The 72,089-nt window shown below is 43.9% G+C and overlaps 1 protein-coding gene across 1 annotated transcript; it reads right to left on the bottom strand.

Annotated features, from left to right (window-relative positions):
* Positions 1 to 19,447: 19,447 nt before the first annotated feature.
* GPR139 (G protein-coupled receptor 139) lies at positions 19,448 to 43,507 on the bottom strand. Its single transcript, XM_065412776.1, has 2 exons — positions 43,387 to 43,507; positions 19,448 to 20,382 (listed from the first exon to the last, which is right to left on the bottom strand). The coding sequence occupies exons 1-2, from the start codon at positions 43,505 to 43,507 to the stop codon at positions 19,448 to 19,450; spliced, it is 1,056 nt and encodes a 351-aa protein (XP_065268848.1).
* Between the last annotated feature and the right edge of the window lie 28,582 nt (positions 43,508 to 72,089).

The raw sequence follows: 72,089 nt of genomic DNA, 5'->3' as shown, positions 1-72,089 counted from the left end.
TGTAACTTTCAAAGGGCAGTACCCCTAAAAAGTCAAGGCAGTGCCCCTAGTGAGTAGCTAGTTGCATGGGGAGCAACCACTCATCCTACCCAAAAGCCTCAGAGCAAAGCCCCATGAGTAAAGGTAACTAGAGGCTGCCATATTGGTTCAGCTGCACTTTTTGAGACACCTTTCTTAAAGGAGCCTAATGGTTGTGGAAAGAGCGGAGCACCCACCCTCTAAATATCAGTGCCTTTAGATGTCTCACAATGGGCACCCAAAATACTGTCACTTTCGAAAGTCAGAGAGCAAGTACCAAGCTTAGGAGTTCAGCATGTTGACACTGAATTCCATATAAATTTCCAAGTAGCTTACATCGTGGCAGGATAACTGTTTCCTAAATGATCTTGTAGCCAGGACAGAATGGTTGTTGCTCATGGGACTTCTGACTACACGGCACTTCTCAAAATAAGGCCCTGAAAACCCTTCACTGTTTCTTAAAAGAATCGTGAAAGTTTTCCTGAACTTTTTGGCAAATAGAAGCTGGCCAGATAACCCCTGAGAAGAAATATTAGACATTAATTTAATGTTCACTGAGATAAGCAGTTGCTCATCAGGAAAAGGATCTGTATTTGTCTTTGTAGACCATGAACTTGCTGATGGACCAACTCTAACTCATACACTTGGATGCAAAGAGAATGCATGGTGAGCAGTAGCAGGTGCATTGTGAGTGCAATATAGTTGTGGATGAAATATATGGCTAGCTAGTTGTGGAGGGATGCCTGGCAGGAAATACATGTGTGGAAGGAATGCATGATGGAAATTAAGACATTCACTAAGCACAGTAGAGAAAGGGATGCATGGTATGTTGGAAGCTTTTTGAATATAAAATAGAAGGAATTTGCATGAGTTTATTTTCCAGAAAATCACAAAGATATAAATGTGTGCTATAAGTTTTACATATTAGCTGCTCATGACCATATAAAGAACTTGCAAAATGCTAATGAAGAGTTTTACTGCATTAATTCAGCAGTTAACATTTTTATCACCTGAAACATTTAAAGATACACAGCATGTATTATAATGCATTGGAAGGGCTAAAAAAAAAAGAATAAAAAATGCTTTAATCTATTGTGACAGACCCAGATCAGTTGGTTGCAGGAGTCTGGTAGAAGGCAAATATACTGGGCACTGGATGAATAGTTTTCTGTTCCCTGAGTGACCAGAGCCGGGGCTGCCCTAGAACAACCAGGAACCTGCTAGAACCAATTAAGACAGGCAAGCTAATTAAGACACCTGGAGCCAATTAAGAACTTACTAGAATCAGTTATGGCAGGCTAATCAGGACACCTGGTTTAAAAAGGACCTCCCATCAGTTAGTGGGGGGCACACAAGGAGCAGGGAGTGAGAAGGCGTGCTGCTGGAGGACTGAGGAGTACAAGTGTTATCAGGCTTCAGGGGGAAGATCCTGTGGTGAGGATAAAGAAGGTGCTGGGGGGAGGCCATGGGGAAGTAGCCCAGGGAATTGTAGCTGTCACGCAGCTGATACAGGAGATGTTGTAGACACCTGCTATCCACAGGGCTCTGGGCTGGAACCCAGTGTAGAGGGCAGGCCCGAGTTCCCCCCAACTCCCTATCTGACACAGGAGGAGTTGACCTGGTCTGTTAGACACACCAGAGGGGAAGGTCTAATTTGGAAAGGGATCTAGCCTGTCCCTGACCCACTAGGTGGGACAACAGAGACTGCGGAGATTGTTCTCCATTTCCCCTATGCTGGCCAGTGTTGAGGTTAGTAACCATGTTGAGGTTAGCTTTTGAGCCTCTAGCAAAAGCGGCCAAACTGAGGGCTGCTGTGAACCTCTGAGGCGAGCAAATCCTCCAGAAAGCGCAGGACCCACCAAGGCAGAGGAGGAACTTTGTCACACTATGTACTTCATTGTGAGACCACCATGCAATTACATCTTTTAAAAAAAATCGTAGTCACATGGACTATATTCAACATAGAAGTGGGGAAGGATTTTTCCTAATGAGCATTTCATCCAGGAGGCTCTCCCCACCTTGAACCCAGCACCTCAGCAGCATCATTAAAAAAAGCGGTGGTGAAAACATTGCACAAAGCATTTTACTGGGCCTCCTTAACTTATTGTAATGGATGAATAATCTAAACTTCTATCTGCATGATTTTGTCTTGTCTCCCGTTAAGTTTAGTTGCTCCCTTCATTACATTCCTCAAACCAGAGGATTTTTTCAAATAGGTCTCTGTCCATGGTGCTGAATGCCTATTAAACTATCCACTAGAACAGTGGTTCCCAAACTGGGGTTCGTGAACCCTTGGGGGTTCACGAAGTGTTACAGGGGGTTCTTGGGAAAAAAATCCCTAATGGCGGACAGAGCTGTCCCTAGGGACCCCGGGCAAGCGGCCCAGAGCCTCTAGACTTCCAAGAGCATATCTATCACACTGAGGAGATTTAAACTTCTAAACTCCTTATAAGCAGGGCCGGCTCCAGGCACCAGCTTGGCAAGCAGGTACTTGGGGCGGCCGCTCCGGAGAGGGGCGGCACGTCCAGCTATTCGGCGGCAATTCGGTGGACGGTCCCTCACTCCCGCTCGGAGTGAAGGACCTTCCGCCGAATTGCCGCCGCAGATCGCGATTGCGATCGCGGCTTTTTGTTTTGTTTTGTTTTGGGTTTTTTTGGCTGCTTGGGGCGGCCAAAACCCCTGGAGCCAGCCCTGCTTATAAGAAATGGAAAGGGAGGTGGATTTTTTTTTGCTGTTTTTAAAATAAATAAGCAGCTAGTATTGTTTTTAAAATTATTATGAAGAACTAGTTTGAGCTTTGTTGTAACGTGCGTTGTCTGCCTGGACTGCTCAAGACCTGAATGCTTGTGTAGGAGGAACTCTTTGAGTTGGCTTCTTAAATACCTTCATGCTGTTTCACATCTGATACTCTTGGATGAAACATAGGAGCCTTGTCTTATAACAGGCTTATTCAAAGTGATACAAGCTATGAAAGTGAGATCTTGGAAGAGTGTTGACATTTTCATAATGTAATAAAAATACTGTAATGATAAATAATAATTCATAATAAATAGTGTGTAATAAGCATGTCATAAAAACACATTTTATATTTCCAAGATCACTTCTTTTTATAATTTATACTCAGGTAAAGGAGAAAATCCCTGGAAATATTCATTTTTAGGAGGGGGTTCGTGAGACTTGACATTTTAGTGAAAGGGGTTCACAGGTTGTTAAAGTTTGGGAACCACTGCACTAGAACCATACAATATATATGTATATATATATTTATGCACTGTGGGGCAATGATCAGGACTGGGACTGTGTCATGTTATAGGCTGCACAACACAGGCCCCAAATTCTGCAACTGACAGCATGTGAGCACCAGCACATAGCCCTGTTGAGTCGATTCATAGGGGTAGAGACTATCCCTGCTATGAGGATCTTAAAATCTGAGATAAGCAAAGTAGGCTGGCAGGAGAGAGAATCCATTATATACAGTTCATTCTCTCTCTCTCTCTCATAATAAAAGATCAATATTAAAATTTCCCAACTCCTCCTAGTCATTCTATGCTGGCTGATTTCTTGCAGGCATTTCAGCATAAGTGGGTCTGGAGAAGCAATTTCCCTTCATAGTTAGGTCTGTGAATTTTTTAAAATATGAATGCGGTGTAATGAAACCCAGAATCTCAAGGCAAAGCTCAGTTGAATCAAAAGAGTTTCTTCTGTTTTCATTTTGAAGCCATGTGGGCTGTGAATTTTATCCAATTTTGATGCAAAACCAACAATAGGCCATGCTTATCAAAAGTTGTGTGAATGTCCATGAGTCTTTTTTGTGGAAAATGATCTGAATTTTCAGTTTGTAATAGAATCTGAAAGTCAGATGATTTTCCTATGGTCCCAGCTTTTGTGGTGAATATTAAATGCGGTGCTGGTAACCAGTGGCACTCCTGTCTGCACAATGAGCGTAAAACACTTCCTTGGGAAAACATCACAATGATCTTTATTATTAATTGAAATGCCATGATCCTGCAAAATGTTGAGGATGAGATTTTCAAAAGTGTTCAGATCTGGTCTAGTTCTGGTCCCATTCAAGTCAGTGGGAGTTTTACCATTGATTACAGTGGGAGCAGATTTCGGCGAATGCTCATAGCTTTTGAAAATCCCACCCCAAGTTTCTCCAGTAAGGTATTGAGTTGTCTCAGCTCTGCTGCATAATTGAACCAATGGTGTTCAGCACCTTGTGGTGTTGGGCTCGTTATAAAGATGCTTATCTACAGTGTTTCCAACTTTCCAGAATGCCTTTCTCTCTCTGTGATACAAATCAAAACACTTTCAAAGTGGATGTGGCTTTGAATTAGCCCTTATGCAGCATTGCAAACATAATTTACCCCTTATGTCTAACTCAAACTCTCTGAGATAAGGGAAAGGTGATAAACCAAGCTGTAAAATGAAACCCTAGTTTGGTGTCTATCCTTGCTGCTTGATGGAATTTAAAGATGATTAGTGCAGAAATCTGAATAGTGAATGCCTTTATTATCACCTTCCACTTAGACTACTTCAGTAGCCTTGATAAATTGTCATCTTTGATACACCTCTACCCCGCTATAACGCAACCCGATATAACATGAATTCGGATATAACGTGGTAAAGCAGTGCTCCGGCGGGTGGGGCTACGCACTCTGGTGGATCAAAGCAAGTTCGATATAACGCGGTTTCACCTATAATGCGGTAAGATTTTTTGGCTCCCGAGGACAGCGTTATATCGGGGTAGAGGTGTATTGCATTTAACCATCAGACTATGGCAGGATCAGTGCTCTGGGGATAGAACCAGTTTGGCACATCACACCTTTTTTAAAAAAAAAAAAAACAATAACTCCTACAGACTGTCTTTGTCTATATCCTTTTTGCTGTAGCCTTAACAAATCTAGAGGGGTCATGGCTGGCTAGAATGAGATCTGATGATTCTCTTTATTAAGTGAGTTGATTGATGTCTTTGATTGTAGCCAGACTTTTAAAATTAATGTCAAAACGTGCTTTTTGCATAAAAACAGAATACTAAATTGTGGCCCCTGCTTTGCATATTTTTGGGAGGAAGGAAGGATGAACAGAGCTGCAGTGCCCCAGCAGGAGCTCTGGAGGCACTTGTACCCAATGTCTTCTGGGGTTCTTAGGGAAGGCCGCTACTGTTCCACACCTGAAGAAGGTGCAGTGTGTGCCTCCTCCCACAGCCAGACAGATCTGCTCACTGTTGCATACGGAAGGATGAGACATGGTCCCACCTCTTCTCCTAGTCCTTTACTGAAGCTAGAATTGAACAACACTACTTTGTGAAGCAATTGTATTACCTTAATGCAGGACTTATTGTTCCCTCTGGGAAGGAGCTCTAGGATGTGTGAGTGTCAACGAATAGAGTCTCTATCACTTTGGCACACCTCCCCCAATGCACTGGGTTAGTATAAAAAAATCACACCCCCTTCCTGGCATTTTCCTTTATTAAGAACAACAAAACCAAAACCTTAGCTTGAGCATCCACCTGAACTCCATGTTACAATGAGGGGTTTGCTGTGAGATTTCCTTTCTCAGCTCCAAGTCTCTCTGATTTAAAGACACCCACAAACATCTCTGGGCTAGAGCTAATGAGATCCAGCTAGTCTGGGTGGTAGGCTGAGTCAGTAAAAGAGCCTTGCATCTTTATCTTGGTCCTAGACCTGATGTCCTCTCAGAGACAGAAAGAAGCTCTTGACACCCTTTCCTACCTCCAGCCCCTTCTGTGCCTGTATAGACACTGGGTACCATTTGGCCCCCACACAACCCTTTTTGCATGTGTTTTATTAAAAAACATTAATTTGAGGAAATGAGAATAATAAAAGAGTGAAAAGCGAGAAAGGAAGGGACTGCTGTGGTAGTGTATGCACTGAGTGCCTCAGAGCACTGTTTTCTAGGGATGTTGCTGAATATGCCTACTCTAAGGCCTCCTGCTGTGGTGTATGTGTTACAAGGACTGCCTTGTGGCTAACAGACAGCTATGTACTGAACTGTTTTGGCTGACTGGGGTGAGTAAGGGTCCAGGGAAGTTCTGCATCACTGTTCTCAGCACTGCTGGAGTGGATCTGAGACTTACGAGAATTTTAGGCCGATCTCTTGCTGCTGGTGTAATAATGGGGCAGCTTCATCAGCTTCATCAGTGGGAGCACCAATGTAAGCAGGGTATAAACATTGTGTTTCTATCACCAGAGCCTTCCCAGAGCGGGGCCAGGTCACAAAGCAGTAAAAATGGCTGGCCTGTGTTAATGCTCCCACTGTTGTGTAGCTATCCGCATGACAGCCCAACAGTGAACGAACTGTCTACAATTCTCAGTGTAGACGTGGTTCTAACCTGCAGTAATGCTGGAAAGGACCTGCTCAGGAGCTATTGGACTGAAATTATGCTGATCACACTTAATTTATCATCACTTAGTGGATAAAACTGACTGTGGCCTTTTCTTCATTGTTAAGAAAAGGTGTGTTTTTACCTCAGGGTTACTAATGTGCATGAGCTGTCCTGAGGTAAAAACACAGCGGAGACCATGTACTTCAGTTTTATTGTGAGGTAAATTAGGTGAGGACAACCCTAGGCAGAGGTGATCTCGCCTAGTTTACCTCACAGTAAAACTAAAGTACCTTGTCTTCCCTGTGTTTTTACCTTGGAATAGCTCATTTGTATCAGTTATACCAAAATACCCCCCACCACCACACACACACACTTTTTTTTTTACCAGTAAAGACAAGGCCTGTGTGACAGGACTGGACTCCTTTGGAACTTCTGTTGTCCAGTCTCTTTGCAGCTTTTGTGACATCACTGGAACCAAGACTTTGGTGCATCTAGTTATTTGTATGGGTCTAATGTGCTCTCTTCTCCCCCTCGAAAGGCTCCAGTTTGGGAGACTCGGGTAGGGGCTTCAGTTTAGAACCACACCCATTTGGATGAAGGATTGCTTAATAAAGGTAATGTTGCATCATGTGGCTTAAGTGTGGGGGAGCTGATTAATGTAAAATAGCAAATCTGAAGTTGTGGAAATATTAAAAAAAAAAATAGAGCAGGAAACCCAAATGACCACTATAAGCCCAGTAAAATGGAGAGCATGAAATATGGAAGCCATACAAACATATATAAGGGTATTCGTATTAGTAGCAAGTGAAAAACATTTTTAATGCTGTCCAGACCTGAGCCTTTCTGTGTTGACGCTGTTCTCCCCTGTGTGGACTGGTCCAGATAGGAAAGAAGTAGGTGAACGTGGAACAAGTGAGAATAAAATGAACCAGAAGGCTTGCTTTCGTAGGCACCTAAAGGAACAACAGTAGAAAATCCCAGACTGCAATCTCGGGACTGTCTTGTTAACTCCAGCAGTTGTATTCATTATAATTATGCCTATTGATTCTTCGACTCATTCATTGCTATAGCTACCAAACAGTGGTAACTTAGGTAACTGCCACTTTGAAACCTCTGCATTGGCTTTTCCAGCGAGAGTCCAGCTGAGTGAGGTGGCTGTCCAGAGACTGGAAGCATTCTGCATGCAGAGGGACAGAGGCAGGTAGAATGCCTCTGGGGTGCTATGTGAGCATGCTCAGAAGTGGCCCATAGTCCTTTATAGAGCAGCAGTCCAAGATCCCTTTACTGCTGGCCTCTGAGGAGCCTTATTCCCTGCATAAGAGAGAGGGGATTTGGATTGTGGCTGCACCTCTGCCATTCCCAGCCCAGCCATGCCCCCTTGAGGTGTGGAGTGCTTCTTCCCCCTGATTCACCTCATAGATGTGCAAAAAGGCACCTTAGTTCATCCAGACCATGTGCTTGGCATTGCATGCTTGTTCCCTGCATAGTACACTTTCTAGTGTTTGTTTCAGTCTAGTTTTATATAGCCCAACCGAAGGGGCTTCCATCACTTTCCTCAGCCTCTTCCACAGTTCCCATCGTCACAAGATTTCCCCCTTACTAGAGGTTTAAATCCCCACCCCCTTCTTCTATCCAAAATAATTCCTCTCCCTGCTTGGTGAGTTTGCTCATCAAATACAGTAGTATACTGTATGTAGGTTGTTATCATGTCCCTGCCCTTTGTCATTTCTTAGCCACAATAGACTTGTGTAGGTCCTCTAGTCTTTCCATTTAATTCACTGTCTTCAGAGTCCTGTATCTTTTCTCTGGCTCTTCTCTAAACTCCCTTCAATTTGTCACTATCTTTTTGGTACCAAGAGCAGAATGCAGCATTAATGGTATGCTTGCATGAGAGCCATGCAAAGAGAGGCTATTATTACCTCTCTGCTTTCCTGATGGGATCCCTCTGCATGTGTCCCAAAGTTACACTGGCCCTTTGTCCAGGCCATACAGGAAGAGAGAGAAGGTGTAATTTAATTAGGCTGCAACTTTGTTAACGCATCTAGAAACTACTCCTCAATAAATTGTACTGGACAGGTCTTCTCTTTCCTTAATCATTTAACACAGGTGTAGAAAATTATTTTTTGTCAAGTTCCAAATTTCTTGGTCAAGGTATAGTCCAGGTTCAGACTCCAGAGAAAATAATAAGAAAAAAAACAATAATGACAATAATAAGTAAATAAGAAGATTTTGGGTCTGTTCAAAAGTGCCTGGCGGTCCGGAGTTGGACCATTATCCGTCTATTGACTACCCCTGGTTTAGCCCTATTTGGGGAGAGCTGCATCAGTTCTGCCCAGTCTAACGCTGGCTCCCACCCATTGCTGCAATCCACTGCCCGCTGTATGTTGGTTAAGGAGAACCTGGGGAAAAGGGGGTTGTGTCCCTGATGTACCATATGTTAGGAACCCCAGCTTCCTTAGACATGCCTTCTGCCAAGTCCACTTCCAACTCCAGGGAACTGGGCCGTCTGTGGACAGTAGACTTGCTCTGAAAACCTGCCACCTGCTAAGTTGTGACATCTTGAACCTTATCTCCTGACCTGCCCCCACAAAGTTCCTGACCTGCTGTGGAGAAGGCAACTCCCCTCCCAATCTGGTGATGAGGGAAACATTCCTTCCCAGCCCCCGCCCCGCAATATGACTAGTGCAGTGCCCATAGCAGACCATAAAACTTGGTCCTATTCTGACCCCAAATGTGGGAGAGTGGGTGCTGCTGCTCCAAGATGAAAGGGGGCACTGTCTGGTGAGAATGGGGTATAAAACTCCCTTCCCCAGGTGCTCCATGTGCGAGTGGCCAACCTGAGCCACTTCTGGTCCATATCAGGTCAGGTGATATTTTCCCTCCCCCAATGCCCATCCCTCTTAACTGAAAGGAAGGGGGCATTTTAAAGGACCCTTTTTCTCTCCCCTGGCCAGACAGCCCCCACACATTCAACCAGCTCTTCCCCCCACAAGGAACACATTTTGTTGCTATACCTCATTGCAAACTCACGTCTGATTTGCTATTATCATCAGGCCTCTCTTTCATTAGTGATTCCTGGGTTTCTCCCTCACACTGAATTGAATATCTGTGTTCCAGATTGTTTTCCCTGATGTATGAGCTTGCATCTTACCAGAGTGAATTGCGGGCTGCTGTTTTCTGCCATAGGTTCACGTGTGCTACTTCTGTTTCTGCTCCACTGTTGACAGCTCTGCTCATTTAGAGATATCTGCAGGTTTCATACATATACTATTTACGCCACTCTCCAGATCACCGGTGAAGTTGTTCACATGTAGCATGTTATTCTCACATGTTAAGCATGTCTTTTCTTCCTCAATGGAACTCCATATCCTTACCCTCTGAATATTGCTGTCATCTTTATACCCACTCCTTCAAACAGAGCCCCAGGCCCATCAGCTGGAGCATAACAGGACCTATTAAGAGACTGCTATAGTTTGAGATAAACGTCAGACTTCCCACATATGTCTGCTGAGCTATAATGCTGTTGATTGCCATAGTTTACACACACACACTTTTAGAAAAGGTCACATCAGTATGGTAATGGCTTAAATGAGAATTGCTTTATTATTACAGTTATGTCTGTAACTGCAGCCAGCTGATTAGCCAGCCAGCTGTGGCCAGATACCTCTTGCAGATCCTGTCTGATAAATGCATCTTTAAAAGATTTTGGGATGAACTTTAGCTGTGCTTGTTTGTTGGTTCAGTTTGACTTGGATTACTTTTTAATGCACTGACAGGGAGCATTTATCAATAACGCCACCAGGATGAATGCTTGTCATTCAGACCTTATCTGGTTGAGCACCAAATGGAAAGAAACTACCTTCGTGTTTCATTTGTCTGAGTGCCACAGTGTATGGGCTGTGGGAAATGCTCAAGAAATGGTGTCTTTTGATAGATTTTTATCTTTCCTTCTGTGCATATGTCAGCAACAAGATCCTACTGTGTATGAGACACTCGGCCTACTTTGATTCTGCTTTACTTGATTTTTATCAAGTCTATTGTTAATGGATCAAAGTTTGAGCTATAAAGCAGCTTGTTCTGCTACCAAAAAGCGGCATTACTTTTTTTTCAAGTGACCAGCATTTTATATCAATTAATACATGTAATAAATAATAATGAATACCACTTTGAGAGACTATTTGATTGGAAAGATGCAGATGAGAGGATTTTTCTGGCAATAGAAGCTCCAGTGAGATGACATTTCACTGCCATATAACTCCAATAAAAAGTTAGCATTTCCTGTTTTGGTTCGTTTCTGCTGAGTCAGCAATTCCTCTGGGATTTTTGTTTGGGGTTTTGAGTTTATAATTTCAAGGAACTCCTCCTCCCCCAGCATCCCACCAATCTGTTAGGATTCCTCAACATTTTGAAAAGGATGCATTTAGAAAAACATAAGCTCCCTCCTATGAGTTGCTGAGCACCCTTAACTTTCATTGATGGGATGGGAATCCCAGACAGGCCAGCTCCAGTGGACATTATGATGATGATGTACTATTTGTAACTGTAACACGCAGAAGCCCCAGGCTCGGTACTGTACAAACACACAGGAAGGGACAATCTTTCCCCCCAGATTGCCTACAGTCTAAAAAGGCAACAAACAAACAAACAAACGGGGTGGAGGGTGGGAAGGATACAGCTTATGACCAAGAGGTCAGGGTGAGGAGTGGCAGATATATTGTTCATTCCAAGGGACTTTTTTGGTGGGGGGGAGATGGGGGAGTTGAAAAGTGGGGTAGAAAGGGAATGAGGTTGATGAGGTACAGAGGGGAGATAGGAGAATAGGCATTATGAGGAGGAAGTGGGGGGGCTGGGCACAAGGGCCAGGCATCTGGTTGGAACAGAGTTTGTAGTTCAAAGAAATCCCAGGGTAGATGGTCATTATGGTGTGCGGAGGCTGCTCCTCCCCTACACCTGGTGGTACTATGTTCTTTGTGTTACAGAACAAAAGCACAATGCGGGGTCAATCCTCGGCTTCACCTATGCCATGATTAGTAGTGAAAACATTAGCAGCCATGTGCTGTTGCTGTGATGTGGTGGCATTGGGCTAAGGTTTCTCAGCCAGGGTGGAGGGGCCTAGTGTGCTGCAGATAGGAAAGAGATTCCAGTGGAGGAGTTGCTGGTGAAAGGGAAGCAATGCAAATGTTCCAGCTGGACTGGAAAGTGGAAAGCTGCGTTTGTCATCCCTGTCCCCCGTGAACAGGACTTACTCACCCTGGGCCTGATTCTCTAGCACCCTGCACCTCATGCAGTCATTTACACCAGTGCAAAGTGGCTGTGAAATGCCGCCCAATCAGAATGGTGGCACTTGCGCTTACTGTGCATTGGGGTAAGTGACTGCACAAGAGGCAGGGCAATGGAGAACCAAGCCTAGAATAGCCTGCTTCTCTGCACCACTTGTTTATCTTCCAATGGGGGAACAACTGCCTTAAGATCCCCAGCGGAAGGGACAGGAATATATTTTAGCTGAGCCACCTACTGATATAATCCAAAATGGGGGAGATTTGAGCACTCTCTTTCTTTGGCTAATTATACATTGTTCAGCTTAATTGTCTGTCTCCAGAAACAGCCTTCAATTCAATTAGACGAAGACTTTTGTTGAAATGCTCTGTACTAAAAAAACTGGGGAAGAAAAAAGACATTAGACAATTCGGTTCTTACCTTTTTTTTATCCAGCTGTACATAGTGGAGGAAGGTGCCCTTTATTAAAGGCCATTTTAAACAATATTCACTGACGTGTGTAATTTGCTTTGGATAAATTGTCCTTGGGCTTTGGGGGTCATTTATGTTCCTAAATATCTGTAACCGTTTTTGATTTGCAGGTAAATTTGTGGCAATTAGTCAAAGTTTCTGACAGTTCCCTATACACTCAGCACCTCGGTTTGCGTTTCATTTATTTTCTATCCTAGAAACAGAACAGCACTGCTGAAGAGTAATACCACTGGGATATTATAAAGTCATGATTACCTAGTTCAGTTGCATTAATTAAAAAAAAAGATTGAACTTAATGGTGGGCTAAGTGCTGCTGAAATCTACTATGTACATGATCTATTTGCACACACTCCCTTACAGCTACTTTTAAAATTCTAGAGCCTGGGTTCCCTTAATTCCCATTGGAATCACTGGGAATTCTGGACTTTCAGCCAGCCCAAGAACAGACTGCAACATCAGACTAGCTGGACTCTGCAAACTTGTTACCATTTTGTAATGGGTGAGGAAAAACAAATCTGTGGGTTGTTTTGTTTTTGTTTTAAATCTCTGCAGAATCTAAAGCCCTTCCTGAAAGGGATTAATTTGGTCTTTATCAGTGGAATGAACACAACATACAGGTGCCAAGTTATCAGTCCTTTAAATTTAGTAAACAAAACCCGGAATGAAATAAGAAAGGGGAAGCAGCACACAATAATCCACTCCCATGACTGTAAGAGGATTAAAATCTTGCTGTCCCCCGGCACTTGACAACTTGTTTTGATGACACTGTGGTGACAGCCTGCCTCTGGAGTACAAGCACATACCATAGATTGTATTATTTGTATTGTGATAGCTCCCAGAATCACTAGGCAGGACCAGGGCCCCATTGTGCTAGGAGTTTGTATCACCAGTCCTCTTAGTCTAGTGTCTGGTAGGAACAGTCCTTGCCCCAAAGGTGAGTCCTAATTGCCCTTTTAGCAATGAACATACAGCTGGATGGTGAAATTTTCAAGGTGGACAGTGGGGAAGCAAATTCCTCCCCAAGGCTTCCTTCACGGAGTTTCTTCCTTCCTTATTGGTGTGTAGGAAGAGTTGCCTCTCCCATGGCACAATCCACACAGGATTGCCCCAGGGGTGGTTCCTTTCCCCGGGGATGGGGTGGGAGGCCCTGGAGTGATTGCAGAATCCACTCCCTGCACTCACCCCACAGTGGCAGCTCCTGCGACTTCAGTCCCATAGGGGTGTCTGGGCTCAGCTCCCTGATTTGGGTGTTGTAATCTCCAGGGTCATTGGGTGAATCAGTTAATCGCCCTGTGCTTTTGTTTCCCATATGTAAAATGGAAATAATACTTCCTTTCTGCCATCCTCTGTCTGTCTTGGCTGCTTGGACAGTAAAGTCCTCAGGACAGGGACTGTGTCTTACTATGTGTTTGTATAGTGTCTGGCACCATGGGCTCCAACCTCGGTTAGGGCTTTTAGGTGCTACTGTGCCACACTGAATTAATCTTGTGACTATAATTAATAACATGCTTTTCTGAACACTGTGGAGAGGGCCTAGCTGAGTAAATGAAAAGGAAGAACTTCAGGTGTCAGAAAGCAAATTAAGTTGTCTGGTACAAATATACATAGTGGATTCTCTCTTCTGTCTACAAGGCAGAAACTCAAAAGCCTGCACCTTTAATTTTTCTGATTATAATAACTATTTACTTGATCAATAATGACAGTCTAATTGTAAATTCATTTGCAATATACAATGGACTGGAGCTTTTGAACCTCCTTGTTGTGTCTGGCAACTACAGGGGATTAATTGCATGTTGTCATAATGGCAGAGCTGTCAAATTCAGCCGGAGTGCTAATAGCAGGATTATTATTTAACAGATCAGTCTCTGTGAGGTCGCGTTTTATTCTGCTTCACTTGGTGGGTTTAAAGTGTTTTTAAGAATTCAACACCTAAAACAAAAGTCATTGTGAGTTCAACATGGAATGCATTAGAGGTGCACTCTTCCACCCCAGCCCCGTCTGCAATTTGAAATAATTGTTTCCAAATTAATAGTGGAAGATGCTGAATGCATGAATCATTTTCACAAGTAAACAGCTAATGGATTTATAAACTCTTTGTGGTATCTTGCCTGATGCCAGTCCAAGACTGGTGATCAAAATTGGAACCCGCCTAGCATAGCTGAGTTGTGACCTGCACTGTGTGGTCTAGATGGAACCTTAACCCATATTCTGTAACTAGGAAAAAGCGCTGCATAGTCTAGCTCAATTCCTGTCTATGCTTCACACTGGTGGAAGCAAGCTATAAATGGGTCATTGGACAACTGTTTTTGGGTCTCCTAGGCCAGCAGAGGCTTTATAGTGCTGCAAATTCAAGACAGCACAGACCATGTCATTGAGCCTCACCATTATGTGTAAATGCCGGCCCATTTTCCTTTTTTATTATTTCCCTATCAGTTTCCTTTCTTTGCACTTACGCTACAGTAACTGTCAGAAATATGAAACTGTATTCCACACGTGGCCATGAAGAATTTATGGGAAGAATCATCTGTTTAACATAATGGCTAGACATGAGCCCCAACCAATCCCCCCCAGATCAAACACGCTCAAGCATTGACCCCAGATCTGAGTTTGGGCTGAAGCAGCCGAGCTGAAGGGGAAAAGCTATTAAAAAAATGTTGACATTCAGCTCATGGAGTTGGTGCCATATGTTCATCTCAAATGGGGTGTGGCATGCAGCCAAGCAGACAGAGAAAGGGAGATGGTTTACAAAACATGCAGATCCGAAGCTTCTAAGGGTAAAGCAGATCATGGGCAATTCCGAAGAATGGCCTCCACTTCCCACTCCCCACCTCCATGTGCTCCTATTTCAGCCACGTTGTCCCTGGCAACTTCCCCCATGATGACTGAACAGTCGACACTCCTCTTCAGAGAGAAGTTAATGCTGCTAATTCTGCAACTGACCTACTTTGTGGCCTTGGTCAAAACTAGCCAACTTAACCTCTCCATACCAGACTCTGCATCTCACTGCACCAGTTTTAAGCCTACTGGACTTTACTGAAGTCAGTGGGAGCAGTGAGCCTGATTCTCTGCTGCTTTGCATCTTTTATCATCGTTTACATCACTCAGAATTGGTAGGGTTTCATGCCCACTGTGCACAGACGTAAACGGGCCAAACTCTCTGCTAGCATAAATGGGCACAGACCCATTAACTTCAATGAAGTTTTGCACATTTAAAGCAGCTGAGAATTTGGTCCACAAGGTAGTGGAGAATCAGGCCCAATAATTACATATGTACATGATGGATGTTTTGAAGATTCATTATTTACTGAATGGGGCTGATTCCACCACTTATACTCAATGGGCAGTCACTTGAGTATGGATTGCAAGGATGGCCCTACACACTAACTGTCATAAACATCTACAAAATAAATATCACGACTCCAAACATTACAATAAAAGAGTTTTTATGCACCAGCTCAGAATTTATTATAATACAAACAAGTTTGTCAAACACAATATATTCTCTAGTTATGAAAATATCAATGTTTATAATTCAAATAGGTGATAGGTCTCATTATTATAATTTTATATACTCAACGTTGTGTTTAAAAATGACTTTGTTCATAGCTGTGATTTTTCAAGGACATAAGCCTGCAAGTAATTGTCAGACTCTCTCTTCACAGCTTTTTTTTCTTTTTCTAATTGTAGGTATCTGAAATATAAGTTAAATCAAGTAAGAAATCCCCTCTCTGCAACCAAGATACTTCTGTCTCCAGAATATTTTATTTTCCTAAACAGTGAGACAGCAAGTGCTTAGTTAAGTTTTTACTATAGGAAAATTAGGAGGTACAAAGAATACAGCAAGACATTGGCTAGTTAACAACAGTCATTGCAAGATGCTTCACAAAACCAAAAAAGGCAAGGATCATCAACAGCAGCTCTCATATGGTGGACTAAAAAGTCAAGGCTTTATTTCCCAAACTGTCCCCCCCCCACAAAAAAGGCTTCAGAATGTTTATTGTTAATAAGTTATGACCTAATCAAAACCCCATTGAAGCCAGTGGGAGGTTTTTTGTTGACTTCAATGGGGCTTTGAATCAAGCCCTTAAAGCCCCAAAATCATTGGAAATGAACTGGTTGATTAAATACCTATGAAAATAATACCATGTTATTTCAAAGACTGATATGAAAAAGGTAGTGAGGTTTTTAAAAAAAAGAAGATTACAGTAACCTGGTGGAATATCTTTAGTTCAGAAATGACATCTTCACACTAAGAGTTTTAAAATTTTAAATATGGCCATTTATTAAAATTAAAAATATAAGTAGGGAAAAAAAGAGAGATTACACTGCTAGTTTGCAGGACCAACATCATGTTAAGAAAAGTTAACAAATCACACAATGTATATGGCAGATTATTCCATATACTGAATTGAAATATATGCATTTTTTAAAAAACCTAAACATTCAGTTACTTATGTAAGGTTATTAATATATTAAGTAGAATAGTGAAATGTTCATATAAATACATTTTGTTTTCAATATTAGATACGTTCTCAAAAATGAATAGCTTACTCTATATAGGTATATTGCACTTTGACTTATTCACATGTAACTCAGACTAGCATTATTCTTCATAACAAATTTAAAATAAAAAAGAGATCAATACAGTGTCTTTCCCAAAATTAAATAGCTAGTACCTTTTTTAAAAAGGTAAACTTTGGTTAATATCAATTTACACAGAAGGAGAATAAAGAGAGAGCTTGGGGAATGGAGGGGAAAAGGACAAAGACTAATAAATAAATAAGTAAATCAGTAGTAAAGAAGCTAATAATTTTACCCTTATTTAGTTGTCGGTAATGACACATTTAGAGGCCTAGCGTTTCCTTATGCTTTATTATTGCAATTACTGTTTTGCATACATCATGTTTTGTCAAGATTAGTGTGAAAAGATCACAGGGTAGGTTTTAGTACTGAGCACCCTGGACTCACACTGAAGTCAGTGGAGCTGAGGATCTGACCATAATGGACCCAATTCCACAAATCCTTACTTGCTTGAGTAGTCTCATTCTTTCCCAAATAAGCCCTACTCCCATGTAAGTAAAGATCTGTCGGACCAGATAGATTGGACTTCATCATTTACTGTTTTGTATCTTGTGTGCTCAAAAACTTGTCTCTCTCACCAATAGATGTTGGTCCAATAAAATATGTGACCTCACCCACCTGATCTCTCATGTGCCTTGTGCTGTCATTTATGCGTGTGCACAGTGCATTCTTATTTGGTTGCTGTATACATCCACTTTGCACTCACTTTACACAGGAGTAAATGGCTACACGAGGAGCAAGGCAGTGGGGAATCATGCCCTTGGGACTCATGGGTACTCAGCATTTCTTAAAACATAGTAAGACCTCAAAGTATGGCAGACTGTTCAATATCTACAGATTTTTATTGAGCCTAGTTCTAGGAGGTGCTGAGTGCCCTCTATTCCCCCTCTAGGAGGATCTCAGGATGTCACAGCATTGGGTCTTTTGTGAGCTTCCTGCTCACAATGAGGCACATACACTGACACCTTGCAAACCCTGAGCTTCTCTCTTCTTTGCAGTTATCAGTTGAGAAGCCCCTATGCTCACTGACAAAGCTGTGCCCGTGTTTACCAGGCAAGGAAACAATCTTACACTCTTTATTAAGGCCTGTGTTAAGTGCTCCACAAGTAATTTACGTGTTATGATGCATGCTTTGTGAGACCACGTACCAACAACAAAGAGGGATAATAGCAAATGAAATGCCTCTCAGTAGCCTGATGTAGCTATCTTCTTCCTGTGTCTTCTACCACTGTTGCTGATATGCTTCTTATGGGTGTGGAGGAAGAGAATTTAAATATTTATCCTAGTTAAAGTACCTTAAAATTCACTGTCCAGGTATTTTGGGTAGTCTTTGTTTTTACTGTTGTGGAGTCTTTAATATGTTGAATCCACACACAGATTTTTGACTATTAAACTAAACAACTAAATGGTAAATCTGTGATAGCATAGCCCAAACAGGTTCTAATATTTAATTTTTGTATGTATATTTTCTAAAGACCCAATCATGTGGGGTGCTGAGTAGTTTCATTGGCTCCAAAGGGAGTTGTGGTGTCCATATTTCTCATTAAACGCATAGCCAGGCTCACTAAGTCTCCTAGCATGTCAGGGAGACTCCCATTTATAACCAAAAATTCCAGCTCCTGATTTCATGGTGTTATCTCCTGCAGTGTGGGAGCGGGATGTTGGGGCTGGCAATCCAGCAGTGCACGGGCCGCGGAGGGGGTGTGTGCACATCACAAGGGGAGGACTCCATCTACATGTTGGGGCTAGAGAGCCAACGGGCAGGAGCTGGGACTCCAGGAGCCAGGTCAGCCCCAGGAGACAGGAGTTGACACTCTGGGGTAACTGCAGAGCAGGGTCACACACCTGAGGGCCTCCCAACCCAAATCTCTCTGAAATTAATTTCAAAACATTGGTCAGTGTACATGCAGCACCTCACAGAATCGGGCCCCATGGGATCGCTGTACCTTGCAGGATTGGGCCCCAAACTTATGAGCCTTTGGAGAGTCTAATTAAAGTCACTGGAGAAATATTCTACTTTTGTTCTTGGCTGAAGAAACCTCTTTCCCCCTCCCTTCAAACCCCTCCCCTCTGGCCTCTGTCTTAGATAAAACAACTTAAAGCATATAAATATTGGCAGCTAGCAGGATTGCTTTTCATGTCAAGGCTATAACAGGTGAAATATCCATCCTTGAGCCTTGAGTTGAAGCCTGGAGTTCAAGTGAGCCTGGAAGGGCTTGTCACAGTTCAAATGTCTTACAGATTGCTCACTGCAGAAAGTCCTCAATAGCAGGGACTGCATGTAGCGATATTTCATGTTAGAAATGACACATCGTTTTAGGCAAGCGCACGCAGTGCAAATGATACCTTCCACAGTACATAAAGCATTCACTTTGTCAATAGTGAAGACAACTAGATGGTCACAGAAGTTCTTTTATGGTTGCAATTAAACACCTTTGGCGTGGCTTTTCCCCCAACAACTGTACGGCACCAATGCTTGCACGTGGACACATGATAGCAATTGAACATAAAGACTCGTACTCCAAAGCATATTCAAAATGCTATGTAACAGGAAAGAGACATTTTGCCTTCTCATTCCGACACCCAAAATGAAGTACTCCCATTCTCTGCTAACAGTCTGATCTACCTTTAGTCTGTCAGGGAAATGAAATCAGCTGACCACTTTTAAAAATAGCCACGTCAGCAGTTTACATTCTGGAGATGTAACCACTTGAAAAGAAGATGCATCCAGAGACACTAACAATCCTCCTTTCATGGTGATATTTTTATAGGTTTTCCATTTTTATCATACTGGTAAACAAGCATTTTGATGCAGTGAGAATTGGCAGGGGAAATCCAAGGGCTGCTAGTTATTGAAAAGTTATGGTTTGTATAGAACTGAACTGGTTGTTTCTGACACCTAAAGAAAGCCTTTAGTGTCGCAGCTGCCATTGTGCGAAATCTCTTGCTAATGAAACAGTAGAGGAAGAAATTAATTGCAGTGTTCAACAGTGCTAGCATATTGGCAATATCCGACACGATATGTACCAACCAAGTGTTGTTTAAAGGTGATACATAGAGGTGATACAGTATCATGATTATTCTTGGTGCCCAAAGTATGGCAAAAATAGAAGTTATAGTAAACAAAATGGCTGTCGTTTTCCCTGTGGAATATCCTCTCAGTCGGAAATTGCATTTTCGTCTGAGCTTGTACACAATGATTGAATTCAGAATGAAGAAAATGGAACACGGTACCAAGTAAACAGTAAAACAGTGGATCCAGATAAGGACATGATGTATAGATGTGCTTATGTAGTCTTCAATCCAAATATTGGGCCACCAGTAATAGGGGATGCTGGTCAAAAAGCAGGTGATATAAACACACACAATGACTTTTCGAGTACGAGCTGGGTAGGAGACTGTGTGATATTTAAGCGGATGACATACTGCTATGTACCTATCAATTGTTAATGGCACGGTAATCCAAATGGACGTATGTATGGAAGAAAATTCCAATACCTCAATTATTTTGTCAAGTATCTGAGGCATCTGCTTATTCAAGATGAAGTCCTCCAGCAAAAAGTCAACAAAGACAATGAAAAAAAGTACCAGTATGTCAGCAGCAGCTAGTGCTAAAAGATAGTTGTACGAGGACTTCTGCCTGCGAACCACCAGCTGCGATAGGATAATGACTGTCAGGATGTTTGCTGTGGAGACAGAAAAGTTCAGTTAGTTTCACAGGAGGTAGAGTTAACCTTATTTCAATGTTTGATTGAGCTGTAGCTACATTTCAGGCATGCTGTAGCAGAACTATCTTCATTAAAGTTCAAGAAATCAAAGAGTGAACTCCTATGTTGGCTGTGCCTAATTCAATCTAGTCAGTCTGTCAATTCAGTCCAGCCCTGTACCACTGTGTTTAGCCAGGTTTAGCTGTTCTGTTTAGAAGAGGCAGTGACTGTTGTTTGGAGTTGGTCAAAATATTCTGTTCAAAAATTTTTTTGATGAAAAATGTATCCGTTCCCCCGCCTCCCCCCCCCCTTTTTTTTTTTTTACAAAAATATATATTTTGGTGTGGAAAATATTCATTTTTTCCCCCAAAAAATTTGTTGTGTGTTTTTCTTTTTACTAAAAAAACCCTTTTTTGGTTTGGTTTCCAGTTTGTTCCCCTCCCCACTTTTGTTTTCCTTTTCTTTTCCCCAGCCTTTTCCTCTCCCTTTTTAGTGACAGAAAGGAAAAAAAGAAGGTATAAAAGGGACTCTGTTACAGCTCACTTGATTCCCCTGAGAGAGAGAGAGAGAGAGAGAGAGAGAGAGTGTGTGTGTGTGTGTGTGTGTGTTCGAAACCTAGGGAAAAGGATTGGAAATCAAACTGCCCTTGATAGGTCATCTTAATTTGACCATTTGGGGGCTCAATCCTGTGAAGTGCTGAGTGTCTCCTGAGAAATGAGTGCCTTCAATTCTCACTTGAGCAGGGTGAGGCACTCAGAACCATGCCTGAGGCTCTCAGCACTTCACAGGCCTTTTCTATCATGATAGTTTTGCTAGCTCTTCATTCAGGATCCATATCGACCTTAATGCCACCAGATTCATCTGCTCCCCAAACAGTTCCTTGCTTAGCCAGAGATACTCCTTAAGAATACATCTCTGACTGTGAGGCCTTGTATCTGTTGCTGCTACTGGAGTATTCCTGAGCCATTAAGGGGAAAAATGCAGTTCAAATTAAACCTTTATACTTGAGTAAAACTCTTTGAATTATGTATGATTTCACTCAACACCACTGAAGAAATCCCGTACACTTCCTCTTTGGCTCAGACAGGATTTTGCCTGCAGCCCCATGGCCACTGTCCAGTATGCCCATCACACAAGCTATGCCTAAAAGAAGGGTTACATGCTGCTTAAATAGCACAGCAATAAGGTGCCAACATATCACAGAGCTTACATTACATTAGGTCCAATCGTGCAGTCTTGTCTCAGGCAAAACTCCTATTGCTACCATTGGCAGTTTCATCAGAGTAAGGTATGCTAGACTGGTCCCATCCAAAGATTGATTAAATTGGCTAGAGTGGCCACAGTAGTGCTTTAAACAAAGATGGAGATTTGGGTTACTGACAGTACGGCTTGCCAAATATTTGTGTTTGACATTTTCATAAGTGCTGTAATTACCTCTCCCTCTTCTACAGATTGCTCTCCCAAGGCAAATCAAGAGAAATTATGAGGATTTCTTGAAATCAGAAAGAGCAGAAATTATGTAAGTAAAAGTAATGATGCCCTTGTACGTGTGTCCTAAAACTGAAACGAGAATGCATATTATTTAACTATCACTTGGCAATTACGACAACTCTTGACTTTAGAAGGCCTCCCGAGCCTGCTTTCTCAAAGCAGGTTTTTAGCTACTGGAGAAAAGGGTCCCACAAATGAATGACAGGAGTAACCACCATCAACATCTCAATTCTGGAATTAACCAAAATTCAAGAGAATGATTAAAATCACATCCTGGAACAAAGCAAACTCTTGTAGAATGGCTAAACCAAACAGTACGTGATCAAGGTGCCAGAACCATATATATGAAATGTAAAGTAGAATCTTGCCCAGAATATTATTTTAAGACTCTCTTTCAAATTAGTTTTTCTGTCATTAAGGACTATACCAGGCCTGACTCTCCTTCTCTGTTACACTAATCTTACATGGGTGTAACTCCATTGATTTCAATTTAGAGCAGCATCAGGGGGCTGTGGTAGGCAGAGTGCTCCATTTCCTTGTTTTTCAAGAAAACCTTGGTCTCTCAATAGGATCTGCTATATGGCAATCGGATATAGAATGAACAACATACAGTAACGAAAATCCTGGACTCAGAAAACTTACTGTGACTGAGAAATTACTGTAGGATTTGGCCAGCCATGTTTCATGGCCTGGCATCTTGTAACTTGAATATACAGTGTATCCATCTCCTTTGCAGGAGCGTAGCTAGGGGGGTTCAAGGGAAGCAGACGCTTCCCCTCAGCACATTTTTCAAAAGTGGCGCCTGCCAGGCCGGCGCTTGGCTCCTGCAGGCAAGGGGGGGGCCGGACAGCACGGCCGGACTCCGGAGGAGCCATTGGGGGGGGGCGGCGGGCGCGGCCAGAGGAACGAAGGGGCCGGCTCCTCGGCCATCGCGCCCCACGCTCAGCGCGGCCCCAACATCGCCGCGGCCGCCTCCTGCGGCGGCTCAGGGCTCGGCGGCCGAGCGCTCCGCAGCTGGCGAGATCCCCTCTCCCCAGCAGCTTCCTGCTTCCCTCGGCCCGGGCAGCCCAGTATTAGCAAGGGGCGGGGTATTGCTAATGCTGGGCTGCCTGGGCCGAGGGAAGCAGGAAGCTGCGGGCTGCCCGGGCTGAGGGAAGCAGGAAGCTGCCAGGGAGAGGGAATCTGCCCGCCAGCTGCGGAGCGCTCGGCCGCCGAGCCCTGAGCCGCCGCAGGAGGCGGCCGCAGTGATGTTGGGGCCGCGCTGAGCGTGGGGCGCGATGGCTGAGGAGCCGGCCCCTTCGTTCCTCCGGCCGCGCCCGCTGCCCTCCCCAATGGCTCCTCCGGAGTCCGGCCGTGCTGCCCGCCCCCCCTTGCCTGCCGGAGTCCAGCGCCGGCCCGGCAGGCACCGCTTTTGAAAAAAAATGCTGGGCTGCCCGGGCCGAGGGAAGCAGGGAGCTGCCGGGGAGAGGGGATCTCGCCAGCTGCTGCCCGCCCCACTGCTCCGCTCCCCTCAGCCCCCGGGAGAAGCGAGCAGCGCCTGCCCGCCACCCCTTCCCCGCGTCCGGACCGAGCCCCTCCGAGGGGGGGGCGCAGCATGGCCGGAGGAACCAAGTGTGGGGGGGAGTGCAGTGTGGCGCGGCTGGAGGAGCCAGCCAAGGGGCGGGGGTGTGGAGCAGCCGGAGGAGGAGCCAAGGGGGGGTGCCTTTTTTATGTTTGCTCCCCCTGCACTTAGAACCTGGCTACGCCACTGCTCCTTTGAGATTACTGTAAACTTGAGTCACCCGTACCCTGCTGCAGTGAGGGAGGCTGTGTCTGTGAGGAAATTTGCCCCTGCCAGAGGTTCTGGTTGGAATTTCATAAGAGCTTCAACAATGAAGCTAGATATGCACATCTTTCAGGTTCCCTAGCCGTGCTCCCTCCCCATCTATTCCTCCTGCCTGCTTTGTGGGAGGTGTTGATTAGTTCTAGGCCCCCACAGTTGAATGGATTTATGGGCAGCTTCTGCCTCTGTGCTCCTCCATCACCAAGGCCAGCAGTAACAGTGTATACCAAGGTGCCAGCTAGCTTTGCCCTCTGAGCTGGATTAGAAAATTGATCTGACAAAGTACAGGGAAGCGCTATCCAATTTTTCTGCAAGGGTTACAGTATCTTGTATTGGAAAAACTTTCCTTGGAATCACATTAGTGGTTATGCTGGCTGGGTGATATGAAATACAATAATATCATTTACTTAGTGAGAACAGATATAAACGCCATTACTGAGGTTCAGCAGAAAACTGCCAGCATGATAATGCCTCAGCAGAGAGTTCAGGAATAGCCTTCATTGCTCTGTAAAGTATGGAGAGAGGCATATTAGACTTCATGAGACTTATTAATTTGTAGTCACTTTGTCCATCTCCCTGGCAATGTAGAATTCTTCTCTGTGGTATTCCTGAGCCCTCTCCAGGACTAGTGCTTGGTGAAACTGGGGAGAATGCTGTTCAGCCAGTGGACCATACCATAATGACAATAATATATTGCCCTCTGCAATTGTCATGGTGGTTCCCAGATATCTGCTCTTTTTGCCATGTCCTGACAGGTCACTTTTATGCATTCTAGTGGTGGTAAAGATAAAAAAATGTCCTCCTCCACCATAGCATGTGCAGAGATCCGATTGCTGGGTCTGTTAGGTGTAGTGAGCACATGGGTGAATTCAGGTTGGCTTGACTTGGACACTGTGGTGCATGTTTCTTGCTGGACATTTTTTGGCCACTTGTGGATAAGATCATTCATAGAATCATAGAATATTAGCTTTGGAAGAGACCTCGGGAGGTCATCTAGTCCAATCCCCTGCTCAAAGCAGGACCAACACCAACTAAATCATCCCAGCCAGGGCTTTGTCAAGCCAGGCCTTAAAAACCTCTAAGGATGGAGATTCCACCACCTCCTTAGGTAACCCATTCCAGTGCTTCACCACCCTCCTAGTGAAATAGTGTTTCCAGTGATTTGGAATGGATTGGTCACTGCTGTGGGAGCTGATTAGGGGGGTGACAAATGTGAGTTTAGGCTGGCGTTGCTCACTGCAGTGCAGGACTTTGGCTTTCCTAACATCTATCAGAGACCCAAGGATGGAGGCTGCAAGAGATGAGACTAGTGGGTTGGGGCGGAGAAACTGTTCAATGTATCCCCTTCAATAGAGGGGATCTATCTGCCTCTTGCCCTAACAATATATTATCTGGGGGTCTCTAGTATCCAGGTAGCAACAGTGTCCAGGAGAGCTTTGTTCCTTCTTGCATGGCTGTTCCTTCCACCGCAGTTATCCAAATTGGAATAATGCAGTGCACTCAATAGGGAGCTGCACCCAAACATCATTCAGAAACCTCAGCTAGGGCAGCACATGGCTGCCTGCTTACTCAGCCAGGCTTTATGCAAGGAGACAATTTCATCTGTCCTCCAAAGTCTGCTTGACTTTGTGTGTTTCAATGTGCAATTCAGAGCATTGGCATTGACCTCTACAGCCCTATGTGTTTGGGGTTCTTGGCATCTAAGAGAGATCGTCTGTCAGGGAAAAGCCTGAAGTGAGAGATGGTCCTCAGTTGCCTTTACTTCTGGTGTTAAATCCCAGTGGACTTTACAGCAAGGGATTGTCTTCATGAGCACTTAGTTTGCTGCAAGCTGGGTGTAAATCTGCCCTACACTAGCCTGCTGATCACTAAATGTCTGTGAGGACCCTGCTGCTGCACACTAACAGTTCTCTGATGCATTTTAATCTACTCCTGTTCCACACCCCAGCTTGCCGTCAACTAAATATTCGTGTAAACAAGCTCCAAGTAAAAACTCCTCCAAGCTCTGCTTACCATGTCAAAGGTGATCCTTTCTTACAGTGTTTCCTATAAAGCCTGAGCACATCAGGTTTAGGAATTTCAGCAACAAACATTGCGTTCAGCCCCTGTGGGGGTGCAAAAGGGGGTAGGGTCTGGGCCCATGGAGTTCAGTGCACAAGGATTGTGCAATGCAAAGCGAGCACCACTGGGACCTTGACAGATATGGAGGGAGTAGAGGGGTGCCCATCTGGTCAGGTGCACAAGCAGTTAGATTCTGTACCCTCGGAGAAGATTGTGCAGTGCTCATCCTCTCTCCCACTCCCCCAGGGTTCTGGGTGATGAGGGTGTTTGTCAGGCACCTTGCCTCCTGGAGCGCTTTCTGTACCTTCCTCAAGTGTTGTCTGTGCCTGAAAGGCACAATATATCCTTTAGTTTCCTTGCTTTTGTGGATTATAGTCATACCTCAAATATTATCTGTCTTTATGGGGGAATTATAGAAATACTTCAATTGCCTATTATCATAGCTTGTGAGCTTAAAGAATAGCAGTTGAGTGTCTCTAAGCAGGAAACAGAAACACTCGTTACTTTTGAGGAATATATTCTGTGCATAACAAACAGACTCTGCATGCAGTGAAATCTCCTTTATATTTTAAGTGGATAGCAGGGTTATGACACTGTGTGGTTTGGTAGTTCAGTATCATAAACTAGCTAAATAAAGTTACTATGGCTGTTGCTTACTGGGTGACAAACAATCCATAAGGTCATATAAGGGTAGGGTTGCCAGGTGTCCGGTTTTTGACTGGAATGCCCAGCCGAAAAGGGACCCCAAGTGCTGGCTCTACAGCTCCTATTGGCTAGGAACCGCGGCCAATGGGAGCTGCAGGGGCGGCGCCTGCAGAAGGGGCAGTGTGCAGAGCCGCCTGGCCGCACCTCCACGTAGGAGCCGGAGGGAGGACATGCTGCTGCTTCCGGGAGCTGCCTGAGGTAAGCGCCATCCAGACCCGTGACCCCTCCCGTGCCCCAACCCCTTGGTCCCAGCCCAGAGCACCTTCCTACACCCCAACCCCCTCATCCCCAGCCCCACTCCAGAGTCTGCACCCCCAGCTGAGCCCTCACACCCCCCATACCCCAACCCCTTGCCTCAGCCCAGAGCCCCGCCCCTGCACTCCGAACCCCTAATTTCTGGCCCACCCCGGAACCCACACCCCCAGCCCAGAGCCCTCACCCCTCTCGCATCCCAACCTACTGCTTCAGCCCGGAGCCTCCTCCCGCACCCTGAACTCCTCATTTCTGGCTCCACCCCAGAGCCCGCACTCCCAGCCGCAGCCCACACCCCTTCCCGTATCCCAACCCCCTGAGCCACCCCGGTGAAAATGAGCGAGCGAGTGACGATGGGGAGAGCGAGCGACAGAGGGAGGGGGGATGGAGTGAGCAGGGGGCGGGGCCTTGGAGAAGGGGTGGGGCAAGGGTGTTCGGTATTGTGTGAGTAGAAAGTTGGCAACCCTATATAAGGGATGCCTTTTACTGAATAAGATTGTTGCTAAAGAGAGACAGAGAGAGAGAGAGTGTGCGTGTGTGTGTGTGTAAAATTATTCTGTAGGTCAAATATTACAACTTCCTGCATTTCACATGAAGATATTGTTATACAATTTTAAATGTAATCTCATTTTTTTAACTTTTCAAATAATGATTTCCTTTCACTATATTGACAGGCCCTTTATATATGAAAAGAAATCCTGAATATTTAAATTCAAAGTACTAGAAAATATACAACGAGGAACAAAGATGCTTGATAGGGCTAGATGATGTATTGTAAAACAGTAGACAACATTAAAAACTAGACATTTACCGTTCTCAGTAGTTAAATGTTAGTGTGATTGCCAGTACAGAATAAAATGGCAACATTTACCACATTTGAGATTACCATAGTTTTTATCTTCTACTTTGTAAGGAGAGTGGTTTTCAACCTGTGGTCTGCAGACCCCCTGGGGGTCTACAGACTATGTCTAAGATTTCCAAAGGGATCCGCACTTCCATTCAAAATTCTTTGTGGTCCGCAAATGAAAAAAGGTTGAAAACCACTGGTATGGAGATCTCAGTGGTGACTGTGTTGTAACCATTGCCAAGGTGTGACTTTTGCTACTGACTATAAAGGAGAAGCCATTTTGGAAAATAAATATTGTAGTAAACATTCATTTATTAATAGTGCCTGCTGTAGCAGGCTAGAATTTTTGTTTAATTAATATGTCCAAGAACAACTTAGATCGAATTTATCAAAGACGAAGATAAGGTGGCCCCAATATTTTCTACAAATTCAGTGCTACATTGTAAATGATGATCTGTCCTAAAGCAATATGAGCCAAATTCAGTGAACGTACACCTGCTTAGGGGAGCAAAATTCGCCTGTGACCATATGGTGGCGTGTGGTCAAGAGCTTTGTTAAACAGTGCAGGGCTTGCCAGGTGACCCACTCATTTGATACTTTAAGGCTGCAACTGATACAGCACATCTTCCTTCCATTTCCTTAGAGGATACCTGTGAGAAGTGATTTAAAAGGCTGATTTATTTATTGTCATATTGTCTGGGAACCAAAGAATGGGACGTGCTCACCCACGCATCCCTGCGGGGAAAGACGAGTCAAGTGAAACCATTTCTCTGTGTGTCTCATCTCTCACCAGGCACAATGGCAAAGAGTGTCATTCTGCAGCGCAAGCAGTAGTGGGAGATGGCAAAGTCCAGAGCAGAATTGCAGGGAAGGTGTGAAGAGGGTCCATGCTGAAGGAGAAGCAGGGCAGCACAAAGGCTACGGTATAATTGTATGTCGTAGGGCTCCTCAAGAAAAAGCTCTAATGTGACTCATCCTTAAAAATCCTGGGTTCGTTGACTGACCATCCCCTCAAACTGGAGGGTGAAAATGAAACTGGAAATAGCAAAGACTTACTAGGCTGCCTGGGAAAAATACTACCCTATTATTCAGCTGCTCAGGTCACTCAAAACTCCACTCTATGTAGGTGAAACTGAATTAGTGACTGCAGACATGCACTTAAAAAATTCTGGGTGCGCTGATTGATCAATGCCTCAGACTTGAGTCTGACAATGAAAACTGGCCTTCCACCTCCTTTTCCTGGTACATGGTACTGATTAGCCATTGCACCTTGCTCTGGTGAAGAGCACTATGTATTCTGTACCCTTCCCAAAGTGTAGTACTGGGTGTTACTGGCTGGTCAGAACCAGAGAGAGATTTTAACAAAATAGAAGGTTTTGTGAGCAAATGATCCATTTCTTCAGCTCTTCAAGGGCATTTACAAGGTAACTGTGTTGAGGGCCACTGGCCAGTATTCATTTTCAGCCTAGTCAGCCAGTCAGCGCACCCAGGGTTTTTAAGTGCAGGTCTATACGGTAACTTGTCTGGCAGACAGTGAGTAATTCATTTCACTTGCACAGCATGGGCCTTTGGGTTTTCCTAGGCTGCTGGACTAGGATTTTTGTAGCCTGACTGATGGAGCAGACCTAATGGTACAACTCTAGGACTAATGCACTATCCCGAAGGAAGGTGTGTGTGATATAATACAGGCCTCATTTTCCTCGCACTTACCACATCCTAATTCTCATCAGTGTGAGGCATTTTAGGCCCTTGTGTTAACGCACCTGATCTGTTGTGGGCTGGATTGTGGCTTTTTATGCCGTGGCCCTAAGTAGGGGGCAGTGGGGAGCAGCACCTTAAGCCTGTACTCAGACAGGCACAATCTCTCCAAGGCTGCTCTTTGTGCATGCAGGGTGAACGTTCTGCTCCATCCTTGCCTCCTCCCTGTCCATGGGATCCACAGAGCACAGGAAGTGCAAGGAATGCATAGGAGCCACTGAGAATCTAGGCCCGTGTGTGTACGTCCGTACCTCTATAGATGTGTACATATATATAGTGTGAGTGCATCTTTTTATGTGTATGTTATAATAGACAGCATGGGCAGTGGATATAATAGGCAACACCTGGGCTGTGGTGCCCCCCTCTCCCACTCCCGCCTCCTCCCCTCTCTGCTCTGACCCTGACTCGAGGCTCCCAGAACTTGCTGCTGCTGCCTGGGGTGAATCTTCCTCCTCTCCTCTCCTCCACCCCATCCCCCTGCCCCCTTGGAGGTCCCCACAGCTGCCGGCCGCGTCTCTCCTCACTCCCCACTCCCCGCGGTGTGTGTGTGTGTGTGAGAGAGAGAGAGAGAGAGAGAATGTGAGTGGGGAGTCAGTGGCAGACATGAGGAGGCAAGCTGAGGTGATCCATGAGTAAGGGCAGGTCTACACTACAGCCGGGATCGACGCTCTGAGATCGATCCACAGGCGGTCGATTTAGCGGGTCTGTAATCTACCCCCGACGAGAAGAGTAAGGTAAGTCGACAGGAGAGTTTCTCCCGTCAACCCCCCATGGTGTAGACCCCGTGGTAACTCGACCTCAGGTACGTCGACTCCCGCTACATGATTCATGTAGCTGGCGTTGCGTAGTAGGGTAGGTCGACTTACTGCAGTAGGGTAGACATAGCCTAACTTTACACGGTGAAAAAGCTTTGCAGAGATCACTGAAACTGTTAAAGAGCCATTGAAGTGGTAATGAAGCCCTTTAACAGGTATTTGCCAACGCCCAGGAAGCCTTTGGCCACATTCAGCTGGCTTTTATATTGTAGGAAAATGTGTTATTGGGGTTAAAAACAGTTTCCAAATGACGAGTCTTCCGTTATTCTCTGTACCCAGAAGTAACTGCTAACCTGGCTCAAGGAAGAGCTGACATAGCCAGTGAGTCTATTTCTTGATCTAGTCATTTTATTCAAATCCAGTTTAAGTAAACGAATCTGGCAGGGAATTCTGTATAAGAAAGGTGATTAAACTACCGCCTAAATGCAGGCTGTCACTGACAAGCACTTTTTCAAAAGGAGAGATTAGGCTTCAGGTTGGCGCAGGTAGCCTGGCTTTTCGTCTCTCTCTATACAGCATACACCGAACTCCCTGCCACGCAGAGAAGAATCTATCTGGCAATTGAGCCTGTTCAGTTCCCTTGGGGAATGTTACTAGTGCTTTAAGGTGAAAAGCGGAGAGGGTGTCACGGGGGGCTGGGGGGGTGGAAGGAGGGAACAGCAGCAGGGTGAGGAGGTGAGCCAGCTGCACAGCAGGTGGTGGAGGGGGTCTTGTGGCAGGAGAGGAAAGGGTCTGGTGGGGGCGGGGTGAGGAGGCAAGCAGCAGGTGGGCAGGGGAGGAGGTGAGCAGAGGGAGGGATCTCGGGGGTGTGTGTGTGTGAAAAGGTGAGTGGCAAGTCAGCGGTGGGTGGGGCCTGGGGCAGAGCAGGGGTGCAGTGTGGGTGGGGCTGTGGGCAGAAGAGGCAGGACAAGGAGCTTGCCTCATCCAGGGGACGTTTCACCCACTGCCGACGATAGACAGGGAGATAAAACACTACACCTAAGTCTCCCATCTCCTTCCCCCACCTACTGGCAGTATTGTGAAGAAGGCTGCACTGTAACAACACGGGTACTGGTCCTACAAGATCCTATGTGCCCTCCGCTCCCACTGAAGGCTGATTTGCTTCTCGCTTACATCAGTTTTATGCTACTGCAGCTCCATCGACTTCAATGGAGTTACTCCTGATTTACACTGGAGTAAGTGACAGGAGAATCAGGCCCAATGACTTCAGTAGCAATTGAGGGCACATTAGTACTCAGGGAGGCGCTCAGCACCTCAGAGGATCAGGCCCATTATTACAGTTGACCACACTGAAAAAGCTCAAAGCAGGTTGCAGAAACACTTTTGGGTATTGGGGAGGGCAGAGGTTAAGAATATTTGTTTTTAAATCTGTAACAATAAGCACCTTTCTCGTTATGCACCTCACCAATACCTCGCAAATTATATTTGTGTCCATTATTTTAATGAGCTGGGTTTTAATGTATCTTAAAAGCAAGCACACAAAAGTGGAAGGAAATGAGCCTCATAGGTGTACTGTCCTCAAGCATTTTTATGGTCTCCTGATCAAAACTGAAATAGAATGGATGGTGATACACCACTTCTTCAATTATAACTGCAATGCAGAAGTGCTTTGGGGGAGAATGGCAGGGAGCACTTTAAGGCATGTAAACAAGTGTGTGTGTGGGGGGGGATAAAAAATTCCCAAACTCAGCTTCTCAAGATCTGGGCTGCTGTCTTCCTACCAGAGTGGTATGGTTCCCTAATGGATACCCGTATTAAATGAAGACAAAGAATGCTTAACAAAATAGTGCCAAGAATATGCAAGGGTTTTAGTTTTTGGTTCAAAATATTTGGACAAGTCACTTTGGGCAAAGGGAGACCTAAATTTTTAAAAGTGATTCTAGATGCCTCAAATTTTGGCTGCCCAATTTGAGGGGACTTAAAGGGGCCTGATTTTCAAAGGTGGGTTCTCGGTGCTAGTCTGAATATCAAGCTGCCCTTAAGGTGTCTCAAGCTGAGCAGTCAAAATGGAGACACAAAATCATTAGACTCTTTTGTAAATTTAGGCCCCAATGCTTATACAAATCTGAACAGTGCAAGATGGAAATCAAGGGCGGAGATGGTGCAGAATTTCATTGTGGGCCATATCCTGAAGTCCTTACTAAGTAATAACAGAGAGGCTTTAGCTCTGTATTAACTTAAGTCCTGTTCCTGTAGAGAGATCCACAAGTACAGGCCTTTTGGGCTTCCTAACATGTCATCCAATTCAGTGGGAGTCCACGCTTTCAGATCTCGGGGCCAGCTTTGCTCACACTAGAATGGGTCTTCTGCCTGAAGGAGTGAGTTAAAAACTTGTCTACATGGTGGGGTAATGCGCTGTATGGGGGTATGATTTCTACAGTGCACTAACCTATTGCACATTAAAGGTTCTCTAGTGCATTTTAAAGCAGCATTGTGCTAAAGTGAACGAAGGAACCTTTAGTGTCCACACAGACCAATTATTGCACAGCACAACAGTGCACTTTAGAAATCACACCTCCATAGAGTGCATTTCCCCACAGTGTAGACAAGCCCTTAGTAAGGCCCTCAGGATTTGGCTGTGTTTTAGCAATGGAGGGTATATTGACACTAGAGATTTTTGGCTTGCGATAGCTAACACATTTGTATGTGCTAGTCTGGGTACTCCACAATCATTTGTACTAAAACAAACGTTTGTGGAGTCTCACCACTTGCAAGTACAAACATGTTAGCTCCCTCAAATTAATTGGCAATCAATTAATTAATTTGAGTGGAACTCAAGTTTTTTTAAAAATCCCCACCCCTCTAAAGGAAACATACCCTTAGTTACCAGACTGAGTTGTCTTTTACCAAGGAGGGAGAAGAAGTTAAACAGGTGTTATCTGAGGGCCTGGGGTGTGTTAGGAGGGCCCCATGCAGTGCTGAACAATTCTGGTGAAGCAAACTATAAATAACACTTTATTTTAGAGGCCCCTGCTTGATGCTAACATAGATGTGTGACTCCTTTGGGTCTCCCTAAATATTGCTAGTCCCAGGCTTGCAGCATGGCTTCTGCTTTGTTCTCTACTGTCTCCTCTGAACAGTCCCACCTGCCCTATAAGCAGAGTAGGACGTAGCCAGATGGGATTAATGAAAATGATATGGTGCTGTCCTAAAGATGCTCTATCTACAGTCCCCTCCATCCAGGTCACCATTAGAGAAGCAGACACAGCACACCCTGAATTTGGACATTTAACTGTTTTATTCATGTACTAATTCAGGGGAAGGAGACTGTGATAGAGTGCAGGGGCACTGCAGGGTCCCCAGTAGACAAGGGGTTAACTCCAGCTTCACTTTCCCCTTCTCTTGCGGGAGAAAATGACTGTGGGTAGGGAGGGGCTTTGTACCAGGTGCTGAATGCAGGGTGAGCTCCAGGTTGGGGAATCTTCCTGTTCTGTTTCTTTTGCATAGGGTAAGTTGTTTTGATTTATGTTGTGAAGGACATGCTCCTGCTGACTTAGTTCTGCTGAGTCACGCCCCCTATTTTCTTGAGGCGAGCAGAAAGAAAAGAGGAGAGGGAGCATTAAAAAGCTGAGCGGTAGATGGGTGGGGGAAGGAGGAGAGGATAGCAGGACTGTGTGATAAGGATACCTAATGTTTTTCAAAGATCCTCCGCTCTTAGAACAGCTCCTGGGGGCTCTGCAAATATTTGCCTGCTCAACATGAAAATTGACTCTGCTCTATATTTTGTACGACTGTCATTTCCAGGAAAAACCTCCGCTCGAATGTTTCTTCCCAGATAAACGAATTTTAGTAATTTCCCCTCCACACGTCTTTGTATTTTGCAGCCTGCTAAGCTTTCCATGTATTGCACATTGTCTCAGCACGAACACCACTGCTTCCCACTCAGTCCTTGACCTGGCAAAAAAACACACAATACCCCTTCTTTTCATATGTCCAGAAATTTGCAGTTGTGTTCTGTACTGTACTACATCTGATTCACAATGATGTCCCCTTCTGAAATAACATGGATGCTGCCTTTCATTCCAGTGACCTTGTATTCCAACTGGGGACAGTTTAGCAGACACTTCCCCAGACATATTGACCAGACTAAAGGTCTCTAATACACACTCCTTCCTGTCACCCTTTTTTGTGCAGGATGATTGCTATGGATCTGTTTTTTTCTCAGCATCCATCATTCTTTAAAAAACAGACAATCATTTTGCCATTGAAAGTAACTCATTTCAAGCGCTTATGCAGCAGTTCTGCCCGTCTCTATGCACTAGCCCTACCTAATGTAGTATAACATCTCTCAGCATCTCTTTGTTGGCTAAGCTACCGGATCAGTCACTTATTCTTACTGTCTTAGTCTCATACCAGTCAGAAGTGCTGCCAAATCAACTCTCTGCCCCTGCTTAAACAGGGTACCATACACACGCTTTGGGCCCCATCCAGTGCTCATTAAAGTCAATGGAAAGATTCCCGTTGACTAAAATGGGTGCTGGAGAATTTAGTGCCCATTTATTGTGTGAACTCCATTTAATGAACAATGGTTGAACTGAGTTCTTTCTTCCAGTTTGGAACACAGCATAGATCCATTCCCACATTTGCATTTGCAAATCTTCCTGTAGTATTACTGTCTTGCAGTTACGTTGATATGATTCCTGTCTTGCCCACATACTGAGGGTCTAACTGATCACCATATTTGGGATTGGGAAGGTATTTTCCACAGGGTCAGATTGGCAGAGACCCTAGGGTTTTTTTGCCTTCCTCTGCAGTATGGGGCATGGGTCACTTGCAGATTTAAACTAGTGTAAATGGTGAATTCTCTGTAACTTGCGATCTTTAAACCAGGATTTGAGGACTTCAGTAACTCAGCCAGAGGTTAGGGGCCTATTTTAAGAACACACTGTAAAAACACTGCTGAGGTTCTGTGGCCTGCAATGTGCAGGAGTTCAGACTAGATCAGCAGTTCTCAAACTGTGGGTCGTGACCCCGTTTTAATGGAGCCACCAGGGCTGGCGTTAGACTGGCTTGAAGCTGGGGTCAAAGCTGAAGCCTGAGCCTCACTGCCCAGGCCCACAGCCTGAGCCCCACCACCTGGTTATAGCTCCCTGCCCGGGGATGACGCCCTGGGGCTTTGGCCCCCCTTCTTGAGGTGGTGGGGCTCAGGCTTTGGTTTTGCCTCCAACCCCCAGAGCAGCAGGGCTCGGGTGGGCTCAGGCTTTGGTCCCCCCTCCTGGGGTTGTGCAGTAATTTTTGTTGTCAGAAGGGGGTCATGGTGCAATGAAGTTTGAGACCCCCTAGACTAGATCAGGGGTCGGCAACCTTTCAGAAGTGGTGTGTCGAGTCTTCATTTATTCACTCTAATTTAAGGTTTCGCGTGCCAGTCATACATTTTAATGTTTTTAGAAGGTCTCTTTCTATAAGTCTATAATATATAACTAAACTATTGTTGTATGTAAAGTAAATAAGGTTTTTAAAATGTTTAAGAAGCTTCATTTAAAATTAAATTAAAATGTAGAGCCCCCCGGACTGGTGGCCAGGACCCGGGCAGTGTGAGTGCCACCGAAAATCAGCTCATGTGCCGCCTTCGGCACGCGTGCCATAGGTTGCCTACCCCTGGACTAGATGATCACGATGGTCCCTTCTCACCTTAAAATCTATGAGTCTATAACAGAGGTGGGCAAACTATGGACCGCGGGCCAGATGTGGCCCGCGGGACCATCCTGCCCGGCCTTTGAGCTCCCAGCTAGAGAGGCTAACCCCCGGCCCCTCCCCCGCTCTGCCCCCTCCCCCACAGCCTCAGCTCGCTGTGCCGCCAGCGCTCTGAGCGGCGGGGCTGCGAGCTCCTGCCGGGCAGCGCAGCTGCCAGTCATGGTGCTCTGAGCGGCATGGTAAGGGGGTGGGGAGCGGGGGGGTTGGATAAGGGACAGGGGGGCAGTCAGGGGACAGGGAGTGGTTGGATAGGCGTGAGAGTCCCGGGAGACCTGTCAGGGGGCTGGGGTGTGGATAGGGGTCGGGACAGTCAGGGGACAGGGTGCAGGGGGGGTTGGATAGAGGGTGGGGTCCCGGGAGGTAGTTAGGGGCGGGGGGTCCCAGGAGGGGGCGGTCAGGGGACAAGGAGCTGGGGGGGTTGGATGGGTCGGAGGTTCTGAGGGGGGCAGTCAGGGGGCGTGAAGTGGAAGGGGGCGGATAGCGGGCGGGGACCAGGCTGTTTGGGGAGGCACAGCCTTCCCTACCCAGCCCTCCATACAGTTTCAGAACCCCGATGTGGCCCTCAGGCCAAAAAGTTTGCCCACCCCTGGTCTATAAGATACAAAAGGATCCAATGCACTTAACTCAGTTGCCTGGAAACAGGAATACTATGTGGTGATTGCTGAATAACATGCAGTGGAGTTTGCATGTCCCTCATACTTCTAGTGGCCAGCAAACAGTTCTCATTATCTGTTCTCTGAGATTTTCTGTGTCTGAAGAGGATTTAATTTACCAGATGCAGAGAATCCAGAATGGATGGGGCAAATTTGTCCTCATGGTTCAAACGCACTTTTTAAGGACTATGCTAAACATACATCTACCCACTGCCCACTTCAGTATTTACTGTGTATTCCTTGTGAATGACACTGACAAAACTACAGCCTCCTTGTGTGCCCTCCTCCCCACGCCATTGGCACTATGCTGCCTGTCATGCTAACTGTGTCGCACCCTTTAGCATTTAGGTAGGTAAAAAAACTACACCTGTCCAAGTCTCCTCTTTCCATTCCAGAAGTGTATTGCAAGGAAGGCTACACTATAAAGACATTGAGCTTGATCCCTCCAGGTGCTAGGTGCCTCAACTCCCATTGAAATAATTGGGCCTGATTTGCCTCTCATTATACTAGTTAAGATGATTTGCCTCTCATTATACTAGTTAAGATCCCTCCCTTCCTCTTTTTTTTTTTTTTTACACCACATCATAAGATTTCTTGTGCTCATCTTCAAGACCCTGGACAGCTCTTCCCTTTGTGATGTGTCCACCCCTCCTACACCATCCCTTCCCTTCTCTACTTGGCCAATGCCAGTAGCCTTGACTGCAAGCAGACTTCGAACGGTTGCAGCAACCCAGACGTTCTCTGACAAATAGGTCTTGCTGCCTCCTGCATGAAGTCCATGTTTCGCTTACGGACGCAAAAACATCTTTATCCTGAGACTAAAGGTCAGAATCTATCAAACCTGGGTACTACTTGTATTGCTATACGGGTCAGAAACCCGGACCGGTTAACAGGCAAACTTGCAGCAGCTCAAGGCATTCCATATGCACTGTCAGCACCAAATCCTGAGCATAAAGTGGTTTGACTTTGTGCACAATGTCACAATCTCACAAAGTTCTGGCCTTCTTTCACTCACGCATTATATTCAAAAGCAGCATTGCATGTTCTTTGGCCAGGTTGCCAGGATGGGCCAACACACCCCAGCACACCATGTTCTCAAACTCTCCATCGACACACACACGGGTACACGCCCTGACCATACTTGGCGCTGCCCCAGAGATTCGTGGATTTGCAGGATTGAGCCCTATCTGGGAACTTCACTACACAACCCCTCATGTAACACCATCAACTGTGGTCACTGAGGCCGGTGCAATGGCCTTAGGAGACTATGATGTTTGATGATGAACTGCCTTGACAGACTACCTGATCTCTCCTCCCACAATCATCTCTGTGCCCTCTTTCATGCAGCCCCCCATCTGCATAGATTACCCTCACTGAACTGACCTGTCAGGCTGTTACCCTCTCCTCCTTCAAATTCCTCCTAGAAATCAGCCAGCCAATAATGGATAGGCTATTGGGTGGTGGCCGCAGCTGATTTGCATGCATTTAATTTTTTTAATGTATTGTAACTTTTTCCCCAATCCTTCAGCTGTTGCTTGTTTTATTAGATTATAGGTGCTTCCAGACAGGGATATTGGCTGCTCTCTGTGCATGGACATTGGGCTTAGTGCATTGTGTGTATTGGAAGGATGAATAATAATGCCATACCACTTCAGTATGTCACTCTAAAAATGTGGAACATCCTTAGCTCCCGTGGCTCTTATGCACCAAAGTCAAAGCATCTCACTACAGGTTCCCCATTTTGGAATTGCTCCATCTGCAAAGCATGTCCAAAGCCGCTTCCTGAGGTTAAAAAGGCCCCATTTTGCAGTTTAATCCATGTATATTGTTTGAGCAATGAACCCAAAAAGCATGTAGAGCTGGAGAAATGAATGTGCAGACTTTGTTTCTGAAAGCAGCCAGTCCAGGATGGCAGTTTCCATGGGAGTCTGCATAACCCTGCTCTTTGTCCCAGGATGCTGTAACACGGCTGGACAGGTCCTTTGAAGGTACCTTTAACAGAAGTGCTCTACTAAAGCACTTGTTAGAGGAGGTAATTGAAACTTAGCACAGTCTATCCCTAGTAGCTACAGTGTAAGCAATGGTACATTCTGGAGCTCAGTGATGTTATTGGATATCTTGCACATAACAGGGCCAAATTTTGCTCACGTTCTCAGTGTAAACGAGAGTAGCAATTGCAGCATACGCTCCAAAAGCACACTCTACCACTGGATAAGGGGAAAGCTTACACATAGATAAGGGGAAAGCTGTTGCTGCTGCCTTCTCCATTCTAGTTGTGGTACTGTATACAACCAATTGGAATAGGTGATTGCATCTAACCCTACCATGCTGCTGCTGTACTCTCCAATGAAGCAGAAATTGGAGTAATCGCCAAACATCCTCAAGAGATAGTGCTGCATTTGTGCCTGACTCTCCTAGCAGTGTTTTGGGGGCATTTGGGGGCAAGTGTCTTTAGTTGCAGCTATCTTGTCTAGCTCTCTTACTAGAGAAGAGACTAGTTTGGTAGCTTGGTTGTTCTTTGTTTCTTCACCCATCAGCCCCAATTTTGACTGATTCAAAGCAATTCTTCCCTCTCCTTTCTGCCCCGTAAACCTAACGCCTCTTCTCTACTGATGTTTTCTAGCTTACCCCACCCCCCCTTAGGCTCTCACACCAAATCGAGAAAAAAGTCCGTTAGCCCCACCCCTGCAGCCCTCACTAAACCCACCAGCCCACCAAAGAGAAACTCTAGAAACCGTCCCCTTACCCACAGAAAACACTAACCATGGCAACAACATTGTAGGGGGACTGTCCCTTGAAACCACTGCACTTTCTAGCCATTGAACTACTGAAATACCTACATTTCCAACAGCCTTTGTGCACTCTGCTCCTACCAGACACACATTTTCTTTTTTTCTGCATTGAGAGGCTGGATTCTGCAGATCAAGGGCCTGATTCTGTAGCCTTGCTCCTGTCACACAGGCTAATTACTCACGTGAGAAGATGTTACCTAGTGCGAATGAGGGTCTGTAGCATCTATCCCCAAGTGAATATCCCACAAAAGTATATTGCAGGAAGCATAACTTAACCTTTGGCCATCCATGTTTAGACAGGTTTCCTCTTCCCTCAGGGCTCATCTATGCCTCTAAGGCACAAATCTGCATTTGGGTGGTGTGGAACCACCCTGCATTGGGGTACCTCCAGGAGGGATGGCTCTCCGGCATTCAGGAGCAGCACATCTGTTGCCATACCTCTTTATGGGGGTGCAGCATAGCTCATTCCTCCTAGTGTGCCAGTTACTCTCCACAGGCCCATCGGAGGGAGTGACAGTATGGTGAGGTCATATCCCTGTTCTCCCTCCCTCTTTGGAGCTCTCCGAGCCCCTAGAAGGATAGGGAGGGAGCAATCCCTGTGCTGTCCTGACAGCAGGGGCAGCAATTATGCCTGGGCCATACGAGTGAGGGGATAGGGCTTCTTGCACCCTCACTGCACGCTGCGTGCATCCATGTTGCACAATGCAGCTTCCACGCAAAGCCGTTGAGCTGAAGAAATGTCCTTTTTACAGTAGGACAAAAAATCCAAACAATAATAAAATGATTTTATCACACCTTTAAAAACAGCGGCAAAGAGTTAACCTTTTGCATTTCAACGAGGTATTGCACAGACACTATGTCTGTGTGTGAGGCCAGGACCTAAATCTTCCTCTCTTTCAAGTTCTCAGAATTACAAAAAAACAAACTAGCTCAAACCAGGGAACCTCAGGGTCTTTATCATTTAGACAAGGAGACTCAAATACCCCTACAATATTTTGTAAAAGCAGCAGTGCAATACCAGAATGAAATCCATGAATTTCTTATGCACTCAGCATGCCGTATATGTACAGTTCTCTTGGATGTTAATGCCAGTATTATCTTCAGATAACATACATTGAATAAGGTAAGCCAAATGTATCCCTGATACAACTCCTCTGAACTCACTGGAGTTACATCAGGCATCATTTTGGCTCATAGTATCAAGCAGTTTTTTGGTGTGTTTTTTTTAACTATTATCAGTGCCATTTTTCCTAATCAAATGGATGTATGTTCCAGGAAATATTCACATCACCCTTGCTAATTTGTGTCATGCACCAACTCTAGCTGTACATTCCTGGGTGGATCATGGTAGGTTCGTAATTAGAATGTATTGTACATCTGCAGTTGTGTAAGTATAGGCAGAACATTCATTAATGGATTTCCTAGTGTCTGCATGAAGGATCTTCCCAATTTCAGGTAGATGTAGCACCTCATTGCTTCCTAATAACCTACTACTCGTATATTCTTAAGGTGGTCTTGGTCACTTCCTATTGGGCAGGTGTCAGTATCAGAGTCCACGATGGCATCATTGTTGACTGCCATGGCCCAGAGGCCAAGCATGGAAACTGTACCTTTTCTCCCCAGCTGGTGGAGTCCCTTCAAGTCAGGGATGAGGCACAGCGTGGCTGCACAGTGGAGAGGCTTGCCTGTGCTTTACATGCTTTGTGGCTAAATACAGGACTTAACTTTCCAGTTCTCTATGATTTGCCAGGCATCAAAATTTAATTACAGAGGAGAAAAAAAGGCACAGTGAATATCAATTCATGTGCTGGGTACCAATTTCATATGTACTGTAGCCACTGTTCAGACACAGGGCTGTCACTGTCTGATTCAAAAAAATGTATGAACTAATGGCTTGAAGAATAATTTTCTAAACAAAAGTAGCTAAGGTGAAAAAAAGCATTTAGAAATCAGTTAACATCTTATCAGTGCTGCTTGCCATTTACAAGATGTTTTAAATACAACCGGGTATGTATATAACTATATATTGCATTATCAAAAATATTGATTCATCTTGACAAAAAAAGTTCTAACATTTCCCTCTATTCTTGCTTGTCAAGAGGAATCATTATTAAAGATATTTTTAAACAGTAATTTTTAAACCATGGTTTTTTTCTGGACGTAGTGCTGGGTTGGCAGTCCTGGATACTGAAGCCTTTTGTTTAGCCATAGAACTGGTATAGCACAGACTGTCTTCCCTACCAAGATGTCTGAGTGTTGACCTGACGTGACCACTTCTAGGAGTGAGAAAGTTCAGTCTCCACAGCTTACTCAGTGCTTGTCCTGTGCTGGGACAAACATACCAATCCGAATCAATTGTGGCAGAGGTGGGTTTTGTGCTGTCTAATGGCAGTGCAAGCTCCAGGCATACTGACACTCTAGAGGCAGACTGTTCTACCTTTCCTGGTAAGCCAAGGAGCCCCTCCTCTCTTTCCCTTCTCCTGTTGTCACTTCTCATCTTTCCCCCTTTTCTGTGGGAGAACTTGTTTTCTGGCTAGCCAGCCTCTTGTCTATATTCTTGGGATGAGCTTTTGATGCTCACTACTGCACTCATAGGAAATCAGTGGAGTACTGCCATTGACTTCAGTGGGTGAGGGATCAGACCCCTGGAGCAGTGGGTCATGTGGGCCTGACTAGATTCTTTAACTAGCTGCCCAGGCTATAGGAATGGGCTCTTGGAGCATGCTGGTTTTCTAGCTGACCAGCTACTTTCTGCACTGGAATTCTGTGGAGTCACAGTTTCTTGCTCACGTGTGGAATCTGAGATACCTTGTTCCTAAAGCTACCCTTGTCCACTGGGAGCTGGTCTGAGATAAGCCAGCAGCAATCTGACAATAACAATTTTTAATTAATCCTCACATGGGCAGGCAACATACAGATACACGACTTCATGTCCCAACGCCAATCTCCTGAATCCTCCAGTCCTCAATACCATTTTACTTGAAATGGCCAAATTAATTATTTTGGAAACTTGATTAAGAACTGAGACGATGTACGTCAGGTTCTGAACCAGAGAGCACTTGGACAGGTGCATTATAAGCAACTGGAACTGTTTGCTAACCCCTCCTTCTCCCCCCTCATTAAAGAGAAGAGAAAAAACATTACCTATATGTGTAAAATACATGTCCTAATAAGTATATCATAAGAAATGTCTCATGTTAATCCACATAGTTTAATAAAACACGCTTCCCATGTATTTAAAATTTAAAAGTTCCACACTCATCACATATTACAACATTTAACTTTAATTAGAAATTCACCACCTCTTTTTTTAAAGATAATGCCTGGAGTTTTTCTAAAGTTTTAGCAACAATGTTAGGAAGAGACTGTTATTTGTCTGGACAGAGAGAAGGTTTGCCTAATGATGTAAAACAAGCAACTAACCAGAAATACCATCCAAAAGCAGAATTATTGTCTTGTAGATTTGGATCTGTAGAGATTCCTGTCCTTAATATAAATGTATTCACAGCAGAACAATGCCTTGCTCCTCTACACACACATGTATCTGTGAGAATATGTACCATTTTACTGTACCAATGAAAGTGAGCCAATAAGAAAGTACTCCTGTATTGCAAACAACCAAAGTCTCTGAACATTAGAATTTTCTTGGAGCTCTGTGCAGTAGCTGGACCTTGGATATGTCATTAAAAAAAAGGATCTCAGTGAACATACACTGCAAACAGGACTTGATTTTGGATGAGTCTTTTTCTAACCGTTGACCTATAACTATATGCACGTGCAACACCCGCCCCTCTCTCCCACAACTGTCCTCCAGCGTAAGTGGCTCCAAGACTGTTTGCTTTTTATTCTAAAATGATTTGGAGACAGAATAATTCCGCTCCATCCCTCGGAATCTTTCCTTAAAGACTAAAAACTTTCTCCACTTGCTGGCTGAGTTCAGATGTCAGGACAAGTCGATTGCTCCTAAACAAAAGGTCACGGCTCTGCTTTTAAAATATACCGAGGCAAACCTCATCTCTTAAGGGCGATCCTCTGGGGCCTGGCAGAGCCTTTGGGGGTGCCGCTGGAGAGCCGGGCAGAGGGTGGCACTCACCTGGCAGCCCGAGGCAGAGCAGCAAGCTGTAGTAGATGACAGGTACATATCCCAAGCCACAGCCATACTTGTGGTGAGCCAGGAGGGAGCCGTTGTGGACGTGGATGTGATTGTACTCCATTGAGTTGTCCTTCTCCTGCTGCTGTTCCGTCAGCACATGGAGGGGCAGCGATGCTCAGCCTCCTCTCGCCCAGCATCAGCGACTGTGTGTCTTCCGCGCCCCCGCGGGCTCCCCCGCCCTCCCGCACCTGCTGCGCCCGGGATTGTCATCGGGAGCAAGCGCGCCCGGCCGCCTGCAGCACATGGTGCGCACACATGGCTGCTCCCAGCAATGCAGCGAGAGGGGGGGCGGCGGCACTGCTGCAAGGCTGCTGCTCGCCAGCCCGGGCTCACCGCGGGGTTCACGTGCACAGCGCCGGGGGTGCATTGCAAGTGCCGCTTGGCGCCTGCCTCCCCCTCTCCTGACTGTGCGGCCCCGGGCCGGGTCCCCGCCCTCCTAGGGCCGGGACTGGGCGTGCACCAGGCTCCCCCCCTTCAAACAAAAGCGAACAATAGCCCCCGCTCGTTGCTCTCACACCGGGAGCCGCGCGCCTGCAGCTCGGCAGCGGGAGCCCGGCCGGCAAGGGGCTGGCGGCGGGTCCCGGGCGTGTAGCGGGAGGCATGGCTCAGCCTGCAGGGAGGGTGTCGCTGGGGTGCCCGAGTCCGATCGCTGCTTTCCCGGTCAGGGCAGGCTGGTGAAACAGCGTCGCTTTCCCGCAGGGAGCCCCCCCCCTCCATTGGCGGGGAGACCCGCTCCAGGCACTGGCCCTGCTGCGGGTTAATGGGTTTTTTTTTTTGTCATCAGGCAGCGTCCTGGTGGGTTTACATTAAACCCGCACAAAGGCGTTGTATCATCCCAGTGTAGCGGAGCCTCCCCGGGACCCAGCGCTAGTGACCAAGGACCGGGTCTCTTACGGGAGTTAGGCGCCTGAATACTTGGAGGAGCTGAGCCCGACGACCTGATCCAGCAGCCATTGAAGTCATTGGACCTCTACAAGCTCGTTTAAACTGGAGCGATTATTTGCACTATGGTTTGAAGGCCACCAGATTGGGTCAGTTGTTGGGCCCAGAAGCAGGGTCCTAGAGTGAGAATATTCTGCCACTCATCCCGGAGAGCTGTTCTCCAAAAGCCAACAGCATGTGAAAGAGACCCCAGCTTGGCCTTCCTAGTGAAAGGGGAACAGATTGCCATAGGAGGGGGCATGAAAGGGGGAGGCTTTTGTTTTCAAACTTGCCAAACAAGTCAATTACATTTAAAGAAAAGGTGTGGGTGTGGGTGTGGGTGTGGGGGGGGGAAAGAAAGCAAACAGGATTTACTACTGCTCTGCCTGTCTGTTAAGTCGCAGCCCTGAGTTATGAATTGAAACAAGCCCTGGATGAGGTGATAAATGCAAAAAATCAGGGTTTACTCCTGTAAAATGGAAACACCAACTCAATATTAATTATAGTGTCGGCACTGTCCCCACACTGCTGGAATATGGGCTACATAGGTCGGCAGGGATGGAATAAGTAATTTACTCCTATGAGTTAGGGATGTGCCACATAACACATGTGGAAGAGCAAAGTGGAGCTCATCCCAAGCACTTGAAAAATTAACTGTACCAATCCCCTTATGTTGTGTGCTCAGTTGATACCACACTTGACTTTCTCTATATACAGAACAATGAATAGTACATGGTATGTTTAATTAGGAAAGCATTTAGCCATATTTGTAATAGATAAGCTAGGTGGAGTTCAATGCGTTGTGGAAAAGCTAGGTATGGCTATATGTGAGTAGGTCAGATGATGGTATACTGGGGCATTTATGGAGATAGAGGTTAAGTAAGATGGTTACCTGATTGTATGGCATTCTTTCTTCATGCAGAGAATGAGGCCTTGATCCACCAAAGCATTTAGGACTCAATCTACTGCCCATCAAAGTCAATGGAAAGAATTCCATAGATTTCAACGGGCATTGGATCAGGCCTAAGAACATGCTCAGTATTAAGCATATGAATATTCCTGTTAAAGTCGATAGGACTACTCCGATGGATAAAATTAAGCCTGTGCTTTGAGGGTTCTGGGCCTGAAAGACCATTCAGAAGCATTGCTTGTCCTACATGCTGAGCATCTCACAGAATCAGATTGTAACTGTGTAAACAAAAGCTGTGTTTTGGTGATTGCCCAAGTGTGGCAGCTAACATTTTCACACTGAATTCTAAAGCATACCTATTGTAGGCTTATACCATGGCTAAATGAATGAAATAGTATTGTTATTAGTAGGTGCACAGAAGTATGCTGGGTGATTTACAGAACCAAAGATACAGTCTGCCCAAAAGACCCGATAATGTAGATTTAGATATAAGATAGTGAAGGAAATAAACTATAGTTGGGGAGAGGAGGGGTAGGGCAATAGTAAGATCTTGTGGTTATTCAATAAAGACATGCATATCATGATGGTTCCATCCGTTTTTTTAAAATGTGCTTTAATTTACTTCTGCTTGATAGCACAAACAGCAAGGGGAAATTGCCCTGGTCCTAACTCACTTACACATGTGAGTTACTTTACAGCTGTGACTAGTTTTAGTAATTTCAATGGGATTGCTCATGTGTGTATATATACTCATGTGCTTACGTTTTTAATGGACTGGGACCCCTCTGACTACACACCCACACAGTTCTGTCAAGTGTCACAAATTAAACAAACTGGAAAAAACAGAGGGACTCTTTCCCCCAATATACTCTTTCAGCTAGTGTCATCCTAAATGTAATTTTAAATGAAAGTAGGGTAACATTTTCCAGTACGATTTTTAAATTGTGTCCCTTTAAAAAGGGACCTTTGGAAATGGCTCGCCCAAATGCCATCAAAAGTACACACACAAAATAGTGTAATGTATGAGGACATAAAATCCACAGCCTTGTTGATACATCTCTGCCTTGTTTTTCCACATCTTGCATTTGAATTTTTTATAGTCTAATTTTCTTCTTGCGCTACAGCAATAGGACTAATGAGGAGACATATCTCTCATTAGGTGCAGAAAGAGAAGAGGTGGTTCCTGGAATCTTCCCTGTAGGAATAATACATCAAAAGGGACTGAAAAGTATGACTCACCATTTCAAATATAATCTAGGTTTATCTGCAAAGAAACATACAAAAGGAGATGACAAAGGCGCAGTGTCTTGGCAATGCTGCTGTGGTAGAGTCATAGAGCCCGACACACTGTGTTGACACTTATCTGACTCCATTGACTTTTAATTTACAAGTGTGAGATCCATAGAATCAAGAGGCTGAGAAAACTTGTGTGTCCTTCTGTTTCCTATTGCTCATTTCCATTGTTTTGTCTAGCCTACTTTTAAATGTTCTAAATAATGGGGCTTCCCTTGAGAGACTATACTGATGCTTGCATTAGTTTCTTTGGAACTAATGCAGTCCCAGTGCACAAGCCTAATAGATGGCTGTGTTCTAGGGAGAGCTGTGGGAGGACAGAAGAGGAAATAATCATCTGCAATCACTACACCTCTCCCATGGCTGCTGCTACAGCCTTAAAGCTGTAATAGAGTCTGTATGGGCGGCGTAATCAGAATATCTGCATCGCGTCAGTTCCACTGGCCTTTCCCCGGCCTACCCTTCCCCATCTACAAATGTGCTCCAAATGCTATGGGACAGGAAGTCCCTGAACAGTTCACATGGCTCCCTCTATGGGTTCCCAGAATCCTGCCCCTTCCTCAGAGAGGTGCCCTGATACTACAGTGTTGATTGTGGTATAAAAATCTATATGGAATTCCTCACCAGCTCATAGCAGTGCAGCAGCCATCAGGTCCATCAACAGCCTGAATTTGCGCACAGAATTGTTCCCTCTGACTCAGTGCTTGGCCACTGTTGCTGTGCTCTGTTCATTGCCTCATTTCACCACAGAGGCAGCTGCGTTTTATGGTGGGCAAAGAGCACCCTAGATATAATGGGACAGGCTCTGAACTGGTGCAAATTGAGACCGCTCCACTGAAGTCAAGTACAGAACATTAAATGCTTTGGGATATATCAGGATGAAAGGCCCTGCCTAAGTGTAAAGTTTATTCTTACCTTCACTGTGTACAAGAGTAATCTGAGATTTTTGTTTTCAAACCTACTTTTTGGCACAAACTAAAGGAGGGTTGTTACCTCACCTTGACACTGCTTTATTTGTCTTAGTCTTACAGATGCCTCATAGCACAATCTGGAGATGAACATATGTCCTCATGATACACATTGGCAATACTCGAAAACAACCATGTGTCTCTCTGTGATGGAGGATGTTTATTTATTCCCTTACAAGTTCACAGTCTGTTTCCAAAGGGACAGCATCTGAGTGGATCAGAAAGCCTACGATCAGAGGAGCCTTTATCAGTATTGCATCCCTTCACTTCAGGCTATATTCCAATGCCTTTGGAGTTGATCTCATGGTGCTTGCTGCATCTAGAATCATACAATTATTGCTTATAAACAGCCACGTGCTCAGACATTGAATGACATTTATTGATCTTTCCCAAAGGACGTTTTGTTCTTTATATGACATGTTAAATAAGAGATGGATGGACTTAGCTTTTAAAATTCCAAAGCCACTGGAGATTTGTGAGGTTTCAGTTTTTCAAAAGAACTGAGCCTTACCCTTCAGTTGACAACCACCAGTCTTGGGTGGGAGTGAAGATTTCAATAACAATTTAGTCACACGTTCCTTCAGCCAATCAGGATGTAGAGTGAAAGCAATGACGGCATCAAGAGGAAAGAGCAACTGAGTCTTTGAAGCTAGCAAGAGCTAAACAGGCAGTGGCATGAGTAAGGAGATTGTAAGGGAGGGGGTGTGACTGGAAGACTAATCCTCTGGATAGATGTGAGAGGCAGAGAGAATATTGAGAGCAGGAGGAAGAGTCTGACAGATGAAGACAGATCTTGTGGCAAAGAGAAAAGGAGGCTAGCAATTGTGAGAGGCAGGTGGCCTGGAGGTAGGAGAACAGGAATACAGTCTGATGGAAAAACAACTGCCTACGAACATAAAAGAGCAGCCAGAGGGATCCAGCTCCGATGAGCTGCACAGAAGATGACAGCTGCAAATCTGACCTTTCTTAGATTATATTTTCCTTCCTTTTATCAGACTGTTGGATATCGTCTCTCTGCAGTGAAACCTGTACACTCTTGTTAGGCAGTCTCTCATCTGAAGAGGCCTTCCCCCTCAGTTACCCCCAAACCACGGAGTGCATTTCTACTTCACCTGTATGAAAAGGCCACCTATGTCACGCAGATTTCTCTTGGTCCTTTAAGGCAGGTTTTACCAGCTAGGAAAAAGGGGCTTTCCTTGTGTTCTTGTAAAAATCATTCACAAGAAGACAGGGTTTTAAAAGTTCTTTACTGAAGCTCCTGTTAAGGCCTCTGAATGGTCAAGTTCCATGTTTAAAGAGAGCAGAGGCAAGATTTAGTTCTTTTTAATGTGTGGAACTGGGGCCATGCTACTGGCTGGCTATGAGGGAAGGCTGCTGACACGGAGGCCTGTTTGTCATGGCTCTCCCAGCTTGTGCAGTGCGTGTTCACAATTGGACCAGGAATGGTTCATGTGGCTCAGACTAGGTTTTGGGGGTTATGTTGTTGTTGTTATTGTTGCCTTCTCTTTGGAAACATTATGAAGATTATAACGTTGCAACTTACACTAACTGAAGATCTAGCTCAAAGCTTTTAAATGCATTTTTTTGGTTAAAATTTAATGCTTGATTCTTTTCTGATTCCTTATTTCTGACGTATCCTCTTGGTTCCAATTGAAAAAATGGCTTGTACTTCATTTGAGAAGCATTTAAAGAACACTTTCCATGGGAACCGAAAACAGATGTGATAAACCTCCAAACATGAGATTTAGCCTAACATCTGTTGTTTAATGAAATGTTACAAAACAAGTGTGTGAGTGTGTGTGGGAGGGTAATCCTGTGTTTGTGTTATCCGAAAGGTGACACACCTGACTTTCTGAATATTATTTTTCAGGAGACACTGAAAACGTGCAGTAAAAATGCGTGCTGGGATAAACAAACCTGACCCTGCCAATTACCACTGGGAGTAGGTTTGTGAGGTTCTTGTAACATGTCAGCACATCCGGGTACTCTGTGTAAGGGGATTATAGTTTACAACAGAAGTGAGAGATTTCTGGGGGAGGGAGGGGAAGAGATGCAATTATGAAGGGAATACTGTAGTGTAAGGTCCTGATCCAGCAAAACACTTAAGCATAGTGCTTAACTTTAAGCACGTGAATTGCCCTACTGAAGTAAATGAGACTGCCCATATGCTTAAAACTAAGCAGATTTAATTGCCTTGCTGGACTTCGGCCTACGTAAATTATTAGGGTTAAAATGAAACTGTACACCAAATATTTCAAATGATCTGGATTAAATTCTTCCCTGTGTATGTTTCATTCACACCAAAATGAATGGAAACACCATCAGTTTCCATTCACAGAGATATTTTGTAATTCTTCTCTCAGGATTTTTTGTCTAATAATAAAATATTTGTCTGATTTAAAAAAAATTAAAAAAGGATATGTGTTGTACAATACAGCCAAAAAGTGAAACCACCTAGAAACTATGATTGGCTGGAAAACAAGAGTTCTGTTTTGCAAACAATTTTGAGGTTGCAAAATTAGTTTTCATGGGGAGAGGAAGAGCATGTCTAGTGGTTAGGACACTCACCTGCAATGTGGGAGACCCAAATGCAAGTCCCTGCTCTGCCTAATTGAGAGTGCGGATTTGAACCTACATCCCAGGTGAGTGCCTTAACTAGCAGGCTATAATCAGTCTTTCTCTTACTCAATTCTCCTACTGGAGCTGTTCCGCTTTGTAGGACTAATTAAATATTATTTAGGCCAGAGAGAGAGTTTTGTTGAAACAAATATGTTTCCACGAAAAGTTTTGGTTTTGATGAATCAGCATTTTCCACTGACAAAATTCATGACCAACTCTACTTCTATAAATAAAAATGAAACTGTGACAAGTTTAATTTCATTGTCTGAGATACGTGAAATCCAACCAGTGAACATCAAGATTTTTTCTCTTCTAATAAATTTAGTAATTTATTATAAACATCAATAAGGATATTTGTTCTTAAGAAATATTTGATTTTTAACTTGACAATATCCTTTGAGGACTACAGTGCAAAACCTCGATATTGCTCACAGGTTAGTAAGTTATTTTTAATAACCTGCCTTTTAAATGAAGTAGTTTCATAGGCTAACTTTCTCCAGAGAAGGCAGTGGAATGCAATCTGATAAGTTAAAACCTTCAATCTCTTGTCTATACTTTAATGTAAAAGAAGCTTCAAATCAAAAGCTAGCAATTAACAACATAGCAAAATGTACATGTAACTTCATGCTAACCAACCATTTCAATCCCCACCTCAGCACCAATTTACAAAGTTACATACTTTATTTTTGGTGTAGGGTTTTTCATGCTAACAAAATGATCAGTCTTTTTATTTAAAGTCCTGTTTGTGTGTCAGAAAATATGATGAATTTAAATAATTGTGTGTGTGGGGGGGTTAGATCTCCTCTTCACTTTAGGAAGATGTAAAATCCTGCCCTTTCTCTACTTGTTGATTTCTTTGCATTACTGCGAGGTGATCAGTAAAGAAGTAAGTGAAATCAATGTGCCCCATGAATGGTTTCTGTATGAAGGTAGTGGTCATCTACTGGCAATGACACTTCTACAGAGAGGGTCTTGTCAGCAGCTTTGACTCTGCCATTTGGGTGTTTGTCACTAACATGCGCAGATATGATCTTAGCAGCTGCAAAAGCGTGAGTGCTGTAGGCAGCTTCTCCACCAAGCGTGTGAATCATTTAGTTCTGGGGGCATACTGGAATTGAAAGTATGTATCCCAGTAATAGCTTAATTTTCAGTATGCAGGGCCAGATTCTCCGCTGGTGTAAAATGGCATAGCTCTATTGAAATCAATGGACTATGCTGATTTTGGGTCTGATCTTGCACACATTTAAATCAATACTAAAGCCCCGATTGACTTAAATGGGCACAGAATCAGACCCTTATACCAGCTGAGGATCTGGCCTGGAGAGAATAAGATCCTTTTTCCATTTAAAATAAGGTGTTACGCTCCATGTTAATTAACTTAATAAAAGGCCCTGACTGCCCAGTTTCCTTTTGTGGTCTTTAATACACTTAGCTAGAATTAAATGGTTACCACAATAAAACAAAAATCTGGAGCAAAATACTTATAAATTCCTTCTCTCTCTCCTCACTTCTCAGCATACACAATCAAGAAATCTTTTAGAGGATGGGTATTTTAACCTAATAAAAATACAGAGTCCATCTGGCTCTCCCCCTCCCCACCCCTGGTTGTAAAAAAGTATTTTCTACAGTTTTATGGAAGAAAAGTCTGACTCTTGATACTGAAGCACATTCCCAATATGGATCCACTGTTTCTTTTTTGGTAGCTGTTGACAGAAAAAATGGTACTTGCTTGAAACACAATGGGGGTGATTCTGATTTCATTTGAAACCGTTTCACATTGGTGCAGTTCCACTGAGTTTGCTGATATTACTCCTGATTTACACGTGAGAACAGACTCAGGCCCAATTTAGCCAGAATTTCTCTGTATTATACAAGGAGTGCAACAGGAAACCAACAACAGGGGAATTTGGTGCAATCAGAAACCAAATAATGCAGACTCTGTGTATCCCCAGCTAGTCATTTTCAGGTAGTACTAAACATCTGTCTAAGCATCCATTGCAGGCAGAACAAGCAGTTGCCTAGGGGAAGTGCAGCAAGACCAGTAATGTATATAAGCCATGAGACCAGAAATATTTTTGATTGAATTCAGGTCACTTTACAGACAGCTATGGTCTGATCGCCTTATGTTTATTCCAGAGGTCATCTATCTCTGTCTTCAGCAGGAGGAAAGGATAGACCAAGTTGGAAATCAGGAGGAGAGGGTACAAAAAAGTTAAAATTGAATTTGTCAATATCGCCAGGAAAATGGTGCAATGTCAGAGTAGCTGACCATATACAATAGTCAAACAACGACCCATGTCTCCAGACAGGGCCAGCTCCAGGCACCAGCGGAGGAAGGCACGTTCGGGTCTTCGGCGGCAATTCGGCGGTGGGTCCCTCAGTCCCTCTCTTCCTCTTTGAGCTGCCGCCGAAGAGGAAGAGAGGGAGCGAAGGACCCGTCGCCGAATTGCCGCCGAAGAAAGAAGCTGTGCGATCTAGCTGCCGCTGAAGTGCCGCCGATTGGCTTTATTTTATTTTTTTCCCGCTTCGCCACTTGGGGTGGCAATAAAGCTGGAGCCGGCCCTGTCTCCAGAAAATAGTAGAGCTGCATTCTGCCTGTCTTACTCATAGTAGCAATCTCATTGGCTTCAATGGATGAGTGAGGAGAGCAGGATTTGCCACTTAAGCAACTGCAGATAATTTTGTTGCAGGCATCTCACATTTTATTTTCACCCAATTACTTCAGTCAAGTCTGTAAAATCCCTGCAGTTTTGAATGAAGAATTATTTACTCTTTCCTAGAGGCTGACAACTGTTCCTCCTACAGTCAGCTATTGCCTTGCAGGAAAGATTTGGTTTCCCTGTTGGTCATACTGTGATTGTCTAGGGCGGCATATATCTAAGGCAGAATTTGATGCCAACATTCTTTTTAAAAAGGTCTCATGGTTTGTCTGACTTGTATAAGTCCACAAGGGCACTTGATGATATATGGAGTGTGGTAAGATTACGTGACAAAAGTGGTTGCTCTTGATAATATTGGTGCATTGGGCACAGTGTAGACAAGGACGTATGGTAGTGATTTTCCTACCTTGAACTTGAAAGAAAAAGTCATGATTTAATTTTACGTCATCACCCAGAGGCTCTTTATTTCTTGCTTTTGCTCTTTATTGCTCCCACAACACCACGATATAAACATACACTAAACTGCAGCCTTCAGTAATACAGTCTGTGGATTTTCCAGATGTAAGGTCATACCGTGTTCAGTAGTGGTCCCTGCAGACCTTCAGCACTGCTTTAAAAGCCGGGGAATGCTACTGACTCTTCTCTCCTCCACTACTGCTCTTCACTACCTGACAAATAATAATAGGATTTAGCACTCAAGTTACTGATCCATATTCTTAACCTTAACTCACATTTAGCAGTTTTTGGCCTAGGAATACTAGAACGCTTCCACTGATACACAGTTTTTCTTCCAGATACCTGACAAAGAGGCCAACATTTTCAAGAGTGTCCACTGGTTTTGGGTGCCTCAATGTCAGCATGTTGTACCTGATTTTCATAAGTAATGAGCACCCACAAATCCAGTGGAAATCAGTGGCTGCTGCAGGTGATCAGTATGTCTAACATCAGGCCTGAAGTTAATAGAGAGCCTTGCTCTGAGTCCTGAAGGTTAACAAGCACGGGCTTTTTTGGACCAATGGTGGAACTAAATTCCAGAGGCTATGGTGTCCAACCACCCTCAGCTATCTAATTAAGGGACTTTTGTTGGGAAAGTACCAGCTGATGACAATTTGAGGTGGGGGTGGGTGGGTTCCTAAGGCAGCCAGGAATACAAAAGTTCCCCCGGGTTCTAATGTTTTTATGGCAATGTACCTTTTTCAAACAGGGGGAAGCAGGTATTTCCCCTAGGTGTTTTCCTGAAGTTGCCAGCATATCCTCCATTTTACTTAGATTGAGCTTCTGCAAATTTTCCTCATCCAAGTCACCATCTTGGCGTGGCAATGGGAAAGCAGAGGTACAACATGGTTCAGGTGTGAGGAAAAGAAATCATAGTTATGAGTGGCTTCTACCTATTGATGATGCTGCAGACCAGACAATATCTCCCTGTCTCCCCCAGCTGCCTCACATAAATATTGAATAACAAGGGTGACACTACAGAAATCTGAAAATTACGAAAGGCCAGATCTAAAGCTTAAAGTTATTGGGAGGCTTTACATTGACTTCCATGGGCATTGCATCAGGGGCTCGGGGAATATGGGCAAAAACTGAGTTCTCTGAGGAGAGAAGGATCTGTTAAGCTATAGCATCTTCTAGCCTTTAAAAGAGTGAATGAAAATATTTTGGGGGCTCTTCTTCTCTTGTATGATATTGATGGTGAATATGAAAGTGAGCCTTGTATTAGCTGCTGAAATATGTCACCATCTGCAGGATTCTGTTTTGTTTGTGACACTGGGGTATATGTCATGATAGATGGAATTGAGCACTTGTTTTCTTTTAGGTTTGAGGGAGCTGCTAGTTGATGGATTTCAAAGCCATTTGCTTTTGTAATTTTGTGCCTAATTGTTTTACCGCTGTAATTGTGTATTGTCAGTTTTCAGGATTTAATCTAACTTGGGCATTCACTGGCAGTTAGGTCACTGCAGATTCTGTGCACTCTGAGAGTGACTTTCTGGTAAATTGCAATCAAGTCTTCAGGGAAGCAGTCGGAAAAGACAGAGACTAGGGGAAGGTTATTTTCATCAGCATGTTCCACTTAAAATGTAGCTTTAAACCTGCGTTGGAAAAATCACACCCCAATCTCAAAAAAGCTGGTAGAATGTATCATTTTATCTAGCTGATCATTTGAAACTGCTAGGCATCTGACTCATGAAATGAGCTGTACATGAGTCAAGTCACCTATCCTGTTTTACAAATGCAATTTTTGCATTGATTAGCATCAGTTTAATAGTGTGTATTATACTTGCTTTTTGAAAACTCTTTATTTGATTCAGGAGGGCCTGTGGAACGGTTCATGTGGGTCGGCACCATACCAGTATCCAGTTTCTGTAAATATTGATTTCTCTTTAAAGAGGTTGACTCTAACTTGTTTTTAATTAGCAATGGCAGATGTTCAGCTGGAAGAACGTCTTAAGAATCATTATTCTAATAATGTCCTATTAGCTTTTAAATCTTCCTCTTCATGTAAATCTGTAATTAGTGTGTTCTGTCTGTCAGCCATATTCTACTACAAATTTGAGCTGTGAACATATAAACCAGGGCGTGCTAAAAGCTGCGGATGTTCTAAAATGAATCTTATGTCTCTGCTCTTCCTGTAACTGTACTGTAAGGATGACAATGCAGCTCTACTATGTTGTTCTGCTGCATGATCCCCCATCTCCTCTGAGCCCACTGAAGACCTTCTCCAGGGGGTGATGGGGCTGTATGTTCGGAGGGGCCACACTGATGGCAGGGAGGGACTAGAAAAGTTAAGCATTTTCCCCACAGACACAGAGCAATATTCAAACGCAAAAAGGGATTCAGGTTGATTGTGGTGTTCCTCATGGAGGAGTCTGAAATGAATAGCCACAATAGGAGGGTCAGTGGTAGCTTGTCTGCCCCAAAGTCATTTTGTTGGGTCGGGAGGGTCATTCCCTCTGACCTTGTGACTGGAGTGAGCCTTTTGTGACGCAACAGGAAGCGGGGCAGATTTGACCTGGGAATGTTACAGGGAAGTTACATTGGAGATGGGGGACTTCCCTTGAAGGAAGATACCTGAGCTGTAACCTGAGCCAGGAGGGGGGTTGGGAGAAGTGACACCTTGTGGCCAGGAGACTGGACAAAGGAGAGGAGGAGCTGGGGGGAGGGGGAAGAGAGCTGCTGGAGGGGTTTTGGTTTTCAGTTTTGTGCTGGGTGGTGGAACGCAGGGAACCTCAAGGCTGGGGTCTAAGCTCCCTGCCCCCCAGAAGGACTTGACTGAGAGGTCCTGGTTTCACCTACAGGCTCTGTTTTAGACTGCGTTCCTATTGTCCAATAAACCTTCAATTTTACTGGCTGGCTGAGAGTCACGGTGAATCCCAGGAAGAGGGGTGCAGGGCCCTGACTCCCCCACACCTTTAAACTGTGCTTCTTGTGGATCTCTGGCTTTTTCCAGGGAGGCTGCCATCCCACAAAAGAGATGGATGATGTGATGGACACAGCAGTTAGATACACGTGATGGGTAGCCCAGGAGAGTATTTTTTCTGTTGGAGGGATGGTGAGGTCTCATGTTCCCAGCCATCTTGGTTGAACCTCCTCTTTTTTGTTGTTGTTTTATTGTACTTATATTAAAACTATGATTTCCCTCCTAAATCCTTGTTTATCTGCCTGATAAATATATTCATTGCTGGATTCCCAGAGTAAGGGGCTGACTCAACACTGAATTATTCTGGTTTGACACCAGTGCAACTTCATGGACTTTCATGGACTCTCACTGGTGTCAAACTGGCAGTGTTTGACCCAGGCCCACGGTGAATATTTGTTTTTTAATTCAAATTGTTTTGTTGTGTCATCCATTTAACTCAGTGAGTCAGGGTATGTCTATACTGCAATGCTGGAGTGTGATTACAGCTCATGTAGATGTACTGAGCTGGCTTTAATCTAGCTAGCTCGAGTACTGGAGCAGTGAAGCACTGGCAGCTTTGGCTCCAGTGTGGGCTAGCCAACTGAGCAATTTCCCAGGGTTCTAGGTGGCCTTGTGCAGCCTGCGCTGAAGCCCATGCCAGTGAAGCTTTGCTGCTCTGGTACCCAAGCTTGCTTTAATCTAGCTAGCTGCAGTCACACCCCCTGATTGCAATGTAGACATAGCCTCCGTGTCTGAGTCAAGAGTAAAACACAGGTTCCCTGCTCCCACCCCAGTTAACAGGAAAACAGTCGCCCTTTCTACACTTTAAAGATCTTCTACCACGTTTAGCTGAATGGTCGGCCGTAGCGATCGTTTGCCATTGGGCCTGTTCCTGTGCAGCTGCAAAGGCTTGATGGGCTGAAAGTCCAACCTCAGAACAGACTTGTTGCACCATGTAATAGGGGGTCTGCCTCTGGGCCGCCTCCAGCCCTTGGTTGGTGGGATTTTATTCTGGATGTGACAAGCCACCTGGAGAATGGCATTCACTGGAACGTCTTGTGGCATTCTGGCGACGTCTGAAAAGCGTGAGACGCTGGCTGTGGACAATGGCTCTAGTAGTCTACAGACTACTGGAGCAATCGTAAACATCTGCATTATGAATGAAATCGTTCCACTTTATGCCCAATATAGGACATTGGCATTTTGTGTGGAAAGCCTCCAGCTTTGCCCAATCTGAGCAGAATAGTGTCCACGTTTTGCAACCATACAGAAGTACAGAGAGGATACTGCTCGAATAGAGTCTGAACTTGGTGGCCATGCTGAGAAGATGTTGATTCCATATTCATTGTAAACGACCCATGGCAGACGCTCCAATACCAATCTGGCGAAGAACCTCCATATGAGAGTTGGAGGAACTGGTGAGTATAGAACCCAAATAGCAAAAGCTGGAGACTGCTTCAACGGTTTCATTGTTCTTAAAGATTGGAGTCGCAGGTGGTTTTGCAGCTTTGTCTTTGACCACGAAACATGGAGGCCGACCTCGGCCCATGACTCCATTTGCTGGAGTGCCTCGCAAAACCTGTCGGGGCTCTGTACTAGAAGAACTGTCCCTCCAGAGTCTGACCTGTACCTCATTGTGATGGAGTGGTGTAACATCTGAAGTAGGGGATTGCTCGTTGGAGCTTGCCGTCAGCGATGAAGGCTGGTCTGAAATAGTGCATTGGTCATTATGCGAGGTGGACACGTCCGAGAATCTGAAAATGATGGCTAACACAAATGACAAAGACACAGGGCAGCAGCTGTGCCTAGCTACTGGAGGTGAAGGAAGTTGCTAAGAAAGACTCAACAGCTTGGGTCGCACAGCACTGGTAGACCAGGAAAAGGTTTGCATTACTGCACCTCTATCTCATCCCAGTGGGACGAGGTATTCTTTGGGACAACCATTTGCTCTTGCTTTTGATCAACATGAATAACAGTGCTCAGCACCAGGAGTTAAAGCCCCTGCCCTACTCTCAGCTGCCGATGTCCTGCCAGTGCCGTCTTCCCCTGGCACAAATGTGATGGGTTCATACCAAAGCCCCCCTGGGGACAGGCGTCCTCTGATGTCGTGCGTCTGCAGTATATCGTGACAATGTATTCAATCATAGCTGGGATCTCTGCCAATCCATCAAAATTGCAACCTGGAATGTTGCAACTCTTTACAGTCGTGATAATCAGGTCACTGTCTCACACAAAATGGACAGTCTTGGCATATTAATCACCAGCCTAATGGAAGCCAGGCTGATAGATCACAGGTGCCATGAGGTTGAAAATTCATTATTCTACAATTTAAAGATGCTTTTCAATATTTTATTTTTGAGATAATGCAGGTGACCCAATTCCCATTTTTTTCACAATAGAAAATGTTCATTTGTGTCATCAAATATAAGGGCACTTGTGATCATGTCCGTGTAGTTAATATTTCACTAGAGAATGTCATGTTGTTTAACTTCTTTGGTATTCAGGCTTAAACATGCACACATGGAAATGAAATTACCAGTTCTAAAAGCTCACTCTATAACTCTCTAAAGAGCCAGAGCTGGAGTTGGGTAAATCTGAAGTTTTCTTTGTAAAAGCCTTATATCTAGCCTGGTAGTTTCTTAACTTCCCATGACTCCTGATTCACAAGGATTTCCTGCCTTGCTGTCTTCCCATCATAGTGCTTCATTTAAAATTTTTTTTGTTTTGCTGAGGAGATAATTTATACTTATTGGGTTGATCTCAACAAATAAAAAAGGGTCTATTTTTGATGTGGCCAATAATCTCTTCCACAGACCACTCTGAGTTTTAGTGGTCCCTCCACATACATCTTGGAATGTTAATCACAGAGAATTTATGGGCCTGATTCTCTCTCGTTTTACACTGGAGTAAATCAGGAGTAGCTCCATTGAAATCAATTGGCCAGATACTCAGCTGCTATAAATTGGCATCACTCCAGTGTCATCAATAAAGCAATGCCTATTTACAACAGCTGAAGGTCCAATGGATTTACTTATACCAGCTTTTACACTGGTGTAAGAGAAGAATCTGTGATTTGTGAGTCTGTGATTTGTCCCTCTTTTGCAGGAAGATGACAGTTAGTACTTTTTGAATCTAAAATACATGTTGATGGTGATACTCTATAAATGCCCAGAATAACATAGAATCATAGAAATGTAGGGCTGGAACAGACCTCAGTAGGTCTCTAATTCAGTCTCCTGCACTGAACCAGGGCAAGTATACCTAGACCATCCCAGACAGGTGTTTGTCTCACCTGTTCTTAAAAGCATCCAGTGATGGGGATTCCACAATCTCCATAGGAAGCCTAATCCAGTGCTCAACAATCTTTACAGTTCAGAAAGTTTTTCCTAATATCCAACCTAAATCTCCCTTGTTGCAGAGTGACCCAATTACTTCTTGTCCTTCAGTGGACATGGAGAATAATCAATCATCACCCTCTTTGTAACAACCCTTAACATATTTGAAGACTGTTATCAGGTCCCCACTAAGTCTTCTTTTCTCCAGAGTAAATGTGCCCAGTTTTTTAGCCTTTCTTCATAGGTCATGTTTTCTAAACTTTATGTCATTTTTGTTTCTCTCTTCTGGACTTTATCTAATTTCCCCACATCCTTCTTAATGTGTGCTGCTCAGAACTGGACACAGTACTCAGTTGAGGCCTCACCAGTGCTAGTAGAGAGGGACAGTTACTTCCTATGTCTTACAGATGACAGTTCTGTTAATATGCGCCTGAATGATATTAGCCTTTTTTGCAACTGCATCACATTATTGCCTCATATTCAGTTTCTGATGCATTATAACCTCCAGATCCTTTTCAGCGGTACTACTGCCTAGCCAGTTATTCTCCATTTTGTAGTTGAGCATTTGATTTTTAATTCATAAGGATAGTACTTTGGACTTTGTTGTGGTCAAAGACCCCCACGCAGTCATTTTAGTTCAAAGACTCAAGCCTGAGGCCAGTTTATTGACATACATACCAGTGCACTGGGGTGCAGTCCGAAGACTGACACCCCGAGCAGCAGCTTGCAGGCTGCTTTATTTCGTCAAACCGCAAGCAAAGTACAAACAATAGTCATGAGTTAAGAAATTAGGGTTGGGGTCAGTCATGAGTTGAGGAACTGGGGTTGGGGTTAGTCATGAGTCTGTCATGAGTTAAGAAACTGGGGTTGGGGTCAGCCCCCCCCCCCCCCGGCACCTTCCTCATCATTTTCTGAGAAGTGGGTGTTTATTTCGGTGGAGGGGCGCTTGGCGGTTTTCCTCAGGGGTGGCGCTTGGCACCAGTTTGGGTACATTTCTCAAGACACATTTTCCGGGGGGTTTCGGTGAAGGGTTAAGGCGGGTTACCATGGGACGCTTAAAGAAGATCTATGATTGGCTATTTTTGCAGATAGCTGGAATCACGGAGTGGGTCACAGATCACCTATAGGAGAAGCTGCATGAGTTAAGAAATTGCATTTAGCTAAAGTTACCTATTGCTTCACACAAGTGGTTATTATATTTCATTAGTCATGAACATATTTCATTAGTGCTGCTGCTGGGGCTTTTTATTCTTTCCCTCCTTGCCCCTCCCCCCTCCTCAGGACATGACACTTGACCGAGTTTGGCAGAAAACTGTGTTTTTTAGTCTAGTTCAGGCCCTGGCCTAGGCCCTGCTTTGTGTAAGGGTAGTTAGCATAACAGATCTCTGTTGGAGGGTATTATTTAGGGGCCCACAGATTCAAAGCTCTGGCTATCAAAAAGAAGGCCCTCCCTGCTCTATTTCCCCACAACTTGTTTGTACTGAATTTCATCTTGTTCATTTTAGACCAATTATCCAATTTGTCAAGGTGGTTTTGAATTCTAATCCTGTCCTCCCAAGTGTTAGTAGCGACCCCTCCTAGCTTGGAGTCATCCACAAATCTTATAAGCACATTTTCCACTCCATTATCCAAGTCACTGATGAAGATATTGAATAGTACCAGACCTGGGACAGACCCTTGCAGGAGCCCACTAGATACTGTCCCCCCAGTTTGATACTGACCCATTGATAACTATCTTTGAGTTCAGTCTTTCAACATGTTGTACACCCACCTTATAGTAAATTCATCTAGACCACATTTCCCTAGTTTTTCTTATGAGAATGTCACATAGGACTGTGTCAAAAGCCTCAGCAAAATCAAGGCACATCATGTCTACAGCTTCCCCCATCCATTAGGCCAGTAACCCTGTCAAAGAAGGAAATTAGGTTGGTTTGGCATGATTTGTTCTTGACAAATTAATGCTGATTATTACTTATAACCTCGTTATCCAGATGCTTACAAATTAATTCTTTAATAATTTGTTCCATTATCTTTCCAGGTAGTGAAGTTAGGCTGCCAGGTTTATAATCCCCCAGGTCCTCTTAGTCCCTTTTGTAAAGATGGGTACTATGTTTGCTCTTTTCCAGTCCTCTGGGACCTTACCCTTCCTCCTGGAGTTCTCAAAGATAATTATTAATGGTTCCAAGATTGCATCAGCTAAATACCTTAGGATGAATTTCATCAGGCCCTGCTGACTTGAATACATCTAACATCAAAATATTCTTTAACCTGTTCTTTCCCTATTTTGGCTTGTGTTCCTTCCCCCTTGTTGTTAATATTAATGATGTTGAGTATCTAATCACAATTTACCTCTTTAGTGAAAACTGAAGTAAAAGAGGCATTAAACATTCCAGCCTTCTTGATGTTGTCCATTACTAGCTCTCCTTACCTGCTAAGTAGAAGAGCTACATTTTTCTTCATCTTTCTCTTGCTTCTAATGTATTTATAGAACCTCTTCTTATTCCATTTTATGGCCCTTGCAAGGTTTAACTCATTTTGTGCCTTAGCCTATCTGATTTTGTCCCTACATGCTTGTGCTATTCGTTTGTACTCCTCCTTAGCAATTTGTTCATGTTTCCACTTTTTGTAGGATTCCCTTTTGATTTTTCAGATCATTAAAGAACTCTTGGTGGAGCCATATTGGCCTCTTACTTTTATTTGTATCTTTTCTTCACATCAGGATAGTTTGATATCTCTGCTTTATAATAAATCTGCCCAATTTTATTAATTTAATCTCAGACTCTATCCTCCCCTCCCCCGCAGAATAGCAACATGTAGTGCTATTGTTAGACTGGCCCATTGTTGTCCCTCAGTATTTTAAGAGAATAAATTATTAAGATTTTTCTCAGTTACTTTTCATTTTTCCGTGTTTAACTTTATTCTTTAAGTCAAGCTGTGCTTGAAGCATATCCTGTCTGATGTGACTAAGCTGTTGACTCATTTCTTTTATGGCTCTAATAAAACAAGATCTAATGAATAGCAGTTGGAAATCAACCACCACCTGCACCTGCAAAATCCAGATAGTTCTTTCCTAAGGTCTGGTTTCTTGTATATAGCGTGAATAGACTTTAAAATATCCAATGAGCATGCCTCAGTTGTAGTTGAAATTGTATTTTCTTCTGTGCTAGAGATTTTCTGCTTAGTTTTAGTATTGCACCCAAACTCTTCAGTTCAGAAAATGTTACATAGCATCCTTCTGAAATTTGTCTCAGTAAACATTAACTCTGGTAATTGCATTGAAAGATCTAATGTGGACAATTAGCTTTGTATCGAACACCAGGGATTTGCTTTGACTCTAGTGGGGATTTCATAACTTTAGGGATTAGCATTTCAACCTACTTTTGCCATCATTTTATTATAATTTGGTTGTTTCTCTTTTGCTATAGTCATCAGCTTTGGGTCCAGATTCTTTTCTGAGATCCAGCCCAATTGCACCACTCAAGTGGCATAAAAGGACTGCAAATTGGCAGCAGAGAATTTCCCTGGCATAAGGGAACTCCCTGCTGGTGAATCTGAGCTGGGTTAAGCCCCTGCAACTGTGTCTGCCTCCTTCCCAAGTATACAGCACATATCAGATAAAATATGGGGTGTAACAGAGATCTGTTCCACTATAACGATCCATTAAGGACACCAGTTGACAGCTCTGAGCATCATTAGGACTGAGGATCAGGCAGATGGAATTGGCTCCCTGGCACACCCCACCCTCCTGTGCGCCAAGGAAAGCCCCATAATTAGGTCTGAATATAGCCCTTACACTGGCAAAATAGCCATTGAAATCCAGTGGGATTTTTGCCAACACAAAGACTAGAAATCTAGGCCCTCGGTTGTTTGTGAACTAATGCTTTTTTCGCCCGTCCCTTTAAGGAACAGATCCCAGCAGCCATTTAATTGGTGGTATGCTGTTTTGTTGCAGGGGTCAGGATAGAGGTGAGTAAAGGAACGTTCCACACCTTTGCTGCTTGTTGGAGTGGCAAAACATTACAGGGATCCCGTGGCCAACAAGGGGTGACATCTGCTTCCCAGGAAAGTCAGCTGTTGGAAAGGATATGGAATTGAGTTAGATTTGGGGGTTTAGCCCTATGGGATTTGCAGTTGCAGGGTGGCTAACTCTTGTGATTTTATCGTCAGTCTCACAATATTTGGTGTTTTTCTTAAAGCCTCAGTGCTGGAGTCCTAAAATTACAGGAGATTCTCAGCTTTGGCTTTAAAAAATGGTTTCTAGCTCTTATGGCTGCTGCTATTAGTTAGAAAACGTGACCCGAGTTCACCCTAAAAGCTCAGAAACCAGAAGGCAAAGGAAAAGATTCCAACATTTATTATTTTTAAAAATCTCGTGATTTTTAAGGCAATCTCATGACATTTTGGAGTCTGGCTCATGATTTTTGAATAGTTGGGCTTGACAGTACTGCCTCTGAGGGAGTTAAATCAGACTGGACCTTAAAAACGCAGAGCTAAATTTTGACCTCATTTCCACTTGTATAAAGCTGAAGTTTCTCTGCTGAAGCCAGTAAAGTTATTCCAGATTCACCCTAGTGTAAATGATGTCAGAATCTGGCCCACGCTCCCTACTTAAAATTGATGAGGTTGCGATGAGGTAGAAGAGTATTCGTGATATAAGTGTGCAAATGAGCTTTGCATACATCTCCCTTTGCTTTAGCTTTCCCGTATCATGTCCTGACACAAGCAGTAACTTATTCTGACCATGCATTTAACTCTGTTATGTGTGGTCAGCATTACATAGGAATCTAGACATAAGCTCCAGTTCATGTATTTAAGTGCGTTGCTGAATCTGGGTCTCATTGAGAACTTCTCTTCCAAGTGTTTCTTCTCTGGACAGTTTTCAACTGTCTCAAACTGAAATATAACTATAGCTCATTTAGGATAATAGCAATAATAACCGAAGATAGACCGTTAATGGTACAACATACAAACAATTCCATATAACCCGTTTCCCTATCCTTTGTCTGTCTTGCCTAATTTGATTGTAAACTCTTTGGGGCAGGCCCTGATCTTGGTGGATCCCTGGCATTACTGTAATAAACTTGCTTATTATCAATAATGATAAATAAATAGGTAAGCTAGCAGTACCGGTATGTATTGTTTTACCCAGTAGTCCAGGCTTTCAGGAAGTTTGATGCAAGAGGAAGCTCTACCCATGCTCAGCTGATTTTGAAAATGATCCTGATCTCTAACTGCATTATTTCATGTGAAGCTGTATTTATGAGATGCATTAAAGCATAGAAATGCCTTAAAGAAAAACAAGCTCATTAAAGTAGTGTGAAACAGAGCGGTGCACTTTCTTCGGGCATACACAATTAAAAATTCTTTACTGGAAGATTTAGGGCCTAATTCTGCATTCTTTGTACATCCAAAGCACCCTTTGACTTCCATGGATGTGCAGAGAATGCAGGATCAGGGCCCTCTATTGGTTTTCTGAAAGACATTCTAGTCAGGATTGTACAGTAGAAACAGAGCTTTTCTCCTGAAGGTGAATAGCTATAGAGCTGAATCCTCAGTCCTTGAATGCAATTCTGTTGAAAACATAAGGGCAACTTCGTAGCTTAATACTTGGGATTTTTACTCTTACAGAGTCTGTGTATCTTGAAGAAATGTGCAACTTACAGTGCAGGTCAGTGAGGAGATTTATACACAAGCTACAAAGCAAGCATAGGCTTTTAATAAGTGGCTAAGTGGTTTTAAACAATAAAAAATTAAAACAGTCACTCAATTAAATGCATGCAGGTGCCCTGAAATGAACCACTGTGGCTAACTTTACAGTTTAATTGATGAGGCTTGGAATTATTTGATCATTCTTTATTTCATGACTCTCTGTCAGTAATATCATTTTTATTGCTGAGGGTTGTTTTTTTAAAAGATATAAATTTTTGCAGTAGTGAGACATTTTCCAAAAAAGGGAACCCTTCAGAAACTGATTATTATTTATTCATAATAAATTGGGCCAAATACTGAGGTTCTTTCACAGTTTTTAGTAAGGGACAGATTTTTACATGTATTTAGGCACCTAAAGATGCAGCTAGGCACCTGATAGGTTTTTCAAAAGTGCCTAGGTGGCTAACTCCACTAAATACCTTTACTGATCTGGCCCTTAGTCCATGTACAGGAAAAACTCCCATTCACTCAACAGTTGCACTCCCTGGGCTGTTTTGAGGGACCCCTAGGGAGTAGCATGGCTCATATATTTTATTCAAAACCTTTTTTGGACAACAAATGTCCCTTTCCCCGTTTTTTTTAAAAATTTCTGGAACCAGAAACCAGAAATTTCACTTTTAATTTTTTTCCCCTTTTTTCCTTTTTGCCACTGACCACAGTAGAATAAATGCTGCCTAGGGTTATTTACTCTTTCATTTTTCTTTTTTCTTTTTACATTTATCAACTCTGTAACTTTTCCAAGTCCTTCTCCTTGGAAAAATTAAAGAGTAGCTAAAAGAAAAATGGAGAAACAAAACAAGCCTGGACATAGTTCATTTTATTGCTCTTGGTTGCAGAAGGGAGGGAAGTGAGAGGAAAACCAAAAAAAATTGAAATTTTGAAAATTCAAACATTTTCAAAAACATGTTTTGAAAAAAGAATCTATACCATGAAAAATTGTTCCCTTTTGAACCTTGTGAAGTGGAACCAACTTCAAAGTCTGGACTTTTTTGTGATTTTTAATCCCCCCCCCCCATTTTAATCCTCTTTACTAGAGACCCACACTAACTTCCATAATGATCAGCAGAGCAGCCCAGCTGCAGAGGGAAGTACCTGCTACATCTCCTCTGGGCTATAGAGCGCTGGGATTAATTGTGCCTGCTTTCCTGAGTTTCTCTGGGTTAGTGCAGCTCTGTACCACCCCAGTATGGTCTGGCCTTAAAAACTTCGGACATCAACCTATTCTACCTAGGAAAATGCTTTCCACACCTCACCTCATGCAGGCTGCCTAAGGTATTCATGTCGAGTTCAAAGCATAAAATACCCCCAAAATGTATTGGACATAAAATCCCAGGGATCAGAGAGCATCCAGTAGGCCTCATGATAGAGCCAAAGCTAAATAAAAATAGGGCAACATTTCTGAGAAGTAAACTGAGGGTAACCGCTCTCTAGTCACTGAATGTTACCCTCAGTTTGCTGCTGGCCTATTCAGTTCACAGCTAAGGTGTCATTTTGACCAGAGTTACATTATTTTTCTTTTGGTGCACATTGTATTATATCTCCTGTAGTTATGAATACACCATGCAATAGTAGATTGAAGATTCACAAATTGAAGTAGCAGTTATGGTTGCTGGAAAGCCAGCAGAGTGCAACTAATGGCTCCCCTGGAAAGGTGAAGAATAGTTTACCTCATTAAAGTAAACTAATTAAAGCTGTACTCAAATCTCATCCTTAGAGCTGCACATTGATACCTAGTAATAAGACCATTAAGTACACGTAAATCAATAGGAAATACCAGGCCCATTTCTAATAAATGTAACAGTGTGAGCTTTATACTCTACCTCAGGTTTCCAGTAGTGGATATATATTAACCATTTATTGGAAAATGTTTTTCTATTGGACCTGAACTTTAATGCTAGTGCACAGTGGTGTGAAGTTAGGAAGGACACACACAATTCTGGACAAGCCTTTAGTCTTCTAGTGACATAATCTGTGAACCGATTGCCTACAGAAGAGAAATTCTGTCTTTGCTTCTGTTTTATGCTATCCCACTAAAAATAGGCTGGACTTTTTCGCTGAACTAAGTTATTTCTAGGGCCCTGTTCTCTCCTTGATTATTGCATACTCGATTCTCATTAGAATGGAAGAGAGTTACTGTACAGGTGCATATTGAGGACAGAAGAGACTCCAAAATCTCCTCCTTCTCGCCACACTTTCTTTCCCCAGGCCCAGTACACTCACAGTGATGCTTCAACAAAGATGTAGCTGTGTTCTAGGAAGAAACTTCCTGCATTACACTTTGCTTATGTCTTTCTCCTCTGCATCTTTGCCCTAGTTTTTCCCTTTCTGCCCTCAATATCTAAGCAAATGTGAAAGGGATGGGGAGGAAGGTATAAAAGGGAGGCACTTTCATGCAGAAGGGATTGGTACACAAGTGGCCTCCAGCATTTACACTCTACTTTATTGCTGTTGTCTACGCAGACACAGTTCATGTTGCAGCCCAGTCCTTATATTTACCTTGTGCCCAAGGTGCTATATCTGGGGGAAAGGAAGAGCATCAAATGCAAGATTTTGTTGTCTTGACCACAAAAGATCTAAAAGATCCTAGGCAGAGAACAGCAAGTGCAGCAGGTTTGTGTCTCAGCTCTGACTAAATGTCTACACACTGGTGACCTGGCGGGAAATAAAACAAGAGGGACAGGTAGTAAGGAGCTAGAGATTAGAGTGAGACAAAACGTATTTGGGACTGAATCTATATAGAGAGGGTTTGTCAGGTTGCAGACATATGATAAAGGGCCAAATTCACCCTTGAAAGGTGAATGACTCCATAGGTTTGAGTGCAGTTGCACCTACCTATACCAGTCTTTGACCAAGGGCTTGTCTTCACTATGGGGGTAAATTGACCTAGATTATGCTACTCTAGCTACATGAATAACATAGCTAGAGTCGACGTAGCTTAGGTCGACTTACCCCAGTGTCTTCACTGCACTGCATCGATGGGAGACGTTCTCTGGTCGACTTACTTTAATCTTCTTGGGAAGCTGGAGTACCGGGGTCGATCAGAGAGCACTCTGCCATTGATTTAGCGGGTCTTCACTAGACCCACTAAACTGATCCCTGCTGCATCGATTGCAGCAGCGTTGATCTCCCCGTAGTGAAAACCAGTCAAGTCTCTAACTATCTATGAGGCTATGTCTACACTACCGTGGTAAGTGGACCTAAGTTATGCAACTCCAGCTACGTTATTCACATAGCTGGAGTCGACGTAGCTTAAGTTGGCTTACTGTGGTGTGTACATTGCGCTGGGCCAACGGGAGACACTCTCCCGTTGACTTACCTTACTCTTCTCATTCTGGGTGGAGTACCGGGGTGGATGGGAGAATGCTCTGCCGTTGATTTAACGGGTCTTCACTAGACCTACTAAATCGACTCCCGCTGCATTGATTGCCAGAGTGTCGATCCGGCGGTAGTGTAGACATAGCCTAAGTGACTACACTGCTTTGGTTCTAAGGGACAGGGTTTGTGGATTCAGAACCCACCACTTATCTAAGGATGTAAAGGGATGCTATGAACTGGGAAACAGTTGTTCATTATTCAGCAATGATAACACTAGTGATAACTCACCAGTCTGTCCAAGTATAAGTGAACAAAGGGGTTGTGAATATTAGCAATGCCAGTCAGCTGCTTAGTTTTGTGAGAATACCAGTGAATACTTTTTGGCAGATTGAGCTGAGCTCTAGTCAGAGCAAATGTGTAGCAATCAAAAAAAGAGCAGCTTGAGAAGCTCTTGCATTCCCAAAAGTGTCATTTTTAAAACTACTGCTGATTTAACTGACTTCTGTAGCCGTGGCACTGCTTAGCAAGTGCACATTACAATGTTCAAAAACTCAGTGTTAGCTAGAAAGTTAGTTCAAAAACTCAGTGTTAGCTAGGAAGAGGAGAAGCAGTCAGAGAGGAGAGTTTGCAACAAGAAACACCAGTGCCAACTCCAAAATCCTACAGCGAGGCTCATGTGCAGTACTCTAGTCATCAAGGGCCAAACCATTAGCCAGGCAGCCAGCTCTAGGAGCTAAGATGGGTGCTTGGCAGCTGCATGAAGATGGAAGAGGGGAGTCCTCTCACTCCTTAGGCTATGGAACAACTGCAGAGCTAGTCCATGGAGGCTGTAGCACTTTGGTAATTCCTAACTGGTATATGTTCCCTTGGGGACTGTTACCAGATGGCTTAGGTTACAGCAGCCCCAGGGCCTTTCTAAGCTACGACAGGGATGGTGCAAATCAGCCCAGAGAATCAGGGAGCCATAACCAGATCTCAGCACAGGAGAATATCAGGGTCCATGGGCTTATGTGGGACTGAAGTAGTGCATAGGCCTTGTGTTAATTTTTGTACAAAGGAGACTGTCACCCTCAATTTACTCTGCAAAGATTAATTAACCCTCACAAAACTCCTGTAAGATCGGTAATTATACACACAGATAAGTTAAGCCAAAGCCTGGCATGGTGGCTGAGTAAGGAACTTAGTTCTGATGCCCAGTCCCCTGCTATAACCACTAGACTACACTCCCAGGAGACCTGTGCACACAGATAATTCTTTTGTTAACCCTTCTCATACAAACAGCTTTTAAAAATAATAAAGACACTGCGGAAGAGACCAGGTAAATCTGTATTGAATGGAGCCCTGAGGATGTATGTTTGAGGAATCCTATGGAAATAGTTCTTTATACCAGCTAGGGCCTGATCCTCCAAGGAGCTGGGCATCTGCTCTAAGGGGGAGGGATAGCTCAGTGGTTTGAGCATTGGCCTGCTAAACCCAGGATTGTGAGTTCAATCTTTGAGGGGGCCATTTAGGGAACTGGGGTAAAAATCTGTCTGGCGATTAGTCCTGCTTTGAGCAGGGGGTTGGACTAGATGACCTCCTGAGGTCCCTTCCAACCCTGATATTCTATGATAAGGTGAAGTCAGTGGGAATAGAGGATGCTTATCATGTTACAGATTTACTGAGGGCCAGAAAATGGAATTTCTATCCCAGGGGAAATTCTGACATTTCAAAATTTGTTTTAGTCCTCAACTGGGACAAAAAGTTGAAATTTTGAATGGAATGGAAATTGTGAACAAAACCTTGATTCAGAAACATTAACGCACCCTGAATGAAATGTTTCATTCAGATAATGTAAAAACATAATATAACGTATAAAAAAGTGAAAACTCAATGAGAAAGTTGAAATGAAATACCCCATTTCAATTTAAAATTGTTCCAAAATGTTTCCATTAATAATTTCCTCAAAATCAACACATTCTTGTGAAACACATTTATTTTGACCAAACAGCATTTTTCAGTGGAAACCAGTTCTGTTGAAAAGTTTTTGACAAGCTCTAGTAGGGATGCTTCTAGGAGTAGGTGCTGTCTGAGCAACCTATAGCATCATAATCTCAACTAAATGGCACAATCTGATTCAAATTTTGCAAACCTGACAGGATTAAGAGGTTATATATCAGTGCCTCCAATTTTATAGGGTAGTAAAAGCTTTTACAAAATATAGTTCAAGGTATTTTCTCTAGGGTTTTCAAATTTGAAGAGCTGTATATTAAGTTGAAGAAGATTTGCTGAATTTATTTTGAAGAAAATGTACCAGGAAAAATGAGCAAAGCATTTAAGATACAATAAGAGAGGTGGCAATTTACTTTGCCTTCATACAAACAAAGCTTAACTGTAGAAACAATAACAACAAACCAGGAACCAGTAAGTAAGAGAAGATGTCATGAACTGTATCAAAGATAAATAGGAAGCTTTTACAAGGTATGCTTTAAAGGAATATTTGTCAAATGACAGATGATGAAAAGTTAAGGCAAATAAAGTGAGCATCCCAGAGTGCACAAAATGTAAGCCAACATTGTTTCACAAGTACATACACTCTAGTTAAATAACCATAAGAAATGATCAGCTATCAGATGTTGAGAGAGTAGACTTTGAAGAGGGTAAAAGCTGAATTATCATCAAATGATTATAGACCACAGGGTGGACTTAAAGCCAAGTCTAGGCTTCCAAGCACAGGGGCATTGGATTGGAAAGTGTGCCTTTAAATGGCATATTTTGGTGGTGAATCATACTAACATTCCACTTATGGGAATTTTAGTTCTAATTTCCATGTTCAACATAGAATAAATCCTACAAAATCCTTTAAAAATGAAGGAATGGTTAGAAGCTTATTCTTGCAGCAGCACAGAAGCAATTTCCACCGCTAAAAAGGGGGTCAATGTTAAAAGGGCGTATCCTGCTTAAGTCAATGGGAGTTTTTCCATTGATTTCTGTGGTAGCAGAATCAAGCCCAAGGGACTAGATGTTCAGCTGGTGTAAACCGAAGTCAGTGGAGCTTCAGTCAGTGGAGCTAGAGCAATTTGCACTGGCTGAGGATCAAGCTCAAGAGTTTTAAATGGCTTACTGCAAAAGAAATGCCTCAACGCTTCTGTGGCATGACAAGTTAGATACCATGCTATTGAGCAAAGTATACAAACTTAGAAAGAACATGGTCTAGTCTGGATATTGCCACTTGTGGTGCCTTAGACATTCCACATCCTCAGCTTTCAATGCACCTGCAAAAGCATGGATGCCAGGACAATGGACATATTCTAAAGGTCAAATTCAGAAGCGCCGTGTAAAGGGCTGGGGTAATTTTCCTATCAGTAACTGGGTAAAAGGGAGTCTAAATTAGTGTTGTCACAGGCAGAAGAGTCAGATAGCCCATGTTACATTAACACAGACTTCCTTGACCCTATGTCTCTGTTTGTTAAAATAAGGAAAATCAATATTCATTTGAAAGTGATGGACGTACCAGTACTAAAGATCCCTAGATGC

This window comes from Emys orbicularis, chromosome 10 (genome assembly GCF_028017835.1).
Source record: "Emys orbicularis isolate rEmyOrb1 chromosome 10, rEmyOrb1.hap1, whole genome shotgun sequence".
Classification (NCBI taxonomy): domain Eukaryota; kingdom Metazoa; phylum Chordata; order Testudines; family Emydidae; genus Emys; species Emys orbicularis.
This window is presented reverse-complemented; position numbering and strand designations above follow the sequence as displayed.

Excerpts from the sequence above, each read along its gene's own strand:
- GPR139 (XM_065412776.1), bottom strand. The coding sequence starts at position 43,507 with ATGGAGTACAATCACATCCACGTCCACAACGGCTCCCTCCTGGCTCAC. Across the intron at positions 20,383-43,386 it reads GCTCTGCCTCGGGCTGCCAG|CAAACATCCTGACAGTCATT; the intron begins GTGAGTGCCACC and ends CTGTCTCCACAG.